The sequence below is a fragment of the Coturnix japonica genome, chromosome 2 (assembly GCF_054131305.1).
Source record: "Coturnix japonica strain WE chromosome 2, WE-NBRP24, whole genome shotgun sequence".
NCBI lineage: Eukaryota > Metazoa > Chordata > Aves > Galliformes > Phasianidae > Coturnix > Coturnix japonica.
Window position 1 is genome coordinate 70,847,020 of NC_140664.1, and position 72,089 is coordinate 70,919,108.

The following is a 72,089-nucleotide window of genomic DNA, read 5'->3' on the forward strand; positions in this document are numbered from 1 at the left end:
CAGGCCTGGACTCAGTACTCAGATGGGGCCTCACAAGTGCTGAGTGGAGGGGGATAATCACCTCCCTCTCCCTGCTGGCCACCTCTTTTTTAATGCAGCCCAACACACAGTTGGCCTTCTGGGCTGCAAGCACACACTGCTGACTCATGTCCAGCTTCTCATCCATCAGGACCCCTAGGTCTCTCTCTGCAGGGTTGCACTCAAGGAGATCTTCCCCCAGTTTGTATAAATACCTGGGGTTGCCCTAACCCAACTGTAGCACCCTGCATTTGGCCTTGTTGAACCTCATTAGGTTCACATGGGCCCACTTCTCCAGCCTCTCCAGGTCCCTCTGGATGGCTTCCCTTCCTTCCAATGTATCAACAGCACCACACAGCTTGGTATCATCTGCAAATTTGCTGAGGGTGCACTCGATACCACTGTCTATGTCACTGAGATGAGACAGAGAGATGATGTGCAGCCTGTTGGGTTCTTGCTGGGTACGTGGCTCCTTTGATGCAGTAGGTCTGGGTTGTGTCTTGGACCTTTCCCCACAATGGGGAAGCTAGAATTTGTTTTGCTTCTCAAAGTGAAATGTGATTTTGTCTCATAACCTACTGCCTCTTGGAGCTGAGTTTCCAGTATCAAACTCAGTGACAGCTGGCAACAGTAGCACATCCATTGCATGGACATCTTCCACAACAGGGCCATGGCTTGAGCTGAACCACATAGGAAAAACACTGCTCAGTAGTTTTGAAAACCTAAAGAAAAGCCTCACACATCACTGCACAAGGTAACATGTAAGAACATATGTAAGCACAGGGTCCCTGCTGGAGCACAAAGACAAAACAAAAACAAGTGCCGAGAGCAGCAAAAGGAAGCCAAAGGAGGTGAGCTCTGGGGTGGCTGCTAGACAGGAGTGGAATTTGGGTGGAATTATACCCATGTGTTTATAGCAAAGTTGTATGTTATTATTCCCTCTCCTCACAAGCTCTGTTTATTGTTCTTGGAATGGGATAAAGAGAAGAAAAATTGGATTTAAAAATAACTTGCATGGTCTGATGTACAAAGATAATATACAGGACAGCCTCAGACATAGATTACGGGAAAGCACAAATATATATTTAATTATGCATTATTTTTAGACATGGAAAGTATGGAGAGTCAGCTCCTCCAAGCACAGAAGTAATTATGCTCAGCAGTGTTTTACTCCAATAGCATTGAAGGGACACAAGAACTCTTTGCATAAGCAGTGCCTGAGACCCTCCTAACCCAAAGTGGAACCAAGCATGTGCTTACAGTACTTGGCTGAATTGTAGCTGAACTCATCTTTAGGTCTAACCCTTTGCAAAGTGCATATTTCTTCTTACAGGACTATCAGATACACACTCAAAACCTCTCCCACCTGTAGCTGAGCCTGGTTTCTATGGTAGTTGTTGAGCTGTTAGCATCTTTACAGGGTGCCAGTTCAGATGATTCACTTTCAATCACAGCAGGCCTTAATGTGAAGTTAAAGGGCATGTGTGCATGTCTGTGTGTGCGGGATCCATGGCACCCTTGATTAATACATTGTTTTACAGAACAGAAAGTTTGGATGCTCCCTCTCTAAGTAGCTATGTGAAATGAGAAAGCACAAGTGGTGTTCCTAAAATTAAATATGTTCCTGGAAATGAAAAGGCTGAGATTCTCCTGGCAGTTTCAGCTTCCTCACACTATTCATAGCGTAGCTGTGAAGGCATGTACATTAGTGCACAAAAATAAGTTCCTGACCAAAAAAAAAAAAAAAAAACCACAAAAAGGAAGAGAGAAAGAGAGAAAGGATGAATGAAGGAAACAAATAGGCTAAAGATGAAAAATTCCACTTGGATTTGCAAACTTTTTCTCATCCTTTCCTACAGTAAATGGAACTCCGTGTTGCAACACGGAACAGTTTCAGTCACATGGAAAATGGTTACAGACAGCTTCAGGTGATGGAAAGCAATGTCCTGTAATGCAAACTGCAAGGCTGCTGTCACACTGGCATGCACAGGTCTGTGTCAGCAAGACTCCCTCACAAAAACCCCCATGCTGCAATCACCCCACAAGCAAACGTGTGTCACAGGATATAATGTCGCTCTGCTGGAGCTTAGGATTCTAAACTGATATTCAGAAAAGCGGACAAGAACAATTTATCTACTCTGGGTATATGTCAATACAGTAGTGATGCCATTATAATTAAAAAGAAAATACACTGCTGAAAATGAATCTAAAGAGGCTTTGAGTTTCATTTGGTTAAATTTTGACTTCAGCGCTGTGACTTCACAGTACTTTGCAATGAGTAGGACTGGGGTTAGGGTGTGGAAGTGTGGGATAAAGGGTACCTGAGGGCAGCCTCCAAATATTACCTTCTAATATTTACCTCATCTGTCTCCTGTATTTAAAATATGGTTTTGACTATACATCAAAACGTGTTCAAGACAAAACGCTATTGCTGCTTGTTTGAAGTATCGAGCACAAAAGGGCAAAATCCAAATGATTGTGATAATAAGCAGACTCAGCCACTAAAAGTGCAACAACATTCTACAGGGATGCTGCTGTCTCGTTTTCCGGACACAAACGCTGTCAGCATACTTTAAATGTTAAGTTTCCCCACATAGTGCGTGGTTGCTATGAGCAGGGTATAGGAAACAGCTCACTGTGCCATCTGCTTTGGCAACACATTCTGGAGTGTATGCCTTGCATTCAACTCTGGTCTGCATGGGCACGGACAGTGCATAGATATAATATTGCATGCATGCCTCTGCTAATATAGGTATGGATCACATTAATTGCATGTCTATTTTTCTATCTGCTAAAAGGATATAGATAAAACATCAATCTGTTTTTCTTGTAGAAACACCCTTGCTCTTCACCTTAATTCAGCCTCAAAACTCTTGTTTCTGGAGCAGAAAAAGCATTTTGTTATCTAACTGCCTGCAGCCCAAGCATGCCAGTGTTATGATCTCCCCAGAGTCAGCTGCATGGCAGGTCTCTGGTTACTTAGGGCCCTGATGGGGGCTGAAAGCCAGGCATGCACTCTGAATGTGCCTCCAGGCTCCTGGTGGTGGCACATCTATCCAGAGCAAGCCCACAGGCCTTCCTTTTTGACTTTCCTTCCTGGTCTAGACAGGGTCAGGTGAGATATACCATCCAGCACTCTTTCCTGACTGCATTTATCATCACCTGGACTGTAATGTGATAAAGGTGATGATGCAGGACCTCCAAATAATGGCTGGTGGCAGTTATTGCTCTGCTGAAAGCTCGCTACTCTCCAGACAGCATCTGTCAGCTTCTGTAATGACTTCCCTTTCCAGACAAAGTCTGCATTTGCCAACAGAAAATGAAGCCTAAGCCATGGATAGAGCTGGGCAGGTTTGAGGAGGAAGACGCTTGATGTAGCATCAGAGCCTTGCCAGTCTGCTGGCATACCTCCTGTCAAGCTTTTTGGTGGTGCTGCTTGAATGTGGGAGGGAGGAACAACTGCTTCTGACAGGACAGCAGAACAGACTGCTGAGCAGGAAAGTGAAGTAGGAAGTTTTGTTGGTGAAGTACTGCCCTTTTGTATCCAATAGTCTCAGAGGTGTGAGCACAGCAACCAGCCCAGGCCTTCCTGCTAGCTGCACAGCCCCAGACAGAAGAGGAGAGCTGGACCCGTCTGATTTAACAAGTGGGAACTCAAATTCCCCCTCGTGCCTTCCCTCACTTATTCCTCTTTTTCTGGAGGCGTCCAGCAGGCAGGGATTATTGGTGTAGGATTTGAGGGGGCACCTGATTTACAACAGCTTTTATAGTGCAGGCCTGGGCACCTCACGCCACCCAAGCTCTGCAAATGCTGCCAAATAAAAGTGAAACAGTTGCACCAATGAACAGCTTGGTCCTTACGAGCTTCCAGAGCTGATACCCATAAACCTAACGGTACTTGGAAGGAGAGGCTTGATTGATTGCATGAGGCTCAGATTGCTTGCTAGAGACAGGGCACAGCCAGCACAGGACAGGATCGGGCCCTTCCCATCCTGGACCTATTGTGTCCCTCCCAGCCAGTGGCAGTGGCCCAGCTACCTGCAGCAGTGCCAGGTTTTTTGTTTAGAAAGAAGCCAGATCACAGGGTTCATTCATTCTCCTTTGCGAATCAAAGGGTGAGGGGCAAAGGGAAAAGGAAAGAACGGGAGCCTTGACCATTTCAGCAGCAGCCAGGTGGTATTTAATTTTAATTTTCAATCAAGAACCTAAAACAGACTTCAAAGGGCATTGAAGCTGACAGTTTTGTTTTCCCAAAGAGTAGGAGGAAAGATGAATAAGCGAGGAACCAGATCTTTCTCAAAATAATTGCAGCCTTGACATATCTAAATTAGTTTGTAAAAGAAAATTTGGGGGCAGTTGCTCTTATTCATTAGAGGTGTGGCAGGACTGCAATACCCAGTTAATCTAAGGGAGCCAAGAGCTACTAAAATAAAATAAAACAAATCTTCCTTTTTCTCCAGTGGAGTCAGAACATACTTCCCTCCCTCTTCCTTTCCTCATTTTAACTAAAAGTCATAACAAATACCCTCAGCTCGGAGGGAGAAGGGGAGCAATGTCTATTAAAAACATGTCATGAGTTCCTCCTCCCACCTTACATGTTCCATTGCACTTATGATAGATTGCACTGTCATATGTGTAATAGGTTTTGTTACAAATGAGTGAGAAAACAAGTATCTTTGCATTTAGAAAAGCATTACTTAAACACTATTAAAGCCCTTTGATGTTGTGGGTTGTTTTTTTGTGTGTGTGTGTGTGTGTTTTTCTTTTTTCCGTCACAGAGGAAAATAAGCAGTATTTGCTCTGATGAGGCTTACTAGTGCTCCTTCTCTGATCTGTTTCACTTGCAGGACTGAGAGGTCTGTACATGGTACACTGCCTGCTTGGCCAAGGAGGCTCCACCTTGGCAACTTGGAGCTTGAGGAAGTGGAGCAGAAACCCAAGGGGTGGGAGAAGAGCAGTGCCAAACCCCAAGGATCCCAAGTCACAATGACTGTCACTGCCCACCATGTACTTGAGCATGGCTTTGTGTCAGAGTCTTGCTTTGGTGTGGCATCAGGCACGAGCACGGCCCTGCCCAGAGGAGCTGTGCTGGCTTTGATACGAGCTGGGGTTGCAGAGACACACACACAGGACTAAAATGTATGGGTTGTGACTGCATAGCATCCCCGGTGCACATTTCCAGGGCTTTAAGGGTAGTGTATTTTTCTGATATAAACCTGTGTTCAGAGTCGCATTTCCCACCAGAGTGAAAAACTTTAAGGAAGTCAAAGGGCTAAAATAGAAAACAAAGCTGTTTGTCCTTTCCTGCCTTAACTCATGATGGCTGACAGATAATGGATAGACAAACAAAACTGTCTATATGCTTGTTTGGGCTTAGATAACCATGCAGCCCTTCTTGCTTTTGGAGCTTGAGGAGATGATGTTAGCAACTGAGGAGACAGTTTTCCCTCTTCATGAAATCCAGGCAGCTGGCAGTAAAGTTTCCTCTCCTCAGGCTAGTATTTGTCTAGTATTTTTTAAATAGCAGAACTCAAACACAAACTTCAAAAACAGCCTGTTATTAATTTTATAAACAAGTATTTGTGAATTTGAGCTTTTGACATGCCTTCTAAATATAGATATATAGATATATAGAGAATACATCAATAAATCTAGAGATTAAATAGACAGTGATTGGCAGAGTTGGTGGGAATGTGAAAATTACTGAATGCAGAAAGTTTTCCTGTACTTTGTCTGATAGTGGACACCAACAACAAAGAAGTGTCCATTCACTGTGGAAAGCACAGACAAGTATCACAGAAGCACCATGACAAAAGGCAAACCTTTCTGCACAGCCACACTGCTTTTCTTGGATTTCATTCAAATGTAAAATGAAAACAAATTCCCATACACGGGAAGCCACAGCAAACTGTAGATATCAGCTCTGACTTCATCCCCGTGTGTTTTCAATGGCCCAGGAAATTCAACACGTGCTGAAACCCCATCCCAAATGCTTTGCAAAGGCAGTAGCCCTGAGACAAAAGAAGGACAAAAGAATCATGTCCACATGAAAAGGGGACTGCAAACATCTTTCTTGCATTATGTTTCACTGCAAAAGGAAAATCCCAGCACACTCCAGACAGCATGATCCTGCAGTCCATCTCCCACTAACACGAAGGAGGCAAAGGTTTGGGTGGCCAGGAGCTGGCAGTGAGCACAGCCCCTGAAGTTTAGGGTCAGGGATGTACTCCACCAGCCAAGTTGCCTGGTGAGATTGTAGGGCCTTGTGATGGACTGGTTCCTTACAATGAAAACGGTCGCTATGGTAACTCCAAGATTGCACACATCAACAGATTTTAAAATATTGGCAGTTTGGGAAGTGACTGTTTAGGCATTCTAATCAGGCCTGATATTTACACATTTAAAGGTACCAAATGCTTAAAATAAAAATTATAAAACAAAAAAGAAATCAACAAAGCAAGCAGAAAAATCTGAGAGAGCCTAAGCAGTGCCAAGTTAGAAAACAAGCCCTAAATATATTCTTGACAGAGGCACACTTGAAAAACAGCATCTAAACATAAAGAGGGAAGAGGAGCAAAGACTGAAATTGCTGCTTATATAGAAAACAAACAGACCATCGTCACCGCCACTTGCATCTGGTAACACCACTCTGCCGGTCTATGTCACAAATCCCCTGGAGGAAACCACCAACAGGGTTCCACCATGAACCTCTCCAGGTGACCAGAGGACTCCTCGGCCTTGGACAGATTTGAAGGCCACTGGCTATGCCAAATGCAATGCAGCAAGCTCAGTACTCTGCACATGGCTCTGCTGGTGTCAATCTCAACTGTTAATCTGTTTCCCATATTTTCAGTGGGTCATGAGTGTTGTGAACACTTGCACATGCAGGACTGATTGGGAAGGAGGGGGAGGTTCTGAAAGCTGGGCTGAAGCCTTTGAATTTGGGGATCTATCTCCTGGGAGGGCAGCGTGAAGTTTTAGGACATGTACTCAAACCAAAGACTTCAGATGAGAAGTTGATGTCAACACTGATGATCAAACTGAACGTTTCAGTTTCAGACTTAATCACTCCTGGGAGAATATAAAGCAGTTCACATGTTTACAGCTAATCCAGGTTTCTAAGGTGTTTATTTACAATTGGGTAAAGCTAGGGATCTGAAGAAAGACTGCCAAACTATAAAGTGATACTAATTTAAAAAGGCCCTTGAAAGCTTTGATCTTGGAGCACCATCATGTTTCAAAAGGATGCAAGCTCCATGTCTGAGGAACTTGACAGCTCTTGTGTCATAATTAGAGAAAGGACTGTGCACACTATTGTCAAGGAAGAAGAGACTGCCTCCAAGTCAAGGAAATCTAGAACAATTTAATTGCTATTAGTGAGCATCAGTGTGCAGACAAGGGAAAGGAAACCTTCATGGTCAGAGACATCACCTTCTAATCCATGATGTTATCCACATGCCATTTTTTACAAAGTCCTTTCACACCCTGACACACCTTCAGCTCCCACAAACTCACTGTGCTCTTCTCCTTTAGACCCTCATTCCTCCACATCACAGCAAAGTCAGTACCTGTTTGCACCTTCCTCCATTTGTGTCAAATCAAGACCTACCTTGTGCCCCCTGCCTGCCTGCCACCCCTGGCTACTGCTTGTACCCTCAGGGTAGGGTTACACTCTCCTCTCCCCTCCCCTCCCTAAATACAGACATTTATACATCCAACCACAGTCTGGAAATGTTTCCTAATGATTGCATCTGGCACACATTCCCATCTTGCACTCAACAGAAACAGTGCTCAGTGTTTCTAACCACCTTGTTTTGGCAAACAGTTGGGACACCATTCTATTTTGAACTGCCTTGACCTGTCAGACATCCATAATCATGTGACTGAAGACAACCCACAGGCTGTCTCTTGTCCCACACTGCCAAACATGGTCACCCTCCACCTTAGAACACTTTAACCTCTTTCTTTTAGCTTTTCAAACTCAACTGAGTAAAAGAAGAGTTTCCAAGCTCCTTTATCACCCTCTTTGGTTGCTATGTTAGTATCTGCTTTGACTTTCACGCTGCTGTTTGGTCACTGTACTCACTATACATCTCTCTATATTGCTTCCTGCCCACAGCTGAGTTGTGTAGATTGTCTCTGCATGGTATCTCTGTGTGACGCTATGCTGCTTAAATTTCCATTCTCCTGCAGCTGCATCACTGCAACATCCTTTTATCTGGTGTTCTTACACTTGCTCAGACTGCCTGTTCCTAGAAAACCAGTGGTTCTTGCTCATTATTTTGATTGCACAGTTTTCCATTTCCCTCCCTCACACAATGCATGCTGGCTGTCTTAAGTATTCATGCTGACCACTTGCACATTAAGTCTCCTGCTCAGTACAAAAGATTGTAATTTTTCAAGTAAGCACTTCCACAGTTCCTTCCAGGAGCCACTTCTCCAGTAAGAAATCCACACTGACACCTTGTTATCCCCCTTTTCATCTTTAAAACTCTTTCTTATCACAGCATTTATGCCAAACCTGGCAACTATTAAACTGCAGCTCACGGTGCAATGGTTTGTGCACACACCACCACCTGCCTACAACCACCTCTTGACTTGTCCTCAAGTTGTGAAAATCTCAGGACAGTGGCAAGGTTTTAACTGCACTCAGACCAACCTTGGCTGCTCGTGCTTGGCACCTCTGAGAATTTACTGCATGACCTGAGCAGTTCTATAATTCTATGATTCAGTGACAGCTGTCTCGAATTAGCTACCTTGATTTTAAAACACAAGGTCTTCACTTAATATTTGCATAATGTGCTGAATTAATTGACATGAAAATAATTACATTAGATTTGCAAAGAAAAGAGGACTTAAAATAGTCGCTGTTTTTATCAGATACTTAGAATACATAAATTCATGAACTATTTTTTTACTCTAAAACAAGTTCTTTATTTCTGTACACCTTTCCTGCTTAATTAACTACCATATCAATAAGCCAATGAAATTATGGGAAGTTGCATTTACATAATCAAACCTGTTTAAAATCAATCTAATTAAGATGGGTGCATATCTCTAAGTAGACATTTAAACCAGTGTAATCCGTACATGCACTGTTTTCAGCTTGCATTGATAAATCACTGTAAATTGTTTTAAGCAAAGGATTAAATTGGTTTATGTACATCTCATTAAGATGTTTGTCCTGGTTTACTGAGATTCAAGTCAAACTGGTTTCTGAAAAAGTGGTGCAAGTTTTACGTATAAACAAAAATTTGATTTCCTTTCCTTGCAGTTCCTTTGAAAGTCCTAAGTCAAGATCCATAGGCCATACAGTGATGGGGTCTGAAAAGACGATGGGGCACATGATGCTAATAACCCCCAGGTCATTTCCAGGAACTTCAGGTCAGTAAAAACAGCAGGAAGGAAGGAGAAGCAGCCAAACTAAGCTGATCCATCTCACCAGCTCAGCGCTCTGGTGAGACTGCAGTGAATGCCTCTCCCAACATCTTTTAGTGCTTGTCATCCCAAAGTGCTCCATGAAAATTTGTTATGAATTGGCTAAGTTGTGGTCCAGCTCACACTGTGTTGTGCTTGTTCCCTGAAAGCTATGTGAGAATCTACTCTGTTCCTCCAGATTCAGTGTGCATGAGGATCACCACTGGTGAAAGAGGAAGGGTTTGCATTTTGTAGACTCTACTTTCAGTACACTTTCCTTACCAGTGCCAGACATATTTCTCTTTCACTCTAGGCTGCAGGTCTGCTGGACCTTCTGGCTAGAGTAAATATTTATCTTTTTAATTCCTAGATCAGATTCAATTACAGAGACAAAAAGAAGCAGCCAGTTTTGAGGAGACAGCTTCTTGTCACAAAATCTTAGCTATTGTATCTCATCTGTATTATCCTGCATCTAAGGGCTTTGTCTGACTCAGCTGTAACCTTTCAGAGCTTCTGAATGAAGACAAGGAAAGTCAGGAATTAATCTTTATGCTAAAGCTCTTTAAGCCATTTTCAATTGTGACATTTCTTAACCTATAATTTAGCATAATATTGTGGGGTGCATCATGCTGTGGAACTAACTGTTCTTAAACTGTTCTATTTTAACAAGTGTATTTCTCCATTTTAAGGTTATGTCATGGCAAAAAACAGTCTTAATTTTAATGAAACAAATATTTTTCTCTCTTTGTGTTTCTATGGTGAAGGTATCAGCCTAAAGCCTTGAGGGTGCCACTCTTTTTTGCAATAGAATGTCTCACTCATAATTTAATCATTCAGTTGCACAGAGTAAATCTGCAGCCCAAATTACTCTGAAGTGGTTGCCTGGCAGGAGGGACATTTATGTCCATTACACTTTCTTATCCAAGTAATAGCTAAGCACAACTAGGGGATGTGGCACAATTTTATAGCTTTAGCCTTTAGGAAGGTCATTAGACCGATCAAGAAACACAAAGATGATGAAGAGGGGAGTGCTGGATCCCTTTCAAGCTCATCAAAATATGGCTAGCACTGTTATTTCCAATGGAAAATCCACATCACAGATTACAAGCCAGGTGCTAGGAAGGGTTGAGACATCCATGATCTGATTTAGGAACAATATCTCCCTCTCAGTGCTATTGTCTTGTTTGCCGCACACATGATACTTCTAAAATCTGCTTGCCAGCATATGTGTAATGCAAAACTATCTGAAGGGCTATTTAACCTTGACATTCTGCATGCAAGCGGAGGTTTATGTCTGCAGAACAGGAAATTCAGTAAAATGGCAAATGTCTTATGCCACTAAATGGGCTGCTGAACATGGTTAAACTTACTTGGAAGGAGGTACAATCCCTCTGTTGCTTACAACGATTCATTACAATGATTACTTCTCAATTCTTTGAACTCTTTTTGCCAGAAGAGCGTATTCAGATCTTAAAAAACAACAGCTGATTGAAGCTGGAAATCAGATAATTGAAACATAATCTTTATCCTGATATGCAGAAAATGACTGTGAGTCTGACATCACCAGCAGTAATCTTTAGCTCTAAACTCAAGCAGAGAATACTGGCTGAATACAAATACAATTAAATTGAGAGAGAATCTAGACACGTGTGTATGTACTTGAGTATCCCAGTCAGCAAGACTGGAACAAACACATCTAGTGGAATTCATCTTGCATTTGCAACACACGCACGAGTATCTGAGAGCAGCGCACACACTTGTAATCTGCACTTTCTAAATTCCCCCAGCTGCAAGCGAACAAATGTCATCAGTTTCAACAGACGGCAAATCAGGTAGGCACAACACAGAAACCTTTTTGAAAATCTGCCAAAACAGAATCATCTTGAGATCTAGCTGCCATTTAGTGCACAGACTACTTTGCGTGACAAGGATGCAGACAAAACAGCTTCATCTGGATACATTTCTAATCAATTCATCTGAATCCTCAATTGTAGATGAAACAACAGTTAGCACAGTTGTCTACAGAACTAAATGTAGATCAATGAACACCTCATAAACTGGTGGAAAAAAATCTTGCCAGGGAAGCAAGATTTATGCTAATCCCTGAGGGTTCCTTAGCAAGGATTCTTTCTTAGTCAGTGCTTTTTTTAGGAGAACATTTTCATAATACCCCTGAGAGGGAAAGCTGCATGCTGTGCAGGCAGGGGCAGAGCTCTTCCCCTGTGCTCACCCCTGCAGGAAGACTCGATTTACCTCTATTCCAGCACTTCAGAGTTAAACAGTATTAGAAATGTCACAAGCAGCTTCCAAAACCTGTTGACCTTAGGCCTACTGTCTTTTTTGGAGATTTGTCCTTTGAAAAATGTTTTGTATATTGACAACTATGGATATGTCTAGACAAGAGCTCAGTGTGCTTTCAGAAATTTCTTTAGCTTCCATTTTAAACTAAGCAGAGTAAGTTACCTTTTGATATGTGACCATGCATTCATTTTACATCATATAAATTATGTTAAATAAACAATGTATATACATACAAGTGGTATATCTATTTATATATAAACATACACATATGTATTTTATAAATACAAAATAGAGTTTGGTACATGACCATACAGTCACTCCCCAGTTGGAATTTTTGCTCCTGTGATTTATCTGGGAAATAAAAACCCTACAAGTTGTTGGGGTCAAAGCTGCTGTTTGTCTCATTCAGCGGGATCTGCTCTGCTCTGCCCTCTCCTCAGTTCTGCTTCTAACTCAAGATAGCCCAGATACTATTCTACAGCTCCCCTAACCTTCAAGCCCAAGTTTATTGTAATAATTTGCCTTCTGGCTCGCTGCCCTACTCTATGCACAACTCAACAGACATATTTCATTGATACCTCCCAGAACAGTTCTGTGGACAAGGGCGCTGGAATTGCCCCATACCATAGGTTTTTCTTAGCTTTCATCCAGCAGTGAAGCACCCGAAATTCCAGTACTATATCTCAAACCTAGAAATTTCTAGGACTGGAAGCCAATTGATGTTTTGTTCTTTGTCCTTAAGGCTGTTGCTTGATGCTTTAATGGAAAGGGAGAAGGAAGCCCTTACTGTTGAACTCACAGTCTGCAAAGTTGTCAACTTAGCTCCTGCTTGCTAGACAGTAATTTAAGTTTTATATCCCTTCCTGGGATATAAGTGTAAATACAACCTCTCTGGATAGGCTTTTGCATATAAATGTTCAGTTCCTAAATGAAATTTGCTGCATTCTTGACCACAGTGATCTTCTCTGGTAACTAAGATTTAAAGTTTTGCTTAAGGGGAAAGATCCTTTAACAATGTTCAAATTAATCACCTTTTGATTTTAAGGTCTATTTGATCATTTTTATTTCACTGGGTGGAGAAGAGATCCTCCAATTCAATTTTTTTTTTTTTTTTTTTTAAATGCTATTCATTCTTGCGTAGACTTTTGAGATTTCTTATCTCCTTTCCAAGCAAAAATACCCCAACCTTTTCAATCAGGGAGCTGGGATTGTTCAGTCCGCTCCAGTCTTCTGAAGTCCTTTTTGATAATCCTCAGGTTCTCTCAGCGACTTCATCGCTGCTGGCCTGAACTATCAATAAGGGATAATGATCAGTCTAGGAAGTTTCCTAAAAATATCCCTGACTCAGGCCCCAGGGAAGCTGCACACTTCCCAGTGGGTAGGATCAGGCTCTCTGTTCCTCTTGGAAGGGAGCTGCCTACAGCAATCACCTTTCTGTCAGTCTTGGTGGAAGAAGTCTTGAGGTGTGGAGTCAACCGCCTCACCCCAGACAACCTTGAGGGTGGACCTTCCATTGCATCCAGTTTCACCTCTCCCTCAAGTTCCAGACCACAAACCTATTATGGAGGGACAACTGGGGAACCAAGGTAGCTCGGGATGGGGGTTGGGTTGCAAGTGTTGCTGATCTGGGACCAGAGACCAGAACCACCACATTTTTAGGCAGGCACTCCATCTGAGTCACCACATTCCTTCTTGACTAATATCTATCCAAACATCTGCAGGTAGGAAACATGAAAAGGAATTTCAGTGCACAGTCTATACTACCTGTCTTAATTTGTAAGAAGCCAATTAGGCTTCATCTGGAGCACTGTGTACAGGTCCTCAACACAAGAAAGCCATAGAGCTTTTGGAGCAGATCCAGAGGAGGGCCATGAAGATGATCAGAGGGCTGGAGCACCTATCCTATGAGGAAAGGCTGAGGGAGCTGGGCTTATTCAGCCTGGAGAAGGGAGGTGAGACCTGGTGAGACCTCACTGTGGCCTTCTGGTACTTGAGGGGAGTAGTTAGGCACTGGTACAGGCTGCCCCAAGAAGCTGTGGTTGCCCCATCCCAGGAGGCATTCAAGGTCAGGCTGTATGGGGCTCAGGGCAGACTGAGCTGGTGCCTGATATTTAGCAGGTGGCAATCCTGCCTGTGTCAAGGGATTGGATCTAGAAGCTCTTTAGGGTCTCTTATAACCCAAACCATTTTATGTTTCTGTGATTCTATGAATTAAAAAGTTCTTTAGACAGTATCAATAATGTGCAATGGGAGAACTGACTTGATTGCTACTGGCTGGGTTTACACGATGACTCAAATCATCCCTTGTAAGTGTTGGCAGCAGCACAGAGTTAGGTCTGTGATTATTACTATAAATTACGTTTATGTTGATAGAATTAGCAGTTGCACGCTAAAATAATATTTACATTGATACTAGTAAAATCAATGCTGCACTAGTGAAAACATGTTCCAAAAGTTCTTATGATGTGTGTCATAGGATTCCAGATGTTATTCCAAAAGATAGAAAAAATCACATGTTGAAATGGTGTCGGGGCTTCTGCAGGGGCAAAGCCTGCTCCTCTGACCTTCTCTGGGTGACAGAATGAGGAGACTCCCAGGGGAATCCAAACTGAGGCACCGTACAAAAATCAGACACGATGCTAACATGCACTTCCTCTAGCTCTTCTCTGACATGGTTTTACAGTGTTGAATGTGTTGATTTTGGTGTACTAAGGCATAGTCCTTGTTCACTCTAAGTCCGTTACATGAGGATTAAGAAGGTTGGAGCCTGCAGCATTGCCACTGGCTAAAAGCACACAGGAGAAGACAAGATGGCCATACTCCTGCATCTGGCTCACTCCTGTGTTTAATTAGCTTCCTCAGAAGAAAGCTACACCTAGAAACAAGCGAGTCTGCAATTTGGATTTCTTTGCCTCTCCTAGAAAGCCTTCTCTTTGTTCAACAGGCATTCAAAAATTTATGCCTTTGGTTCTCTGAAACATCTCAGAATACATCCTTTCACTTTGGTTCACAGCCTAATACAGGCAGCAGTTTCCATTAAACCTTAGTTTAATTGCACTGAATAAATTACATTCATACTGCAGGAATACCTGCAGGCCCTGGCTAAGCCATAAAAAGAACAAGTTAATAATGGCCCTCGGAGTAAACAGCTTCACGTCTCCATGCCAGGTACTTCAGCTGGACAAGTCTCAAGGTGCATTTCTGCCCCTCTTTGAAGGGCTGGGATGTGTGGTGCAGGAGAGATGCTTTGTTGCTAGGAAGCCTGAATGAGTGCACCAAGGTGGGCAGCCTGGTCTCTCCTTTGGACAAGACACTGAGCTTCCTAACTCTGGAACCAAGGAGAGGACACGCAGCAGCAACATCAGCTTTTGTTTTGGACTACTGTAAACAAGGTGACGTATCAAGAAGAAATTAAACAAACAGAAAAGAAAGACTTGCAACACATAATTATTATAAATTAATACAGCTAAAAAATAAAACAACAAAAACAACCAGACTAAGCAAAGCCTTCAAATTGGAACAAAAACAGGAAGCTCAGCTCCCTTCTGGCAGGGCTCCACTGAAGGCAGTGTTTTGCCAGCACAGAATTTGGCTCTGAGCTTCCCAGCAGAAATAATAAAGCAATAGATTTATTGCTTAAATAGAAGAGCAGACGCTGCTCTATGTATTTCAGTGTCATTCTCCCAAGGCCTTCCTCCAGGTCAGCCAGAGGAGTCGTGAGTTTGCTGCTATTTCCCAAGTAACACACTGATGGTTGAGTGAACCAAATGGGCAAAGAAAACTTTATGCAAAGCACAAAAGTAAACAGTAAATAAAGTTCCAGGTAAACACATGGCTATGAGATGGAGAGATCTCACAATGTTCTCACCCTTTTTCATATATGTGGCGCAGGGAAGAGTGTGACTTAAGCATTAAGACTTGGATTAAGCAGTAGCTTTCCACTGCTAAGTGACCAGGTCAGAAATCATCACTTTTTCAGTGATGCAATTGAACAAAGGGGCTTCAGGTCACTCTTGCAGAAGACATACTAAACAGAGCACAACTCCCACGTTGCAGATTCCTCTGCACAACCTACAGAATGAGATTTTTCTGCCTGTGTCTGCTCTTCCCTTTGGCTAGCAAGCCTGTTCCTCCCCATGCTGCTGCTTGGGGAGGTGGGGTTCTGCTCCACTGCCTTGCAGATCTTATGTAGAGCACTTCTGCATGGGGTGAGAAGCCAGAGCACACAGCACATCCAATCTCTTTGCAAGATGTTAAGAGCCGAAAGAAACTACAGAGTGCAGGTGCAGAAGGTACAAACACTGATTCCTGCTGCTAGAGGAAGACCCAGTAGAAGCAGATACAGCCAAAGCTTGATTCGGCACAGTGTCCCCCTCTGGAGCGATCAGCCTCTACTGTATCACCAGGGGAGGTGGGTTTGGGGCTGCATTCCCCCATCTCATCACAGACTCCAGTTCATCAGAAGAGTGAGGCTGCTGATAATGTCAGGAAATAATTTGGGCTGTTTTAAGATCCATAGTGTTTTATTCTCTCTCTCTGAAAATCCAACCAAGGGAGCAATTCTGAGCCTTGTTAATCAGTGAGAGCCTTTTAAAGAGTCACACTGTCAATATAAAACTTTATGAAATTGCATTGTAAATGCCACTTTTAGAACAACTAGCACTTTTTAATGATGTTTTTAAATGCAGTCTTATTTTTACCCTTGCTAATGGGAGGCGGCTAACTGAGGACAGATCAAGCCATAAAAAGATGCAGTGAAGTGACCTTCTTATCTACAGTGGGATGGAGATTCCCATCATAAGCCAGTGCAGGAGATATGGCTCTTTGCTGGCTGCCAGCTTCTGTGTTTCTGTCAAGAGCAGAGACAGGGGAAAAGGCTACTTAACAGAAGTATAGTCTTCCCTTGAGCAAAAAGATTTGCCAGAATTTAAAAGGGGCTTTAAGGCGTTATGGTCAATGAAGCTATCTTTATCTGACTTGGGATCCCTTGCTGCAAAAACTAAGATACTTTGGATCCTGAGCCAGCAGTTACACTGCTCAGCAGAGTGCCTTATAGATGCTGCCTGGCTGTAGCCTAGGTTTGAGGGCTGTCTCACAGCACAGCAAATTAAACCTCTTCCCTTGCTTACCAATAAGCAGCAGTGGAGGGTAGAAAGCATGTTGTGCTATGCAGGACAGCTGGCAGTCATTGGGGTTTTCCCACCAACACCTGCAGCTTGACCTCAAATCCTGATGTCTACCCAACCTGCAATTCAGAATTCACTACACTTCCCACAGGGAAATAACACTGAATGGAAGCAATCTCTGATGTTGAGCTAATTATTCATGTACACTAAATATATGATAAAAGTGTTATGCTGATATGAAAAAATGAGGCTAATCACAAAACATTTCCTGCTAAAGAAGGAGTTGAAAGGAAATCTGTAAACAGAGACTAACGTGACTCTGGCGTCCTCTGCTTTCTCTGCATGACTTGGAAGTGAGATGTGGTTTGTTCCAGAGACTGAAAATGAAGAGAAGGCACAGACATAGACACATATACACATGTATTAATTGTGGAGGAAACTTTGCTGGCATACAGAGTTTTCTACAAATAAATCATGGAGGACAATGTGGGTAAATTTAGGGTTTCTAATTATGATGCAGCTGAGAAAACTCCTAGCTATGTGATGAGAATGGGTTCCTGCCTAAATAGGGCTGATCAGAAATTGCAGACTGTGCCAGGATACTCATCTGCAGAGCCACACTTCACTTTCTGGTCTCATCTTTCTTCTGACACATCATCATGTGGATGACTGGGGGTCAAAGGAGGAGGAAGGCTCCACATGAGAGCAAGAGCAGTGAAGAGTCACATCATTTCTGTGGCCCACAGCTCAACAGGGTGAAGTGTGACCACTTTGCGTGGTGGCCAGTTTCTGCAGTCAGGAATGGGCAGCATGAGTATTTACCAAGAGGATGTCCATGAGCATCTCTAAAAGTTTGTTTGCATCTGTTCAGCTCTAGATTAATTCGACCTTGTGTGGGGATAAAAAGCCTTTTCCTTCCAAATCACAATTAGGCAACTTTCTCCCATCACTATTTTTCTGTTACTATTTCCCAGATAATCTGGCAGCCTCAGCCTGCTGTAGTTTACTCTTGGAAACAGATGCATTTCAACCTGGAATGGGTTTCTCTGTGAAAGGCTTGAGATGGACACTCTTTATTTTCTGTGAACAGCTTTGCTCCAGGCAGGAATCCCTACTCTATCACAGACTGTAAGGCTAGCCCTCAGCCCTTCACCTTTGTGTCTCCAATGCTTAAAAGTCAGGGGATAAAGAGAGGGTTCCATATAGCTGCCATGGGCTTTTCTTTTGGGATATTTCCATCCCACCTCTGCCTTTGCACAAATCTCCCTTCACCATAGAGTGTGAGGGCATTTTATAAAACCTGCTGAGATCAATACCAGGATACAGATGGATAGCTCAGTGAAACAGGTAGATTAGATAGTGAGATAAGATAGATTAGTCAAATTGGCCCAAAGCTGGGGAGATCAGGACCTGATGGCAATGATGCATGGGAAGCACACTTCCCCTGTCCCTATCATTCTCCCTATTCCTATCCCCATTCCTATCACCATCCCACCACCACTGCCTTCCCCTCTCTTTGTGCTGTGCTGAGCCAGAATAAAACACAGAAGAGCTAAGCAGCCTAACAGCCTTCTACCTTCCAGCACCCTGAATGTGGAAATAGTAGGTTTTGGCTGTGGATTTTTCTTGTTGTTCCTAACCCATGGTCCCAAATGAAAATACTTGTTTGAATCATATGGTGCATCTGGGAGAATTATGCGTAGCCCTATTTGTCTCCGAGGCTCATTAAGGAAATGTTTGTAGTGCACACATAATACAGGCATGCTGGCCTTTCATTGTCATTGCAGCACATCTGCCCACACGTTCTTCTGCTGAGATTGCCAGTAATGAGCAGCCTATCCAAAACTGCAGCTGACCATCAAAGCCCAAGGAACTACTAGAAAATACTCCCTGCTTATTGCATTGTCACTTTTCTAATGCAGGAGAAACCTTCACTTTTGGAACACTTCTGAGCGCTAAATTTCTCCATCTCTACAGATTTTTTATTTAAATTCCTCCCACTCCTTTCTTTTCCCCCAAGGAAAAAAGAAGAGAAAATGAAAACTCTGCAGACACTCTGTTTTGTTTTTGTTTTTGTTTTCATAAATGCAGTTCCAACAGCAGCACTGGTACATTCTTTTACCTTTGGCTATTTGGCTCACATGACCAACGTGCTGCATTATAAAAAAAGCCACTGATGAGAGGAGAACAAGCATGCTACTTTTTTTCCATCCCAAACTGTCTTTGCTTGATAGCTTGTTCCAGTTCCAGTAGTAAATGGGTGAGCACCTAATGAGGCTTGGGGAAACCAGCCTTGCTTTTTGTTCTCAAGAACTGAAACCTTTGTGTGCAGATCTGCACAAGTGGTCTAGGCCCAGTTTATCTTTCTGTGTTAATGTAGTTCCCTGTGCCCAATAAGCAGTCAGTGGATAGGATACAATGGAGATGGGTGGCTGAATCTCTCTCTCATTCCTGCTGCTGCTCATGTCTGCAGGCTGCTGACTGTTTCTTCTTTTGACCTACTGGTTTCAGGGGCTCAGTTGGAAGACAGCTAGCTCTGCCAAAGAGGTGAGGCTCTCTGTGCTGTGTTAGCCCTCTAGATTGGCTGGCCATGGATTCAGAGAACCAGATGGAGGAAAGGGGCAGCCAGGGACAGGAGAGATGGGGGGGAGAAGCACTGCCCCTCTGAGCAGCTCATAGATGATTAGTTCAGCTTAGCTATGGCCTTAAATGACACCATAAGCCTTAAAGAGTACAAACCAGGTGTCTGGCTAAAGGAGATGATAAACTAAGTGCATGGTCTTGCACTGTGGTCTGCTCAGAGTCTATTATTCTCTTCTAAAACTGCACCACTTAGAAAAATTTGAAGTTTTCTTTTCACTAATTTCTTTACAAAGAAAGGCTGAATTTATCAGAGTTTTCCCTTGAAAGCAGAAGTGGACATTAATAAATAAATAAAAGTCCAGACATTTTCATACAGACATCTCAGAGCTGTGGATTTTCATGGAGGCCAAACACCTCATTCAGAGCCCTTCTCTGAGGCAAATATTTCTTTGGCTTCCAGTGCTCAAGCTGTTGACTTAGGAAAAGGTAAGCCCAGAGTCTTGCACTTAATCTTTCCCTTTTAACTTTGTGCCCAGGTCACATCTCCCTAAATGTATGTAGTTGCTGTGAGTAGAGGAAGGACTGAGTTTCATCAAAAAAACTATCATCAGTGGTGATCATCATAGAAGACCTAGTACCTAGAAATACTTGATGTTCTTCAGAAGCACAGATGCATGGTGAATTTCACACCACAGCAAAGCAACCCCTCTGAAGTGTGTTCAAACTAATTCTAGCCAACACACTTTTGGATGTTGGCACCCAACTCTACTTTTCCACTGAGTGCTGTCTCTGTCATAGCTAATGGGTATGGCTGTTATACCTGCTAACAGGTATAGCACATGCAGGAAGCCCATAGCTATCGCTTTTCATCACACATATGGATCACTGTAGTCTTCTTCTGGTGGAAAAATTAATATCTTGGTTATTGGCTGGTAGTCCAGAAAGTATGGAAAGTGAGTCTTGACTCTGGACAGAGCAGAAGCATGCAATATGTCTTCACTGGTACAGCAACACTTGGCGCTCCAGAATTTAAGCTGCTGAGAACCTGACCCAGATATTAAAAATATCATTCATATCTGATTATACAATAAATTGAAACACTTTCCCCTATAAAATATGGTTTCTGTCTGGTTCGGAGAAGTTTATATACAGGAAAAGTTATGTTAGGGGAAAAAAAAGAAAGTCTAGTCAGCTGTTTAAAGGTGTGATATCTATGAAAAAAGCCAAGTCAGAAGTGTATGTGATTAAAGCAGCCAAGTTAAACAAGATACAATTAAAGCCACCGCTTCCCCACATCTCTCCACAGTTTTCAAGTAAGGCTTTATGAATCCTAAGGGACCAAGTTAGCCCTAATTGCATCTTGTTTAACTTGGTCAATCAAAAAATAAACTCTTCTCTGAATTGGTCTTGTCTGCAGATATCACACCTTCTCTGCTCCCAACTGTTTTCTTCGGTTTTTTAAGCATATATACCATATATTTTTATTACTTTTCAGAACGTTTGGTTAAAGCTGCTCACAACTACAGTTGTGTTCATACGTGAACAGTATTTTCAAGTGAGCTCCATTTCACTGTAATGGTGGGAACTGTCACTGTGACCTGTGATACAGTCACCTGCAGACTGTTTGAATGGTGAACATGGATAGAACTTTCAGAAGGATTTGGGAAATGACCTGGAACACACTATGCCTGAAGTCCATTTTCCACCAGAATGGAACTGAGCTGAATACAAGGGAAGTAGGCTGGTGCTATCAACAGAACAGCTATTTTTGAAAGGAAACAAAAAAACCAAAAAACTAACCTCTGAATAGAAGAAGAGGGAAATTATAGGATAAACAAACAAGAGAGACAAAAATAGCCTCCTTTCCACCTAAGTTGTAATGGAAGGGAAACAAGGGATTTGTGACTATTTTTAAGTAATTGACTAATCTCATCATTTGGAATTTTATGTACCTCTACCAATTAATAAAACACACACAGTGGCTTTTTAGAGGGCAAACCAGTTCTCTCCTTGCAGTGGGAACTTTTAGTTCTCTTTTGATCTATTTTAAAGTAGAAGAAGCAGCTATTGTGGTTATGTGAATATCTCAGTCAGTGGTATAGTCTCAGAAGTGCATCTAGTGCTGTGTTTTATTACCATCCACTCCATAATTGCATGAGGATTGCACATAAGATCAGCCACAAAAAAACCAAAACAAAAAAAAAAACAAAAAAAAACTCCAGGTCAGGTGAAAGTCTCAACTGTCTATTAAACAAGATGATGCACAAAGGAATGAAATATCTTTCTACTTTGGAGAGGGGAAAGTAGGCAAAATGACTAGAAAAAACAGTAACAGAGTCATGCCAAATCCCTCAGTAGTGTCACACCACCGTATTATGCCGCAAACCTTCCCAACTTGAACAACATGGGTCAACATGCCGCTTGGGCAGGAGGAGAACCCATGGCTCTAACCTCAACTCTTCTCAAGATTCTTCTCAAACAGCTTCTCCAACTCATTTTCCCATAGGTAATAAGGCCTCTGGGTCTTGCTACAAAGTCGCAACTGATGTCAGCTGATAACATCTTGCCACCTGGAGAGAGGCATGTGCCATGCAAATATGTGCAGTATGCCAAAAACTTACAAGTTCCACTTTCTGGGTGACAAGAAGAGCACATTCTTTTGTCCAGGGGTGCATCTCCAGCACAATCAGGCTTCTAATGAATTATGAATGATTAGGAAAGAATCTCCTTAGTTCTGCTTTGCATTCCGTTTCTTAAAAATCAAACTGCTATGATCAACTTGATTAAGAGCACATTTGGAAAATATTTTGATTGCTGTTTGTTGAAGTTTCCTACACATTAAAATGCAAAAGAGCTTTTTTTAAAAAAAAAAAAAAAAAATACGGATGACAAGATGCCTAAGAACGTATGCTAAGCAACACAGAACAAAAATAATACTTCCAGAGAGCCTGATGAGAGTGGCACCCATTCGTTAGAGGGGAATCACCAGGTGGCACTGTAACACACAGTTTTCCACATTGTTTTTCAAACTGGGCAAGAACTACTTGGTTAATGAAGTAACAATACTTTCTTGTTATTGCAGATCAGTAGTTTGTGAGTGGTGGTTACAGGGAGACCTGTGATATCTTGTTGCTGCCTCTGCTCTACTTCTTGAGATAAAAACTCAGGTTGACCCATGGATGGGAACTCATTACCTGCCTAGAGGGTGCTTGGGTGTTTCTCTGGATACTGTATACGGCTGAAAAAGAAGATGTGCTAGAGAGCTGAGTCTCTGTGTTGTCTTCTGTTTTTCTTTTGTGTGTGTGTGATTTTGAAACATTCTGCTAGCACGGAATGCATGTATGTTCATACGCACATATGTACGCACATACACACACACATCAATCGAATTAATCAAAACACGGAGACTTCCCTCAGGTTACAAAGTGAGGCAGTGGCAGAGCAAGAAGTGGAAGCCAAGAAAACTGTCTAATAAACAGCTGTAACAGAAACACCTTATTCATGAGTGAGTCACTAACACATGCGCTGATAACAAATAACTCATTCTTGGAGAGAGCTTTACTTTTGATTTATATCACAGTTTCAGTAAATACGAAAGAGCTGCCAAATTTGCCTATATAAACCCCAGTGATCTCATATATTTCAGTGAGGAGTTTTGGAAAAACAGAGAAAAAGTGCTTTTTTAAAATAATTTTTTTAGCTTATTAATTTGTTGCTCTGGTAAAAGGTTTTGTTTTGAACTCTGAAGCTGGAAAAAGCATTTCAGAGGCCTGCATGTAACAAGATATAATTATTATCAGGGAGGAATTAAAGGAGATTTAGAGAAAAAAAAACATTGTACATATTTTGAGTTAAATAACAATTTGGCCTCATTAAAACAGGTTTCCACTTGCAACTAATTTTATTTCTGGTTACAAAGGCCATCATTTGTCTAAGCAAAGATGAAAAAGTAGCTGTTAACATAGTGCAAATGAGAGTAAAATTGGAAGAGACATGCATGTTAATGAGCATCTGAGTGTTCTACAGTGTGCAAAAGCAGGCAGGAAAAGAAAGATTTCCCTGATACTGTTGAAAAGCTAATGATTATTCAGCATTTCAAGAAATGACTTCAACCTGCAACCTACTCTACATAAAAATACAGCTGTTTGCAGCATCAGGGTTTACCTGAGCACATCAAGGATAATATTAATTTCTTGGTAAGGTATTAATAATTCATTGCCAATTTTGGAAATAATTTCATTTCCTTGCAGGAGAAGTTCCAGCAAGGAGTGTCTATTAATGACACACTTAGAAGTTACCCTGGGCAAGCAAGTTCTGGTGTCTTTATGTGGCAATGCACTTGCCACATAATCCCTGAATGTATATGCATGTTTGCTGTCCCTCACTGCAGCATGTACCACTGGGCTTGTAAACACTGCAGAGAGACAGCTGCACTGCTTGCAGATTTATACAGTGCTTATGCTCATGAAAGCCAGAGGGTCCACATCATCCTAAAGCCTGAGCAGAATTTGGCCTAGCAGATTCACAGTAAGACTGTAACGGTGGTGTTCTGTGTACAGGACTCTAAAATGAATACTGAAATTCTTTTCAAGTGAAGAAAGCTATCTATAAACTCAAGGCCCCTGTTACTAACAGCACATGAAGGAGCTGTGTTTGACAGTGGCTTAAACCACAACAGTTCTTTCTTTTTGAACAGAAAGCCCATGAACAGAAGGGAAGAAGGATTTGCAGGCAGGACACCGTTGGCTGGTCTCAGCAACAGATGAATTTGTTCAGCAAGTACCCAGATCTCCACTGCATGTCCCCAGGTACCACCTGCTGGCATCTGATCTGCTCTGTGTGGCAGGTCTGTGGATGCCTTACAAGTCTATGATCAAGCTGTCTTGTAAGAAGCTGAGCCATTTTGATACTTCTGTGCCCATAATGAAGAATGAGCTATCACTATCCATTTGGAAAATGCCATGGAAACTGTACCTCAAGTTGCCCATTATGGGTTTTTGTGACAGCCTGAATTTGCAATGGAACTCTGGTCTGTCTGCTGCCTGTTCCATAAGCAGAAAGAGAGCTCTCGCACACAGAAAGCCTATAAGGAACTACTATCTCCAAAGCAATAGTTTTGCTGGGTTGTGGAAAAATCTAAATGGGGGTCAGTAATGGCTCAGTCCAAACTGCTCTATTGTTTTAAGCATTGCTGTGTTTATTTTACTCTTTCACATTCTGTATGCAAAGAAACACTGAAATAAACAAGAAGCATGAACAGTTGTGTAGAGCCTGCCAGAATTCCCAAATAATTCATATTTTGGCCCCCAGGATGAATTCAGCTTCCAGACCACCTAACTAGAGAACAAACTGGATGTTTCAAATATGTTTGGCCAAGATTGCAAACATTTTTTGAGCTAAATCATTTTTGCATGCTCAGCTAACAAAATTATCTTCAGTATCCTCCTATTTTTAATACCACACCTTGACAGAGTGGTCTTGTGCTTTCACATCAGCCAGCAGCAGAAATCTCATGGAAATATTGATGTGGGGACTCCATTTGCAGCAACGTTGGCCAGACCCAGGGCCTGTGGAGTCCTCCTGGCTGCAGCAGGAGATAACTGGCAGGCTGTCACCCTGGCAAAAGGCTTGGAGATAGGGAGCCAGGTTCAATAAGGGGTTTAACTTGCACTGCTTGCAAGCCGTTGTGCAATCAAATGACCTTTCTTTGAGCTTTATCAGCTATCGCATGCAATTGTTGAACAGATAAGTGTGGCACAGAAGGCTGATCCATGCAGCAGAGCCTAGGCGACCCAGCCATTTGTTGAGACATGCAGCTCAGACATGTTAAGTATGAGATAATTGCCCCGAGGTTTGAATCCACGGGGCATCGATCTTACCACTGTGGTATTAGATATACTGCCCTGCTGAAACAAATCTTTTTTCTCCTCTTTTTGTGTCTGTTTCTGCTTTGCCTCTAACACTGCCACCTCTGTGTTCTGTTCAGGTATAGTTTGCCAGGCTGCTTCATTCCTTCCCTGGTGGGAAATAAATTATTTCCTTCAGCAAAGTCAACAGGCTGGTCTCATGCCCCTGAGTTTATTTCAGTCTCTGTTTTCTAATTCATTTTTCTTTCCTCCCCTTCTATTATCTCACAGGCCTCTTTTGGAAGAGGTTTCTTCTTTTTGTCTTTGTGTTTGTGAGATTTCTTACACTAGCTAGGAAGAAATAATCCACATGTTCTGAATTTACAGTGTTGTCTTATATTTTTCTCTGATTATGTAGCTACGTCTGCTGTAGAAATAGACTATCAAAGTTGATATGCTTAAACATATGGATTCATCTTTCTTCTGCTCAATTGTGTGCCCGGACGCACAGCTCCCCACCTCAATAAAGTGATGCTATCAACAGCACATCCTCAAAGTAATTCTTTTACTGCCTATATTTTAGTGCTCTGTTTCTATCCCTATGTCAGTGTGCAGTTGTTCTCTCTTCCTGGCCAGAAAGGGAGAAGAAAAGCTCTGGTCATGCTCCTGCATCAAACATTTGGAGAGAACAGAGAAGGGGCCTGTGGCTCCAGCCTAGGGAAGATCATGAAAATGAACCTCTCACAAACTTGCTGCTCATAGCTCTGATTCACCAGGAGCTGGCAAAGCAAGACAAGTTGCGGTAGAGCAGTTCAGTAGAAAATAGACTCTTTTATGTTATAATATTCAGTTCTTCGGTGTGAAAATGCTGGTAGTCACCATTTCCTCCTTCTATTTTCTCTCTCTTATGGCAGACGGTGACAGTTGTACCTTATAGTGAAGTAGCACCACACTAGTAGACTGACAAAAGGCTTTAGAGGACCTGGCTTGCACATTAGTGAGCCTGCAGCCTACAAACAAAACAAAGAACCAAGTGGAAAAGTAATACAAAGCCTTAAGGAAAAGAGCCAGTGTAATCTAAGGCCATATTTCCCACCAATCCCATACAAGAAACCAGAGCCCTCCTCACTTTGTTCTCAACCAAGATACTGAAAATCACATTAAGCATTAATTTTTGCCTTTCACTATAGTTTTCAAGGACAAATATCTGCAACTGAACTTTGCCTTTACCATCACCATCTCTACGTGTACTGCAGCTGAAGAGTCCAGCAGGCCTTATCCCCAGGAAACAGAGGGCCTGCACCAACGTGTTTCCATGTCTATCTCCACCTTGAGGCTCCCTCCTCTTGTGGGTCACATGTGAAACACAGCCAGGGCTCGGGGAACTGCTCTGAACAATAAAAAACAGGTTTCACTTCAGCTGTGCTTTGCAATTGACTTTTTGACAGATATTGGATAGAAGCATGCAGAACACAGGGCAGAAGCACTTCCCAAGTTGGCCATACAGCCCCCCATCAGTGTCATGGAGAGAAGGAGGGCCTTTAGCTGCACCATTTTGTGAAAAAGTAATGTTGTTAGCACTACCAAGTTGTCGTAAAGAAAGCTTGAGGAGGTTTATCTTACACAGCACTCCTTTCAGATGAATTGGCAATACATCTGACTCAGGTCCTTGTACATGGCCTCCCCTGAGCCCTCTCACTCCCTACTTGTTACTAGCTTCCTGCTGATTTACAGCAAAACTTTGACATTCGGTCTGTTCTTTAATAAGGGCCTGTGACATTGCCCAGGTATGAAAGAGGGGAATAAAATTACGTGGGTCAAAAATGGTATAGCTCTTTGAAGGTGAGGACAGCAGAACGGTGCTTCAAAGTCCGGGGAGAAAACCGATACCCACAGAAGGCTCTTTGTTCAGCAGCTCTGCTGGCATAAATCTCCCTGCTGCAGCTCTTTGTACCACCTCTAATTATTTGAAACTCATTTATCATTAGAATGTCAAGTAATTAGAACTGGTGTGAAGCAACAGAGAAGAAGGAAAGAAAGGAAAAGAGAATGGAAGGAACAGATACTACAGGCCATTCAGTTGAATGATTTTGAGCAGGAAGACCTTATTTAGTCATCTTGATAAGGAGACTTGAATAATTCTTGATGTTCAAGGGAAAACAAACTAGGTAGCTTCATTGTTCATATTACAGCAGTATCTGAAACTCCTGGACAGCAAAGGAGAACTGAGCTGTTGGAGAATAAAAACTTAGCAAAAAAAGATCCAAACTGAGTGTCAGAACACCGATGCTTCCATTTGAAAAAGAGCTGCTTGGGAGGACTGCCTGCAATTCAACACAGCGTTACAGCTCTCTGGTGTTAGAGACCTAAAAAGGAGCGTATGCACTCTCGCACACAGTAAATGCCAACCTAGCTGAGCTCCTGCACTGCAGCATGAACAATGCAATGATCAGGCACTTTGTTCAGAACTTCCTGAAAGGCTCAAATCCTTCTCTAACTTACTCTTGCGCAAAACCACCAACTTCAAAAGGACTACAGGAGTTAGCAGGAAAAACAGAGTATTTCTTGATGGGTGGTACTTTATTGGTCTGGCCAGGAGCCAGTGCAAAGCTTAACCCATGTTGTTATTGTTACTTAGACATCCGAAAGTTCTTCTTCTTTAGAATTATACAGGGTAATTCACTCCCCTCAACCTTCATTTCTTCTATTATTTCCCTACAAAATTTAAGACAAAGTAAATCTAGGCTGTTGTTTGGTGTGTGGAATTATGCGGTGCCCCAGGGTAGGGCAGGATATGGGAAGACAACACAAACTTAGAAAAGCTGTGCCTCACTGATATGACATCTGCACCCAGACAGGTGGTGATGAAGAGTGGATAAAAGGGAAGGACATCGCTCTCATTTTACTTAAGAAAGCTCCCTTAAAAGCAAAGAAAGGTTGAGAAGGAAAATAGATTAAGATGGATGAGACGAGACATAAGGGGCTTAGAAATGGGCTAGGAAACAGAAAGCATGCATGCAGTGTGAATTTCCAGAATTACGCAATGGGATCCATGTTATCAAGTGCAGGGGTCAATATGCATTAGCAACTGATGCCAAAGACTCCATGCAAAGATTTAGAATGGCCCCAGGAGAAAGGGGAAAGTGGAGCAGCCCCTATACCTTCTCCTAGTTCAGGACCTGCCCCACAGGTCACTGCAAGGCACATCTCACCCAGCAGCAGGCCCTTATCTTGTGCCCGTCAGCTGATGGAAGGCACTTTGCCATATTGAGCAACACCTGGCACCCACAGAGATGTTACACTAGTCTCTGAACTGTAATTTAGGCAAGCAAGCACTGCCTCAAATGCCTCCACCTCTGGCCTGGAAAGCTGAGTGAGCTGAGGAAAAGAGGAAAGAAAGTGCTCCAGGGCTGCCTGCAAGGAATTTGGGGGAGAAAAAGGGAGGGATGGGGAGGTGGGTGGAATCAGGGCAGGAGGCATGCTGATTGAGAAGCACGTTTGCTATGGTTGCCTTCTGGGACTGTGAGCATCAGCTCAGGCCAGGGAAAAGAAGATGCATGAAGCAAATAAGGGAACAAATGCCCTGCAGCAGAGAAGTGGACTCATCACCATCTCCTGCCCTCCCGTTGCTGATCCGGGAGATCGAGCCCTGTGGATGACAGACAGTGGTTTCCAGTTTGCCTCCATTCCCTTACCCCCATCCTCAGGCAATGACATCGGTGCTAAAAATACCCCCGTGCAGCACTTGGTACAATAGATAAGCCTGGCAGAGCACTTGTGGGAGATGCTGTGGCTACGCATCTGCTTTTTAAAAATATCCCGTATTATTTAAAATAAAAATAAATGAAAATAAATAAATGAAATAAAAGGAAAAAGTTTCTTGTGACTAATCTCAACAGTAAACCATATGGTCTTTTTACTTCTCCTGCACTCATAATAATTAAATGGCTAATTTCCCCTCTTAAACTACCTTCGGCCCACAGAAAGAAACAAAGGAAATCACAGCTATTCAGCTACAAAACATCTTGTTAAAGCACGGCAAAGAGTTATGCAATTAACCCCACAAAAGCTGGAATTTCACAGTTGTATCTAACACTCCGAGTTAACAAGAACAGGCTTTAAATTGAGCCTTTTTCTTCTTGTTTCTGTTTGCTGGCGCAGCAGTCACAGCTAAGGTCAGGTGTCGGACCAGATTTAAGCCATAAACGTCTGTTTCCCTGTTTTTGTGAGCCGGAGTGCAGCACTGCATTGTGATTTAAATCAGCCGCTGGGCGCTTTGGAGGAGGCTTCCATGAAACCAGCAGACAAAGAATATGATTGCTTTCGCTGCACAAACGCCTGCATCTCTCCCTATATTGCAAACGTCGCCTCAAGAGCACTTGATGCTGTCATGCTGCCTGCGCAATCGGTGCATCCTATGGCTTGATTTTGAGGCTCCTGCCCGCTAGCTGAGTCACATCCCCTGCTGTGCACCTGCACAGCAAACATCCCGTTTCTCAGCCCCTTCTGAGTTCTTCAGGCCATTGTCTGAGACTGCTGGGGTGTGAGGGATTTTTAATTTTGTTTGATGAAGCAGCAGGGAGTCCTTCTCTGCGACCTGGATTCAGGAAGGAGGTTTAAAACAAGCACATGGCTGGTTCCATTTAGGTGAAAGGATGGTCCTACTGAGATTAATAAAAGAGGTCAGGAGGCACTTGAAGCAGGGAAGTTGTGAACAAGTCAAAACCCAGCAAAGGAGACCGTGCCACAGAGAGATGCTCACATCTGAGCCAAGGACCTCAGTACACAGTGGGCAGAGGACTCAGAGGCTGCTCACAAAGTTTGCACCAAAGTTGCATCCTTCCATTCAGTCATCAGGGGAGATTCAAGCTGGACATTAGGAAGTATTACTTCTCAGAAAGGGTGGTCAGGCACTGTAATGGACTGCACAGGGAGGTGCTAGAGTCACCCACCCTGTGGGTGTTCAAGGAAAGACTGGATGTTGTGTTGAGGGACTTGATGTAGTGGGAGCTATTGGTAATAGGTGAATGGTTAGACTGGATGATATTTTAGGTCTTTTCCAACCTTGGTGATTCTATGATTCTATGATCTTCCAGTTCCTTCCTGTCCTTGTTAAACATCCACAAGGCATGCAGTGTGGGACTTGCTGTTGGAGCCTAGGGATCCCCGCAGGGCAGTGTGTACCCAGTGCCCACCCAAGTGCTGAGCTCTCCTGGAGGAGTGTTTGGTGGAGAACACCAGCGGAACAGCATGATGAACTGCAACATGATTGCATTAAATGAGATATAGCCATGTCTCTAAACTTGATGGCTGGGGTGAGGGTGCTCATTTACCTATTGTAGTCAAGTGCCTAGATTGGCACTTAGGAGTTTAAAATGGGTATTTGTGGGCCTAAATGCCTGTCTGAAAATTAAAATTTAAAACAGGCTGCCTTCATTTAGGCAATCAAGATTGAAAATTAGAGTGAGAAATTGCATGCCTGAGTATAATTTAAAGTGCAGGCTCATTACAGATATTTTTATTGTTTAAGAAAATCTTTCTTCACTGAAAATGGGGCAATGACCAGGACTGTGAAGGCTGAAGAAATCTATGATAGCACTGGACAATTTTCTTGATAAGATGAGCCACTAGATGACACTTTGCATAATCATATGATGGACTGAACATTTCTATGCTGCACTTTAATTTTCTGGCTTGATAAAGCCTATTATGGGCTGATGCCAGGTGGACCACCCACCAAAAAGCCAACTAAGGCCTTCCCAAACTACCTGCCTTCTTGGTAAGGCCTTTGGGTGTGTCCCACACGTTCAGTCAACAGAAGGAAAATAAAGAGCAGACAGAGGAAACAAGCAGAGGGAGGATGACTAGTGAGGAAGGATGAAGCTGCAGTCTGGGAACTGGGTGAGGGGATGCACTGATGAGGAGGCATTACCCGTGAATGAAGGACCATGAGATGAGACACAAATAAATGAGGATAGGTGAACAAAGCAGCAGCAGGACACAAGGAGATAAAAACTGGTGACAAAAGTAAGAGTGGGAACAAGGAAGAAAAAATGTAGTAGGGATGGGGAAGATGGAGCAGGGGACAACTGCACCACTTGGGAGGAATGAGAAGCTAATTATCCTCTTGTAAATCCATAGCAATAAAAAACACCAATATTTCAGCCAGGAGGAAAACTCCAAATGTTTTCCCAAGCAGCAGCCCTCAAAGATGAGAGAAGAAAGAACAGAAGAGAGCAGACAACAGGACAGTGTGTTTCAAGTTGGTTTCTTATATCTCAGACAGTTTATTTATGTATCTAGCATTAAGTAAAAAAGCAATAGAAGCACATCTTTTGATTCTGCTATGAGGTACACTTGCCGGTGATTAAAGAGCTGACTTTAGAAGGAGATGTATCTATCTGTACAAACAGAAAATAGCTGATTTGGATTTTTTACATTACACAATTTATTTATCTCTGTTTAAGAAAACAAATACACACATCCACTGGAATTTTCTTGACCATTTATCAGCATTTCTCCCTGTGATGTGGATCTAAATACTTCAGTTTTTGCTGCGTTTTCTATATTTATGCTCCAGCTGGGAAGTGACTGAGAGCATAAGCATTATCAGAAGATACTGCAGTGTGCAAGTTACTTGCACAAGCGCCATTGGGTTTCATTAATTTTTTTATTAATTTTTTTATTAATTTTTTATTAATTTTTAAATTATTTTTTTTCTTTTAAACTCATTTTCTGAATAACGTATTGGTTTTCCGGTGGAAGCAACTAGTTCCAGTAGAGTCTAAAGATGTGAAGAGTTGGCATGAAGCTGCACGATGGCTGTGTCCAGTGGAACTGCAAACGTGGAGGGAAGTTTCTCTGTATCTTGCAAGCTCGCTGGCTGTACACACAGTTATTGATGCAAAGCAGGCTGGTGGATGTTGCATCTTCACTGCAGCACATATGCACTGGAAATGACTAACACACCTTAGTCCTGCAGATCTTTTGTGATTTCACTCCCATTATGATTGGTCCTGAGCATAACCTGGATGACTGTGTATCTGTATAGGTAGTGATAGCCCATCTTGTAGGAAAGCAGTCACTGTTGGCTCATGTTCAGTTGCCTGTCAGCTAACATCCCCAGATCCTTTTCCTTCACACAGCTTGCCAGCTGCTGCATGCCAAACCAGTAGCGATGCGTGGCATTGAAACCAAAGTGCAGGACCTGGCGTTTGGTCTCAGTAAAGATCTACACGATGGTGAAAATGCAGCACCTTTCTGCTGCTTACAGATGTTAACCAAGAATTGCTGGGTTCAGACAGATCTCTAATTGTAGCCTACTCTTTCGCAAGGTAATGTAAAGCCAGCATTTTTTTAATTTTTTTTTTCCATAAAATATTTCCACTTTCCCTTAAGGATACTTGTTTCTCTTTTGGAAAAAAAAAAGAAATATCAGTTGCTGGGAGTCTAGAACATATCAAAGTCATAGCAACAAAACAAATTAATCTAATTTGCCAATGAGATTGGTCATATTTTAGAGGTGAAAATCAGTTTACAATTTCCATCTGTCCCCATGGAAGTGAAAATACGCTTTGACTTTCACATCTATGTCTGACAATCATAATCCATATTATGATGATAATACAATTTCCCTGTGCTATAACAAAAAGGTACCCAGAAACACAGGCATGTGTTTATCACTTCCCTCTCTCACCTTGCCAAATGCAGACATTTTAAGTTAAAATACTTGTGCCTAGGCCTGCCATAGACAAGCCATACAGCACCTAAATATATTTGCTTTTTAAAATGTGATTTTAGGCTCCCAGTTGCAGCTTCTCAACTTGGAAAACTCGCTATTGTCATAACATATTCAGCCTCTTCACCAGGGGCTGGCATCCAATTTCTATGCAGAAAGTGAAGCAAGGGGCTTCACATCGTTTGCTCTGAACTGATACTTGTTTTAGTGTGACTGGAAGCCTTAGCTGAAAAGATACCTGCAGAACAGTGCACCAAAAGGGAGTTACTTTGCTGGAAAAACAGGTGCCAAGCATTATGTTAGCAAGAAGTACTAATCCTTCCCTCCTTCAGCACTTAGATTTGCATGAAATAACGAGACCAAGTGAGATCTTGGTGAAAGACATTATTCAGGCACTGAACTCCTGTGTAAAAAAGTGCCAACAGAAAATCACAGAATTCCCAAGTTGAATTTTTCTTATCAAACGAAGGCTAACAATTTTATTTTCATATTGATTGTTTTTTGCATTCTGAGGTCCTTGAATGAAGGGCATTTTATAAATGTAAATTTGATGGATGGACTGATACATTTATATTCATGAGAATGTAGCCGGAGCTAAGCAGGTTAGTGTTGGTTTACACTCCAATTTTGTCAATAATAATCAGGAAAAGGAGGGATTAATGGCTCACTCTCATAATCTAATCATATCAGTGCTATCCACTAACCTGTGCAATGCAAAAACATATCAGTTATGTCAGGCTTGTATAAGCAATGATTTTCCAAATCCACACTTAACATTTAGAAGATATTGCCTACATGTTGGCATCCATGTTTCATCTACCATTTGTTGCAGGAGCACTTTTATGTATAGCAACGTGAATTAATATCATAGAGGGGATAAGCTATGACCATGAACAAAAGGATACGTTTATACAACTGAACCCTGGGTGGACAGTAGATGTTGATGCCATAAAGTGATATAAAATGAGAAAAAGAATGATACTGAAGCTGAATTCAATCTCATTTGCCTAGGAATGTCTCACAGAAAACAGTGCTAACACCACTTTCAAAGCTCTGTGGTAAGCATGGTAATACCCTGCAGCAGTAGAATCTATGGTAAGAGACTACCCATGTTGCACAGCAGCACCAGTGGTCCAGCAACACTTGCCAACATTCAGCTTAGAGGCACCTGACAAGCACCGTAAGTTGTTATCACCCAGGCTGCCTAATGTTTTCAGGAGCAGAAGCAAGGCAGTGCTAACACTGGCAGCTTCTGGTACTCCCTCTGCACTACCAGACAATGCTTTCATGATGGCCCTACTTCTGATTGTCCCAGTTTTGCTATCAGTGCCAGCGATACAATAGCAGGAGGTTTCTCAAGCAATAGTATTCCACTTCAACCTCCAGAATCTCTGTTTTCCTCAGTGCAAGGCTTCATACCACGAGATCTTTTTCCTCCTCATTCTTATTTATTTTTTAACGGAACCAGCATTTAACAAAACATCCCCTAAAGTTGTTGGGTGAAGAACAGGTATGTTGACTCTGGTTGGAGATAATGCTTTGACCGTTGCGGAGAGGAAGTGCGCATTGAGCCTGACATCTGTCAGAGCCTGTAGCCCTCTGCTTGCTTTAGCCAGGAAATACAGCCCGATTTCTATGCTCCTGTGGTCTAACTGACAAGCTGATTTCTCAGACCCCTTCATAAGTCCTGACTGCTAACATCCTCCTTTCTCCGGGACCTTTCTTACAAATAAATGTGATATTGCAACTCTGAGGCTGTTGTTGTAAAGATGATTATGGTTCCTTTTAAAAACAGCTGCAGCAATGGGGATATGGGCCACAGCACACCTTGCTGCTGCTACTCCTCTCACTTGCACAGAAACCAGAAAATAGCTGGAACTGGGTGGCACCACAGTGAAAATCAGACTGCCCTCACGACCTCAGGCCTCTGAGCACCACTGCCATCCACACATCTAGACGGGAATTAATGGAGTATTTAGAAATGAATGTATGTGTTCATTGTATTGTATTGTATTGTATAACATTAGTGCACAAATTGCCCAAGCGACCTCGCTGAGCACTCGTGTGATGAGAACACCCTTGTGAAGTTACAGCTGTTTTGAACTATTAAGCGTTCATAAGCCAGACATGATTTTCCTGCAATGCTGCTGCTAAATGAGCGGCTGCGTATTGCATTAGCATTCCCAGATGCCCTACCTCAGCTCAAAAAGCCTGGGGGTAAAAAGACAGGAAGGCTCTGGGATGCACTTCTGTGCCTGAGAACGATGGCGCAAATCACCCTAATTGTTTGTTAGATGAACAATGATCACTAATTAACATTGTTAAAATGTCATCAATGATCACTAATTAACATTGTTAAAATTTGTTAACAAAGGAAATTTAACAATATCTTAATTAGGAAGGATTTCCAATTTGTGATATAGAACATGTTAGACAAACAAGGCACAGCTCTCCCTTTGTTTTTCAGCTCTGCAGCAGGAGATATTACATGATATGACACAACGCCTTCTGCATTCGCCATTTATCATTCTACGTCCTCAGTGCAACTCTGCTGTATAATTACAGCTGGGGCTAATTTTACCTGTGTTATTGTTTGCCCTGTAATTTAGACAGAATGGGCCGTGTTGACGCTACGTGATGTAGTCTAGGGTGATCAGCTGGCTCTCTGCCACAGGACTACCGCTCGCATGCTCCTGTAATGAAGCGCGTGCATTGCGAAATAAAAAGAACCTTTCAGTATTTTAATTTACTTAATGATATGGTGCAAGGGTAGCAGCTTTCTTTGGGTTTTCTTTTTCTAAACGTAATTTATCAGCTGCTAACCTTTCAGGGCTGTGCTCTGCTTCAAAGCTGCCGTACATTGTTGGGAAAAGTCCCCTCCTATTATCTATTACTTAATTATTAAAAAGCTTCTACTCTGTTTTCATAAATTATCTATGTATCAGGGAGGTTGGCATATGAGGGAGAAAGGCGTGCATGCACACATGCATGCAGGCCTGCAGAGGCTGTAAAGTTAATTATTTCTGATGGGAAAATAATAAATAAATAAAAAAATGAAGAGATTTCATACAGTCCTGGAGTCAGACACCAAAAAGATTTTGAGAACTTCCATAGCAAATTACCTTTAAAAATAGCGGAGAGAAACTGGGACAGCCTCCTCGGTTACACTCGGCTTGGCAAAGTGCTCCAGCAGGCTGACTTGTCTCTAAGGGAGCCCAAGTGTGTCTCTAGTCAACTCCTGTCACCCTATCAGAGAGAACATCATTTGCCTATTTGTTTTGGTGGAACTGATGCACAAAACCTGCCTGTAAGGAAAGACAGCCTGATGGTTAAGGCTCTGCTCGTTTTCATACCTAGAGATATAAACACATCCTGCTTCAGCATGAGTCTGCCAGTCTGGGCTTTGAGTCCTTTTTGGCAAGGGGTGATGGATCATCTTTTCTATTTTCCTTTTTTCATGTGCACCTATGTGCTTTCATCCTCTCAACTCCTCCTTCTGAAGGACCAGGGATACTGGGATTCAGGTTTGCACAGAAATAGCCTTCAGGCTCCCTCCTTCACCCCTGACTTGCTCAACAACCCTTATTCCCAAAAACAACCCAACAGGGTTTCAACTAAGCCCGAGTTATGTAGGAACACTTACTTCATCCCTTCTCACTGTTCTCAATACACTCTTACAAAATACATCACCTTAATTCAGAGTTCCATGAAGCCATTCTGATATTTGTTCTCAGTGTTTCTAAAAATGATTCTGCCTTTTGTTTTGATCAGTATTACAGTTTTTAAAAGACTGATGTATTTTCTTTGGGTGTTTAATTTATTCAGACTCATTTCACTGTGTATGTACTAAAAACAACTTGTTTTGGTGCTGTAATTTGGACTGTAATAATTATTTTCCTTCCTAAATATTGAAATATTAAACTCTGTTCTTGAATTATCCTGTTTGCCAGATCATCTTTTTCTGGATCAAGTACCACAATTACATTCAGAGGTTCTTCTAAAATGATACTCATGCATGAGACAAAATGTGTATTGTTTTCAGTCCTATCAGAGACACCATCTGCTTCTGTGTATCTCAGAACATTCTATCTGATTTTGAAAGCTCTCCTCTGACTCCCTGCATTTTGGTTTGTGACCCCCAGTTTACTTCTTCTGACTTTACCACATGTTCTTCATTGTGTTCTGTAGCTGGGACTGTCACCTCTCTCACCATACACATGATGGAGATATTCATCTCTCCAACTTAATGTGCTACCTTTACTTAAACCCAAGGATCCTCCTCAAATTGAGTTTGTTTTTTTTTTTCTACAACACTTTGTATTAAGTCATTCTAACTCCTCTGCACCGCAGATGAAGTTTAGTGCTGGCCCTTGATCTGCTGCTACACTTGTTACAACACACAAATGTGCCCAGAGGTATCTATGAATGTCACACTGATTTTCCAGAACTCTGCTATAGAAAGCAAAGAGATTACAGAAGGTGCCTGACTGGCTTACTGCAATATAACTTTGCTTTTTGTTTACAAATGAACCATTCTATTTCCAGAGTTTTAGTTGGTCTCTTTAGTGACCAAAAATGCACCTGAATTATGTTAGTGCATAAAGGAGCAGTGTCTAAGTGTAGGCACCTCTGATATATACAGAAGTAATGAAGTGATGCACTACATACTCATATCAAGCATTATTTTATACGGCATAGCTGAAACTATATCATGCAGTTCAGGTTCTTAAGGATTTAGTTAAAATAATAATAATAATAATAATAATAATAATAATAATAATAATAATAATAATAATAATAATAATAATAAAAGCAACTGTTGTAGCTCTCAGTTGTCTCTATCCCTATCCAAACATGCAGGGAAATGGGACAGCCACAAGGGATTTTTTTCATTCCATATTGCTATCTTTTCCAAGAATTTCAAATAACTGCAGTTTACCAGGAAGAGCTGGATGAGAGCACTGGGTAAAGGTGGATTGTACTCAGTAAGGCTGTGATGAGCACACAGTGGCCCCGCTCCAATACCAATACATGCCTTTGAAAGAGAAGTCCATAGTAGCAAAGTCAGCATTGGCAAATTTTCTTCAACTGAAATAAATGGGAATATGCTTCAACCCCTTTCACCAAACCCTCTAGTACCCTAAACACATTTACATTCATAGGGATGTATTGAAATATATCAAGGCTAATTATAAGATGATGAAAATACATAAAAATAAATGTAATTTATTATTATTTAGAGAATGCACATGCTGCAGACAGATGGGAAAAATACCATTGCAAATAATGGAAGTGATGTAGGTTGGCAATAAAAGATCACTAAGGTCATCGTAAGGCACAGACAGTAAAGAAATAGGGAGGCAAAAGGGATTCAGATGCAATGGACTGAATTCCATTGAAACAGGAAAGACCACAACAGAGACCAACGGGCTCTTAAAAAATCACAAGAATTAATGACTTCCTTTCCTTTTTTTGTTTACACATTTCTTGATGAACTGAAACAATCTTGGTAGTATTTGTTTTCAAGCTTCAGTTCATGTTCAAGTCTATTTCTAACACAAAAGGATTTAGCTATATGCCTACTCTAACAATAAAGACAGATTTTTAACTGTTAACTGTCCTTCCACGTTTTTATTGCCTTTCTCTCTTCTCTTCCTCAGCCCTTGTTCAGTGCATTTAGCTCCATGTAAATCTCTTGAGTACCTGTCTCTCTTTTTTTGCCAAACCCAGGGCTTACTGTTTGAGCTACAACATCATATTTTTCCCAAACCCTTTAGAGCTGTGAGTGCACCCCTTCCATACTGCTTTCCAAACATCATTAATTGCCTTGATGGCTATCAAGTTCTATGCAGCAAGAATGTTTCCCAAGGCTTGTCAGATGTTGAAACTCTTCCAAAAGTCACTCAACCTGCAACTTATTTGCTTTGCCCATCACGCCAACTAATTGCATCAATGTTTGTCATAAATACAACATTTGAGAATTAGCAATCACTCCTTGGGCTCTTGGTTGCATAACTGAGGTGGTGATGGAGAAAAAGCAGCTTGAACATTTGCGTGCAGATCAGCCAGAGGAGATAGGCAGATAAATAAGGGTGTTAGTAAGGATCAGCAACACTTAAATGCCAGCTTACTTGCACAACAGTACTGTTCATGACTAAAGCTCACTGCTAGTCAATTTCTGCAATACTGGGAATCACCTGTGCCCTTTTATTTGAAAGCTGGTGAATGTCTAGCCTTCAATACTTTTTGGACCAGTTATCTTCATAGATTAAACACTTGTGTTTTGCGTTGTTGTGTGTTGTGTTGCAGAAATATGAGTCCATATTTCTGTTTATTGACCTTACACTAAGTTTCTCCACTTTAATCAAACCATTTGACAATGTTGATTGTATTTCCATCTTTTTTTTTTTTTTAAGGATAGTCATTTTCTAGTACTTTTAAGTGATATTTTCTGTTAGGGCTGAAGCACTCTTATTCTGTGCTACTGGTCTTTTAGAGAAGTTGCGTGATGGAAGACTGTAAAGCAAAAGCAATCTCTTAGACTGCCCAAGCACATAATTTGAGCACCAGTAGCCCTGACAAATCTGTATGTCACCCACAACCAGACTTAGGCTGCAGCCAAAGTTACTTGGTGTGCAGTCCCACGCTACTGCAGTTCTCAGCATTCTGTTGATTGTCTTTTCTCCTCAATGGCTCCAAAATCCTACCTAGTGCTTGCAAATTTGGTAGTAGTGTAGGAAGGGAAAGGGGATTAGAAGTAAATTGTACAGGTAAGAAATCAGCAATTTGGAGACATTTTTTGTAGACATTTGTCTTCTTCAAGAGCTGCAGGGATGTGTGTGATACGCTGGGCTTGCTGAGCACATACCTGCTGTGTGCTGTTAGGACAGATTGCTGAATGTGCATGGTAAGTTAATGGACAAAGAGCAGAAATGTTACTGCCTCATTTCCCAGAATGCCCCCAGACTAACCCTGAATGGAACCTTCTTCCAAGCCAAAACTTCTCCCCAAGCTAAACAAGAAATAAACCTAATGGTGAGCCTGTGTGAGAGGTCATCTTCTCTACTTGATTCTGATCCTTATAAATCAACTAAAGTTTGACTTCTAAGTGGAAGGTGGAAGTGGACTTTGAAAGATGACCGCTATTAGAAGAAACAACTGAATTCTTAAAGGACTTCCCAAACCCTTTCAAAATAATTATTTTCTGATGATTCAGCAGCCTGTCCATAGGGGACAATTTATAGGCATTCTTCTGAAAAGAAGTAAGGTAGAGGCTCAGAGGAAATACTACTTAGAAAAAATAATGTATGCCTCCTGCACTCTACATGTTGAAAACATTTGACTGTAAATTCCATTTTTGACATTCATCCCAGAGCCACTTTAAAAGCAACCCAGACTCAACAGGGAGACAGTAAACACTAAATCATAATTACCTCATAAAAGGGGAGATTGTTTCCCTGAATGCCTGAAATCTGGTTTTTCTTCACAAAAATACCATAAATCTATTGTTCTACTCTGTTTTATTTAAGGCCAATTACTGCATGTGTTAAGAGAAAAAGAAAGAAAAACAGAAACAACACCTTCCCAACTTTATTGTCATTCATCTAGATGTGAAACTCTGATTCTCTGCTCTCATTAAGAAACTGTTCATTAGAAGACAGCCATTCGAGCTGAGGTCTTACACTAACAGTGAACTATGGAAAATCTATCCTATTTGGCAGCCCACATTAACATTTCTTCAGCTAAGAGATTTCTTTTTACTGAAATTTAGTGTTGTATGTGTTACTGTACAGACAAAAACAGTGTTTTTTAACACAATCTTGACTTGGTTTTAATATCCTACAGGGTGACATCTGACACTGTACTGAGAAAATAACACCTCTCTGGGTAATCTTTCCAACAGAGCCTGAAAATGAGCAGTCTGTGCCATTAATATGGCCAATGTAATTAGCAAAGCAGTATGACTGATCTTCTCTTGTTTTTGAATCAACATTTCATAAAGCTATTTCTCCAGCTGAAGTGACTTGAGCCTGTGGAGCCTGGGGGACGTAAAGCTGAGCATCCTCAAGTAGGTATCAGAGTCAAAGCATAGGTAGGGAGATCAAAGATAACAAGGCTGCCAGCCTTGGACATGATTTCTGAAGAAAGATCATCATCCAGTTACTAAGAATTTTAAAGAATTGTTTCTAAGTGAAATCGGATGAAATTTGTCATGCCACAATAATGTGTCACATCAAGGAAGCTTTTTATTATATTGGAAAAAGAAAAAACTGAAAGGAGCTGAGTTCTTCATACCAGGAGAGCCAAAATGTTGGGTGGACAAGCATTCGAACTGTATGTTCATGTCCACTGGGACTCCGATTTTGATACAGTCACAGGATAATTTTACCTCTACCCATTCTGCTTGTGTAGGAAAGGCTCCCATTCTTGCAGATGATTGGAAAGACCAGCATCACAGACATGTCTTGCCCCACCACAGAAATCACCAGAGATGCTTTTGAGAAGTCTGATATCCACCATCTCATGGCCCTGCTGCAATGCCAGCAGACAGCATGAGCTCCTGAGTAGGGAACTAGTGAGGATGATGATGGCTGTTGGCCCACTGAAAGCTGTACCTACCTGGTGCCTGATCTCACCTCCTGGGAGAATAAAGAACTGTCAACAATAACTCCTGGCATGCTGAAACCACACTGGCTCTTTGCTAACAACAGAGCCCCATTTCCCCACAAACCACAGAAGCAGTGTTGGGAGGGGTCCTCTCTCCTCAGAAAATGCTCAAGCCTCTGGGGTTTGCACTGACCTTCCATGTGCAGTGTAGTTGATTTGAGGCTGACAGGTCTGTATTTGGAAGTACTGAGGTGCACATTTCTTTTTGAAACATAGTTAATGAAAGACAATGAACTGACCCAAATGAATGCAAAAGTCTTGACTCAAAAGCACCTCATCACAGCAAAAGACACAGCTGTTAAGGAAAACCTAGTAAACATCCTATACATTACTAATAGTCACTGTATCTTTCAGCTGGCAGAAATGATCATAAACAGGTTCTATGTCACACACAAACAGGGCAGAGAGGCAAAAAGAGCAACATCATTAGGACTGTGCTGATCATTAAGCCTTGGTACTGTTCCACAGGAGCATTATATCAAGGCACCTGAACTAGCCACAGTATGAAGCATTTAATAAAAGCCCAGAAAAGGAAAACATCAGTTGCTGAAAACAGTTGCATACAAGATGGATTTAAAAAGCAGGTTGGATTTGACACTGGCACAATAACAAGGAAGTTTCAGTATGCCATGGAGAGCAATAATAGCAACAAACAAGGCTGTAGTCTCCCCAGCAGAGTGGCAGTAAGGTCTGGTGGGCCCAGGCTGGAATCATCGGGATTGAAGTTCTGAGGTCCAATGGACCAATCCCAGAGGCAAAGTCAAGGGAGGTATTTCTTCTGAATTCCCAACAGTAGGTGGATTTGGATCTACTTCTCATTCTGCCTTTGAAAAATGTAGAAAGGTAGGAAAATTCTTTTACCCACTGTGTAAAATCAGTGTTGTTTTTGCCACATACCTGATCTTCTATTATGCAAGTAGTGGTTTCTATTGAGTTCTGGATGAAAAATACAGAAGGAATACCATCCACTTTAATTCTTTATTAGTGCAGTTCTTGGCCCAAGATACCAGAAAACAGAGTATTACAGTTAGACTGAAATCAACTTCTCTCTATCTGCCTTTCTCAAATAAGTAAATGTATGTCAAGTTCATTTACCTTAATTCAGCAATGGTGCAACAAGGCAAACTATATTCAAGCCATACTGAAAGCCATATTCCTATGTTTCCTCCTTTATCACTCCTTGAAAGAGTGCACTGGAGAGGGAAAACTTATAATTTTCCTCCTCAGTCTTATAAATCTTTATCAGTTAATGTTTTAATGTTTATCAGTTAATTATAGATCTTTATCCATATAATCTTTTAAAATTAAGCATTATAAACGCAAAAAGTATTACCACACATGCAAACCACTGAGTATTAAAATGTAAAACTCCCTTAAAAGATTTATTTTTAACATTTTCATTAAAAAAAAATAGCATATTAGCAAACACCATCAATATCATTTTTGCTCACACGATGGCATCATGCTGTGATTAAAGTCCTTGGTTTGAAACACCCAAGGGACTGACAGCAGCCTTAGAGCTGTCATCCTGGCATTGAAAGTATTTGGAAGAGGGAAGGTGAGGAGGAGGAAGGGTGAGGAGAAAGTGCACATCTCTGAGGAAAGAAAGCAACCTCATTAAGTAAAACAAAAAAGGCTATGCAAATAAGCACTTATCACCAGAGGAAAAGAAAAACAACAAAACATGCTTTGCTGTATTCAACCACCATCAGAAGTATGACTGATCAGTGAGTAATGACTTAACCGAGCTTAAGGAAAAAGTGCTAGGCTGCTAATAATACTCCTAACAAATATGAACCATTGCAATTGACTTGCCCTGGTCACTAAGATGCAAGTGAGAAGAAAGCCAGACTGTCTACATCCCCACAATAACAGCATCCTTCAGAAGTTCCAGAACAAGATGCCATCAACAACTTAGCTGGTATCTGCCTACAGATTAGGGAGAACAGTCTATTTTTAACATAAAAAAAAAAAAATCAAAAAAACTGATCAAGTTCATAGGACAATTTAGGTTGTAAAGAACCCAGGAGGTTTCTAGTCTTACTACTTGCTCAAGAAGGGCTGCCATGGTATCAGGTCAGGTTGCTCACAGCATTTTCAGTCTAGTCTGAAAGCCTACAAAGAAGAAATACACGCCCAACATGTATGATGGTACAATAGTTACCTTAAGGGCCCACAGGTAACAGCTCAGTAACACCCATTTGGAGAGGGCATGGTGTGGGTACAGAAGCTTAATTATAATGGTGGCTAATTATGTAGCTGCTGAAATAATAAGTCTCTTATAAGCTTTATTCATTGAAAATGAGTATCTCAGAGACTAAAGGAAGATGTTACCCCAGTGGGTACATGCCTCCTATCTCTGATAGATTTTTCCAGAATTGTGCTTACTTCAGGTTTAAACTATTTCAAGCAATTAAGTTCCATGAGTTGTCTTTCAGTGGTAAAAGTTCTTCTAGCATTAAATTGATTTTTCTATCACTTCTCTTGCTAAAGGTCATAATCGGGATTGATAACCATTCTACTAGACACCTTCCAGGAGTTATCTTGTCTGGAGATTTCTGCAATCCACACTAGCATTTAACAAATGTAAACAGCCATGCTAGAGACTGTGCAAAAAGAGCCATGTACTGAGCAGGGCTGCCTGTCTTGCTGGCAAAACCAGTGCCCCACCTGTCCTTATTCAGAAATGTGATAAGCATAGGGAACGCATTCATTTGCTGATGGAGGAGCTTTGCATTAACTCAGGACAAAAGAGTCACAGGCTGCAGGAGTACTACACACCAACATAATTAGCTCACTGGTAGGTGCCCCTTGATTTCATTGCTGCCAATGGCAATAACCACTAGCCTCATGCAGCTCTCCAAGAACAGAGCAGCCACCAAGGCTGATTCTCAAGCCCTGTCCCCACTCAACTCGGCAAGTAGCAGCGTTCTGCCCTCCTGTTCCTCTACAGGGCCAGCCCTGGCCCCACGTCCCCTGTGGCTCCTGCAGGCCTTGCATGCCCTCCCAGCCCTGCTGTCCGGCAAGCATCCTTCACCACTCCTTCTCTGTCCCTGGGTGAGGCTGACAGGCCAGGCGCATTGCCAGCAGTGGAGGCACAGTTATGGTCACACATGCTGGAAGTCGAGAGAAAGCATGTGGGATTTATTTTATTTTAGGGGGTGGGAGAAGGGGGAGAGGCACTGGAAGGCTTTTAAGCAGTCAAGGCCTCTGACAGAATAGGATTGAAAGCTATGCACCATATTTCACATAATTCAAGGCTGGACTGCATGCATGTGTTATTAGTTCTCAAAACCATTGTGTACGGCAATTTCTCCATCCCCAGTGAGCTTTTCTGGCTGCAGAGCCAAAGGAATAGTTGGTACCAAGCCAGAGGAGTTCAAGAATTTTTCCTGAAGGAGGGAGGGAGGGAGGAAAGGGGGAGAATGTGGGGTAGAAAGCAAGAAAGACTCTTCTATGATGGCACTGTGATGATATTTTCTGATGTTTCCAGTGCCTTGCACTCCAAACTGCAACTCCCTCCCTCTCTATACAGGTCAGGGACAAATTCACACTAGGACAGCATGGTCTGACCCATGATGGTACCCATCCTCAGCTTCCCAGGGACAGCAATTGCACAGCTATGGGGCAGCAGCAGCCAGGGATGCTCTGCCAGACTCCTGGGGTCTTTACAAATCAGGATAAATTCATTACCACAGCTTTGACAGATGTCTTACACTCATCTTCAGAGCTTAGAAGGGAGGTGAGGGAGAAGGAGAAAAGAGGAGAGCTGAAGGATTTTTCAAAGACTATTCAAACAGAGGCTTTTAATGTATTTATTTATTTATTTATTTTAAAACAGGGCAAGAAATCAAGGTGGGGAAAATACTTCATACCAAAACATTTATAAATTTATAACTCCGCTTTAAGCACAGCTTTATTTCTCTGTTCGTCTCACACATGTTTCCATTATTGTCAGGAGAATGAACTACATGCATGCCAAATCAGGTCATTCACAAATATAGAACGAACGTCTGTCATTACAGATTTACCACTCCGACTACGGCATATCCCTTCTGTCTATAAAAATCCCGATCCATTAGCAGGGCAAGCTCTTTACATGTCAACCCTTTAGCACTGCCTGCACCTCAGCAAACAGGAGGTGCTGCCTTCCTTCGATAGGCAACCTTATGTATTTGCTTAAAATGGCAGGGTGTGCTGTTCACGTCCATCTGCTCTACAACAAAACCAGATTTCTTCATGTGGATATCTACAGCAGGCTGAATCTTGGGTCAGCTCTTCAAAAATTCTGGGTAAGACCTGAAGCCAGATAACCACTGCTCTTACCTTCCTTGGAGATGCCATAATGTCTCCAGACCACCAACCCTCTGCTTTAGTTTCCCAGTGAGGTTGCGGATGCCCCATCCCTGAAGGCATTCAGGGCCAGGCTGGATGTGGTTCTGGGCAGACTGGTCTGGTGGTTGGCGACCCTGCACATAGCAAGGGTGTTGAAACTGGATGATCATTGTGGTCCTTTTCAACCTAGGCCATTCTATGATTCTATACGTGTACTGTCTATGATTCTGTACGTGCGCTGTCTAAATGTAATCTTGCCAGCTGCTCTGCCACCATACATAACTTCAAAATGACAATAAAACAGCAGCATCTAGGGATTCTTTGAAACAAAGAACAACGTTGGTGCAGGATTTGGTTTCCACTGTGAAACACTGACAATAAGGAATCAAATTCATCCTAGACAAAACAAATTTTCATGTGTACAACTTAGGCAAGGAGAGACCAAGGTCCAAATTCCAGATTTCTTGGGAACTTGACCTGTATCCTACTAAACAGTCTGAAGACACTTGATAAACAAGGTATTTTTTCCAATTCACATAGGAAATCTGAATTAGAGCACATCTTCCAACATGTCCTGGTGATTAAACAGGTTTCTCCTCTCTGGTCACACCAGCTTCTCAGAGTGATACCGTAGTGTACAGTGCCTGCTCTCTATACTGCAACACACAGAATTCTACCAACAAGTGGCCTAGTTACAGAAGACAAATAAATACACATCAATTAAAAAGGGTAATGAATTTTTTTGTCCATTAAATAAAATTGTTTCACAAATAAATGGATGCACATACAAGCTTGTGTGGTGGAGACAATGCTTAGCAGTGTACAACATGGCTAGCTCAAAATCCAGATTTTGACTTGAAAACCTATCTGGATTTATTAGCCGTCATGGAGAGCAATTAGACTTTTACCACCAGACAAAGCATCACTGTTAGATTGTCACAAATGCTAGTATTCACTGTTCAAACAGTGCTGTGGATAGAGTACCTGTTTAAAGCAGCACAGTTAAACCTTTGTGCATTTGTAGTTTTATTTTAGAGCTTCAAGGGATTTTTCATTTTTAAAAGGAAAAAGAAGAAAGCAAGAAGCCTGGGTAAAATGTGCATTTACTGATGACAATGCAGCTGACAATGTACAAGATCCCTACTAAAGCTAAGCCCCTTTACAAATCACTTATAATCTAATAGGCAGACGTGCAGAATACTGAAGGGAAGGGAGCAGGCAAAAGACTCAAGAATTTACTAAGTTTTTCCCATTTCCTGAGGAAATCACAGGAGAGCTGACTCTTTAATGGGGATTAAAAGGGAAAGGACAGTAGCATGGCAACTAAGGAGGGAGGCAAATATTGCCCATGGAGAGAGTATTACAGGAAAAGGCAAGGGGAAGGCAAACAGTCATGGTGCTGCCTGGATAGCAACATCTTTTATGGCCATGTGTACACAGTGTGAAGAAGGCCTTTAGGTTTCCTCCTTCCCTTTTGTTCTTCAGTGCCAGGGATTAACAGTGTGGCTGATCACAGGCACACTGCCCTCCCGCCAGCTGATTCTTAGAGTGACGGGTTTCATGGCAGGCTGCATTTGCTAGGTGAAATGCTCAGTGTCGGTGAGGGGAGAGGAGGGCAGAAGGGTTGTAGCAACGGGCCCTGGAAGGATACTTTCCCATCCTGATTCTTGTCAGAAGAGAACGGAATCCAAATACACACACTTTGTAGAAATTAAATTAATATGTGTCCTTAAATGTAATAAGGTCATGTAATACAACCACCTAAGCTGAAGAATTCAAAGGCTGTTCTGTATTCCAGGGGAGAAAACACAATGATAAGGGTAAGAGCGAAGGACAGAGCTGTCGGCTGAATCATTGCAAGCCTTGATTTAGTACTTCCATGCCAATGCCACTCTTTCATGAAAGGCTTTGGAAAGCCACTAAATTTTAGATTGCTTATCATCATACCGGTTAAACAGCAAAGTACAGTAAACAATATTAACAAGCTAGTTAAGCCAGCTGCAGCACTGGTAGGCTTGTGAATGTAAACAGGCCACTAAACCAACTGTCAGGACTGCTCCACCAAGATGAATGGGTGCTGCCTAGAGCTGATGACAGATGGTTTTAGAGCAGGTCAGGCATGTGGTATCTATGTGGTGCCTTGTATCATATGGATAGCAAATTCTTGTACACGCAGTTTGCTCCAGCTGAAGAAAAGAAAACACACTTTGGATTTTATCACCACATCATCTTCTGAATATGAAAGGTGACAATTAACTGGTGTCCCATTTCCTCTCAATTTACATACTCTGATTCCTCAGAAAGGCAGGAATGGATGGTGAAAGTCTAAAGTCTCTTGCCATGTTGGTCATAAATATTCGGGCCAGACTCTTTTCAGTGCCATGCAGCAGTAGAACAAGGGGTAGTGGGCACAAACTGGCACAGTGGAAACTTCAAATGAACATGAGGAAGAACATCATTACTGTCAGGGTGACAACGCACTGGAACAGGCTACCCAGAGAGGCTGTGGAGTCTCCTTCCCTGGAGATATTCAAGACCCATCTGGACATCTTCCTGTACAACATGCTACAGGGAACTTGCAAGGAGGGTGGTCTCAGTGGTCTCCAGAGGTCCCTCCCTAGGCCATAATTCTGTGATTTTGTGATTTTACTTAACTTGCAAATACCTTTACTTATGAACAACCCTCTCAGTCTGGTGTGCTCTCCCACTCTGTTATGTCCCTCTAGGTAACGCCATTAAGAGGCTTTCTCCATGCCTCTGGGCCATACAGGTAAACTTTGGTGCAGGTGACAGTGAGAAAAAAGCAGAGGACAAATCTGTGCACTAAGCTCACAATACTTTGCCAGTCTGCCTTGACACTGTCTCTAAAAGGTCATTTTCTAGCTTTAAGTATCTTTGCATCTGTCTCAGAAATTGCCTAGAAAAGCAACATTTTGTGCTGGGGAGCAATGGGGCATGTTTGCCAGGAACAGGAAAGAAGATGCCCAGCACATTTCAGATACTAATGTTCAGCCAGTATTTGCTCAGGTCAGCAATGAACTGTTGATCTAGAGGGCAAAGACTCTGCAGCCCTTTTTCAATCCCCTGAGCTGCTCAATCCCATGATAATGTCATTGCTGAAACAGCGCCAATGGAGCATAAAGCAGCAGGCAAGACAGAAGGCATCAAATGTTAATAGCCGCTCCTTCACAGAAGAAAGCGCCTAATCCCCGGTTTTGAAAAGCACTCAGCCCCTGCATGCTAAAATGAGGTATGCCAGAGAGCTCTACCCTTGTGTGCCAGAGGACATCGGACAGCAAATGCACGTGTACCTGCAAATATCCATTTTCTGAGTGCATGAGGAAACCGTATGTTCCCTGGATTTCAGAGGCACAATTGAACCAGACCTTTGTTTCAAGGGCACTGCCAAATAAGTGGCTTGTTTGAACTCAACTCAATCAGGGATTGAAAACAAGGGAAAGAAAATAGGAGTAAGCAACCGGATGAGGCTCTGCAAGAGAACTGAAGTCTGACAGATTTATGGAAACCTTGTTTCCATATGGATCAGTACTGCTGCCTCCAGAGCTCCAGCAGCAGCAATCAATGAAAACAATGCTAGCTCCGGCGGATGTCTGCATGTTTAAAAAAATATGTATATGTGTTTTTACATAGAGGCTAAGTAAACAGAAGTTCAGATCTCTGGTAGCTTCTTTGCTCGTTTGCCATGGCAGGCATCCCACGCTGGGAGACATGGGACCCTGCTCTGATGTACATCTGTGCTGGTGGGAGGAATCAAAAGAGCGAGCTGATTTACACAGTTATGAGACGGGGACATACTCTGCATGAAAATGAAAGGAAATGTATCCAGGCAGGCAGAGAGCACTGGGAGCGAGTGGGAAAAGGTGGCATCACTGAACGTGCAGTTATGCAGTTAGAAATCCAAAAGGATTTACATCATAGTCTAGAACTCTTGTCCTGCTGCTGCGTAAGTACAAAACGCACTGTAACCCTATTGCACTTCAACACCCAGCAGTAAGCGGAGCCATTAAACACTACTGTCTCTATAAATCACTCTGAATGTGTGCTTATGCACAGATATGTACATCTGAGAAATGCTGATCTTCGTCAAGGAACTGCAATGAGGCTAAATTGGTGCATGGAACAAATTCTGATGATGCTGGTGGAGTTAATACTGAGAACAAAGCTGAAAAGGGTCATGGTATTCTTCTCTGTCATTCATACTAGGAGGGACAAACCATGCCACAAATGGCGCGGCCTGCACTCTTCCTTCAGTTGCCCTTTTCTGAATCTAGCATCTGCAAGCATCAAAGAGGAAGGAAATTGCATTTCTCCTGACTGGACTGCTGAGTAAGATGGAAAATCTGCAACTGAAGCAGAAGATAAAAAAAAAGAAAGGGTGGAACTGATGATTTCCAAGCAGTGTAAGAAATCAAGTCTTAGAAAAATGCTTCATCTTTACAGGGAAGAGAACTTCCTCCTTTATTTGGGTCTTTAATTATGCCCCCATTCCCAACTCTTGGCATCCGGCCATGTGTTATCCTTCAGAGGAGGAAGTGCCGTGTCTTCCAAGAACAGTTCTACCTCCTGATTAATTCAACAATGCATCCATGGCTTTCCCTAGAGTTTTTCCACAGGAGCAGATTGAGCTGAGCTCAGAGATAACCTGGTACATCTCTGCTCCATACTAATCAGAATCTGGCATCCACAGCTGCATTAGACAATAAGCAAATCTGACAGTAAACGAAAAACAGGAAATGATGCACATAACACAAAACATACATTAAGTACAAATTCACTGGACATACATTTGTGCAAGTTGTCACAAAATGCAAACCAAACCAAATGAATCTGACCAGTCAATGTCCCTGGACAGGGATGGAAATATTAAAACCTGTGACACAGCCCTTGCCTGGTACCAGTAGGCAAATTTCATTTGCAGCAGAAGGGGAGGCAAAAGCTGAGTGGGACATGGTGAACATAGCACCATCCCTCAAGAACAGGTCTCATACAAGGCCAATGCTTACAGCTGGAGTTACAGAAGCCAAAATGGGATATGCCGGCTTCCGTTATTTGAGTGTTTGACAGGAGATACTTTACATAATTTAGAGTAACAGGAGTCCAACAGATGACAAAGTTTGGGACTTCTGAGAGCCAGGATGAACTTCTCTAGGTATGAGGAAACTATATTGCATCCTCTAGATCTTTTTTTGTCATGAGAAAAATGGGAATAATTGCAATTCTTTTCTTCAAAAGCGTGTTGTCATGATGACATGCTATAAATTGGGATACGATTATGTTTATGAGGGCCATATGATAGGCAGGCATAAGAGATAGGCAGGCACCCAATATATCACTCTAGCTTATATAAATGGATCCCTGAGGCCAGCAAGCATGAATAACTTATGAACTGTCGATACATCTGCTCCATGAAGAGAAAATAGCATGAGTTTGCCTCACTGTAACCTTCTGCAGTCAATATTCCATTTGCAGCATGGATGATCCAGTTCATAATGGGGAAATTAGCTTGTAGGTGTACATATGACTGTGGGAGATGTTTAAGTGTGAAGAGAGGAAAATAGGAATTCCCACCTGTATTTCAGGTGAAAGCAGAAGCCTAGATTCCCTATTCTCTACCTTACATGGTGCTACAAGATGCAGCTTTATGACTGCTTGTCCCAAAACTGAGTTCTGATAAGTGTGTGACAGCAACACATGCATATAAATACACAAGCTGACAAGAAAGGAGGAAGATCAACCATATTTTTGAAGGATCCTCCTTCTCGCCCCCACAATTACATTTACATATGGTGGTTTTGCATTCATCTAAGTCAAACATTTGCAAATGGGTAGACCCTAAGGCTCTAAGATAACCCAAGTGGAACAAAAACATACGAATGCACATGCAAATGCTATGGTAAGTAGCATATGTTTTAGATACCGGCGAGATCATATGTTGATATGAACTAACAAACCTCTGCTATCTATCATAGACTGTACTCACTACACGTAGGTAATCTATATAAAAAATATGGCATGGCTTAGATCTATATGAAACGCATATCATTTGCACATGGCAAGTATTCAGAGAGGCCAAAGGTTAAAGACAGAACATATGTGGAACCACTGCTACAAAATGGTTTTCCCTCTGCAGTAGCCTCATTCACCTTCCTTTCGTCTCACAGAGCACACTGGGTTCTGCTACCTCATGTAACGCTCCAGTTGCTTTTTTAGAAAAGCTTATTTACTAATTAATGAGTGGCTGTAGGATAACGCATTTCTCCAGAAGCCTCGGAGCAGAAAAGAAGGGGGAAAATCACCAAAAAGAGTTGTAAACCAGTTCTAAGAAAGGGAGAGAGGAGATGCAGCTCAGGAGCCTAATCTTGCTGTACATGTCCCTGTCCATTGCACGATTCTGTGATTCTGTGACTCTGTGATGTGAAAACAGCCCCAGCTCCTCACACAAGACTGCAGGCTGCCTGTCTCACTGTGTGCATGTAGTTCAGTGCAGTCAGTGTAAGTCGCTCTAGTCCAGAGAGCAGAATTTAGCAGACAGACTTTTCCTGCAAGAAAGATTTTTTTCTTCTCTGCATGCTGTAGAAAACTGCCAAAATAAACTGAGTTGATCTCAAGTGAATACCTGAAGGGGGCCTACAGGAAAGCTGGGGAGAGACTTCTTACAAGGGCATGTAGCAATAGGATGAGGGGAAATGGCTATAAACTGGAAAAAGGTAGATTTAGTCTAGATGCAAGGAAGAAATTCTATGAGGGTGGTGAGACACTGGAACAGGCTGCCCAGAGAAGCTGTGGGTACCCTGCTCCTTCGAGGTATTCAAGGCCAGGCTGGATGGGGCTTTGAGCAACCTGGTCTAATGGGAGATGTCCTTGCCCATGGCAGGGGGGGTTGGAACTAGATGATGTTTAAGGTCCTTTCCAAATAAAATGATTCTATGATTCAATGATTCCACAGTTCTGTGATCTCAAGCAGAATTTAGCTGCCAAATCCAAGCTTCTCCAGCCTCTGTAGATATTTTAATCTATCTATCTCCAAATCTTTCATATTAGTCTGTTTTATAGTCAGTCAGAGAATTAAAATCTCTTGTAAATCACCTGATTTATAAGAAGCCCTATTTAAACAGAACATGAAGAACTGCAAAATCAACTGCAAAATCAAAATCTTATAGGTCCTTTCCAAACTTGTGATTCTATGATTCTATGATCAAAATATTTACAGAAATCAAATATTTTTTTGAAGTTAACATCAGGAAGAAACATAAGGAAATATGTGGCAGAATTCAAGGAAGTCATTTAGACGTCTTTGAGGAAACTGTTGTCTTCAGACACTCTGAACTTGCTTTGTAAAGGGTTTTCAGGTTTTCTTGCTCTGAAGAACAACATTAAACCTCAAAATCTTTAGTGAAACAGCATGTGTTTTCTAGCCACTTCTAAGAGTAGAATAAATAAAATACTGCAAAGAACACATTTGTGTATACTTGTACAATACACAAAACTCTTAGAACTCAGAACATGATAAATTAATGTGACACTACTGGAATTGAATGAAAGGTCTCATAATGCTTTGAAGTTAGTAAGAGATTATATGCATTTTTTAGCAGAGGTTATGTTACATAAAACCATATTAAAGCATTACTTCAAATACTCATTTTTCATTTCGGAGAGATGGATATAGGCCTCCGAAAGCAACATTCAGAACACCACTTTTCCAAAATATCATGCTCAAATAATTCCAACTGCACTTTGCTAACCCCTACTGTTCAAGTAGGCCAGCTCATCTACAGATGTACTGTGTATGTGACAGCATTTTAAACTGCTTTCAAAATCCTTTTAGAACTACACGCAGTATTTCTCAGCCTCAACTATAATATTTGCTTACTGTTCTCCAATCAAGTCTTCAAAACTGTTTTTTAGTGAACAAGCAGGAGCAGATCTTCAATTACTGTAAAACAGCACTGCTTTTTTAGTCTTCAGTCATTTTCATATTTTGGCACCCCAAAAATGTTCCAGCAGAGGCACAGGTCCCTGTATTGGCAATTTAAGCCTATTGGTAGCGGTCTGCTTTTCTTAGTTACCGTTTGCAGTCTTTTAAGGCACTCCACAAAACCACTGGGGACCAACAGACCACAGTCTGAAAACCACATTTCAGTAGAGCAGCACCAATTTACAGCAGATTAAAATCACAGGTTTTAAAGCTGGCCAATGGCAACCAAATTGAATAGTTGAACAGGAAATGCTGCAAGAGAACTGCACAGCCAGCATAGAGAGGGCTTTGCTCAATTCAGGTTTATGTTGGAAGAGTGAAACGTCATTCCACCCCTCTTTTTGCCTGAGGCAATAAAGAGTTCCTGCAAAATTGAAGCTTTAATTTAAAACAAATTTGAGGTGCAGTCATTTCTGGCTCACGATAATGCCTACCAGATCCAACACAGTTGCAAAAAGTAGCCCAGTACAGGTAATGTCTTTAGGTTTATGGCTCTTCGTGCTGTGAAGGAAGTCCTTGAAAACATGAGCCAGAGCATGGCATAGTGCTGAAGCTTCACGACAACAAATAAAAGGATCATAATGTCTAGAGTGAAGGAGGAGATTCTCTCACTGCCCTAAAGCTTCAGAAAAAAAATTATATGCAGTGTTTGGCGGTGAGTTTGCACGTCATCAAGGACATAGATCTGTGTTGACACTTCTTTTCACGCTGACTGATTCTGTGGGGCTAGCTTCCTAATTCCTTGTCCCAACTCTCATCCTTCCTGCCTTTTGCCTGTCTCTGGCTCCAGCCTGGCTTTTGGGGTTCCAAACTCATGTTTGCTTAAACTCTCCTCATGGAGGTACATGATCCATCTTCAAGGAGGACCTGAAGTGCCCCAATGAAAACCCAAATGAAGATGAAGCAAGAGGAGAAAAAAATAATGGGAATGCAAGTGGGAAGGGTGAAGCATCTTTGGTGGAAGGAGATTTAGCTGCAAGAAAGGTACAAAAAAGCCATTGCTAGTGGAAGTAGAAGAGCAGCTGTCACAGAAGCATTGAAGCCCTCCCTGTTCAGAAGGGAGAGATCTGATGGGACAAGGAAGGAGACACTTGGTTAGGGAGGAAGTGGAGGGGTTTGAGAGGTAATCTGATGGGGAGAGTGGGGATCTGTGGGGGATCAGTGCTAATGAATGAGGAAATGTGGATGCTAAGGCAGAGGGGCACACTGTGATCATGCCCCCAGTGTGTGAGTGCGGAGAAAAGCACAGGGCATCCCTTGCCAAAATACATAACCAAGGCTGAGCTGTCTTGGTGCATCTGCGTCCTTGGAGAAGTCCTGTCTCAAGCAGATGACCACCAGCTTTCCTGAAAAAGCTGCCAGCCTTTTTAGCCCTGTGCAGTGTAAAAGGATTTCCCAGTAATAGCACAAATTCAAGAGACAAATATCTCACCATTATTCTAGCATTTTTCACACCCAAGAGGATCTTTAGCTGTGGACCGACAGTGGCATGGACTCTCACTTTTTGATTAATCTTTTATACCATCTGCTCTCCCTCCACCTATCCATCATCTGTAGCCCCAGTGATGATTACTTCAGAGTGCAAATCACCTAACATCATTCTGGCTGATAAATTATATATGAAGGACAGGACTTGGTGACTAAGACTGAACCCAGTGATGCTGGTGTAAGTCTAGGGATAAGTGTGAGTGCTTAGATACCCTAATGCCTCACACACTTGAGAACAGACAGATTAGATTAAATGGATGAGCTCCAATGGAGTTAGTCCAGGTTTACACAGGTGTAAGTGAGATCAGAATTGGCCTTCAGTTTGTGGAAAAACTTCACCAGTTTATTAAAGGAAATTTAATGTGCATGGAAAACAGCCTATTCTTAATTAATCACATGGAAAAGACTAAAAATACAGACAAACCAGCAACATTGGGAGCTTCTCTTTACACTAGTGTCATCACTGAGGCATACACCTGTTTGGTTAATCAACACTCTATCTTGGGAGAAAGAATCCAGCTCTTTTGTTTTGGTTCTTTATTCCTCTTACCTGTATCAATGACAAAACCAAGTGAAATAGCTTCAGCTTCTCTGCACACTGAGGCAGAGAACTGCTTCAACAAGAAGTGAAGGCACTCCTTGCATGGCAGTGATAAATGTCAGTCTTTCCTGGCTGTCTGCAGGAGATGAAAAGTGATGCTGTGGATAGAAGGTTCTTGCTGGAGGTGAATACCCCAGCATGGACTCCAGAGTTCTTGTGGCTTTCATCTTAAAGGTGAAGACAATAACAGGGGATGCTATGCTGTGTTTTTCATCTGCTTGGCATCACCCAGTTGCCAACTGGGCAGAGGTAAAAGATGGAAATGGGAAGAACCAGTTGCTTTACCTCTGGGAGGGCAGTTGGAAGTCGGGACTGAAAAAACTTGTTACCACTGCTAACGCCTCTGCTTCTGTACCGTGCCACAGGCAATCTTGACAAAGCCTGCCAAGTTGTCTCTCCTCTTGATTTGTGTGTTCTCTCTATGTCAAGGCTAACCTTTATTTTGCTTTAAATACTTTCTAACCTTTTTTTCTCCTTTGGAAATAGCCTACAGAGTGTAAAACCAATTACAGTGGCAGAAAATTATCATTACAGGATTCCCCAGAGACATAAAGCAAAGCACACTCCCCACTGTCTCCACCTGCAGCTGACCCATGAGGACGGCAGAAGGGCTGACCAAGGGCAAGCAACCCATTACGCATTGCAGGGAGCCAGGCAACAGCGTGACAGCGCAGGCCACTGCTAGCTCCCCACCTGCTGCGTGCAGGTGACTGGGTTGGCCTCTCTAGCTCTCTGCATGGCTGTCTGAGCCAGTAGCAAATTCAGGAGGTTTTGGGGTTCTGCACTGACTGTTGTGTTCACACTGCAAAGACTGAAGGACATACCTTTTCCACTGAACACACAAACTACAGTCATGTATCGTGGTTGATCACAGACCTACTGACCTGTTGGAAAACACAGCTTGTGTAATATGTTATAGCACTTTTTCTTACCAGTACTGGCCAGAGGATGTGACCAAACCTGCCAGCCGTTCTGTAAAGTCACATGCTGTAAAATACCTAATCAAACCTGACATAAGCATTAACAAGAGGGGGAAAAAAATAGGCATAAGGATAAAACAAGCCAAGTCTCTTTTCCACTTTAACCCCAAAGCAAAACCCGCCTCTGCCCATGCAGCTCTCCCACGGGGGAAAGGATGAAAGGAAAAGCACATCACAGCTGTGACCACATCATTTAATGCATTAGGGGAAGAAATTCATACAAACAAGAGCACTGAGAAGTATCTGAAACATATTCTGGAAGGAAACATCAGTCATAGTCACTGTGCATATGTACAAGCCACTTCTGAGGGGCAGCAGTGGGGACAGAAGCTCAAAATTAGGCCAATTATTTAAAACACTGTAGCCTTCTGAACTCCAGGGAGATACAGAGAGAGAGGAAGAAGGACGTACTCGGGCAACAGAGCTTATTTCTGCCTCTCCCAAAATCAAAGAAGCATCCCTGGATGCCTGCACTCTGGAGTTACTGTTTTCTGGGAAGGAAAAGTACACGTATGGGGATGCTCTGACAACATCAGGAGTCCATTTTACAGTGCTCAGAGAGAACAAGGGAGGCTTTCTGTGTCAAATCACATGGGAGATATCTGTTCCTACATCTCGAAATGCTTCAAATTGTAGTTGCTTCTAATGGGATACACACAGAGATTAATGTCTCTGATTGCAACGCTTCAGCGGCACCCCCCTCAAAGCCGAACTTGTGCCATTTAGAATCGAGCTGTGAATAAGAAATAAGAATGAGCAGTTTCATTCTCTGAATTGTCATATTACTGTCTTCAGTAAAATGTTGAAATTAAAAATCTGTGAAAAGCATTGCCACTTTAATATCACAATCGCTTTTATTTCAAAAAATTAAAAGCAGCATATTAAAAAAAATACTTAAACTGAGTGAAACATATTTCAAGTTTTGCAGTAGATGAGGTTCTCAATCTATTTTTATTTTAAATACCACTCAGATGGTTTTATTTTTCCAACTGAAGAAAAAATGTGGACTTCATTATTTAGGTTTTTGGTATCCAAAACTACCATAACAAGTCAGCTGCTAAGGACTTGCACTGCCAGTGGTTTGGGATCTTAGCCAAAATCACAGATTACCAAAGCATATCTAGCCCTGCGTAGGGCAGAACAGAATGGATCAGTTTGAGAAAGCGTGTCAGCCTTTCATTACCTAAAAGGTAAATAAATACATTTTTAAAATCCCTGAATCCCAAGCCCCCTCCAATTACAAAGTGTCCCCAACAGTCATATATTTGATTGGAAGAGCTCTGAGATGGGGGCTTGAATGCTGTGTTTGGAGGGAGCGGGTCTTAGAAGACTGTGTTACATCAAATGTTTGTATCAGACGTAGGTTGTTAGCCCCATTACATTCAGAATTCTTTCCTCTACTTGTTTGTAGCTGTACATAGGATAGAGTTTCTCAAAGCCTGTGCTTTAATAGGAAAAAGACTCGTATCAAGTTACAGGGCATGAAAGAAAGAGGCTAACTCTGGGGTTTTCCGACTTACTCTTATCTACCAAGAGCAACCTACAGCATCCTAGTGCTTTCCTCAAGAAATGAATGTAAACACATCTGGCATTTTCCAGACCTTGGGAAGAAAGAAGCTTGCCTGTGGGATGCTTTCTTTTTGAGAACAGTGCTGCTGCTAGGGTGACTGCTGAAGGAGCGAGCCAAAGGTGTGTTTTCCATTAAGCACTTGGTCTGGCCAGGGTAGGGATCACTTCATTTTGCCTGACTTTGCATCCCATGGCCATGGCCCAGCTCATGTAGACAGCTGTCTTCTCCTCCTTGCTGACAGCTTTATTCCTCCAGTGAAGCAAAGCTGTCATGGGCAGACATTGCCAGGAAGGAGTGCTGACCTCTCAGGTGGCTGGGATCAACACCAGGCAGCATGAGACAAGCGCTGTCTGCTTCCCCCTCACATGGGAGCCAGTCCCAGGGGTACCACACACTGAATTAGCAGAGACCTCATCTTTCAGTTCATGTTGTCTAATGCAAGATCAGTGGGGCATAAAGTTTCTATTATCTGTGTTTTAATAATGGATGAAGCTCCCCTCCTGCTACTCGAAAAGCCCAACATTTAACCCTGCTCTAGGCAGATGACGCAGCTGGCCTTTTGTCTGCTCAGCTCCTTCCAGATGGGCACCCAGTGCCACCTGAGCTGAGTCGGCACACAGAACATTTTGTTACTTGCCATTTATTTCACACGCCAAAGGCTTCCCCTTTATTTAAGGGAGTTAGTTTTGCATTTGTGTCAGCCCTAAGGATGTCCAGGGGATAAAAAATGTGCTCCTAAGGCTCTGAATTTTCAGCTTTGCTACCTCAGTTATTGCTTACTTATCGACCAACTATCAAAGATGCCACAGAGTATCATTTTTTCTGGGTTACAAAAGTGTATTCAGACAATAGGTCCTCAGATTTGGATCTCCTGATCTGGCTTGATGCAAATGCTTTCCTGCATGGTTGCAGAATGACAAACACCAAAATTGTTATATAGCTGAACATGAGAGACTGGTCACTCTTTATGACTGTTTTTATCAGCCCTGAGAAATGCTTTCCTCTGACAGAGTTAGTTTGGAAGTCCAAATTATTAGCAGTGTTAGGAAAATGCTAGAAACTGTTGAGTGATTCATCATTTGTCATGAAAAGTCTCACACTACCAAAAAAAATCATGTGAATTTTTTTTTTAACTGAAGCAATATCAAACTCAGAATAGGCATGGATATATAGAGAATTGTATTAGAAGTGTTAAGGTTGGCCTGTGGAGAACAAGGGGGAGCAGTGTGGCAGGAAGGCATCAGAAGGAACAACAGAAGATTTAGGTGATACCTAGCTCTGCAAATCATCCTTATCATAGCACATCTACATTCAGCTTCTGTGGAGACCTCAGTGGGAAAACAAAGGACTGCCTAGAATGAGCGACAGCAACTAAGGTACGATGATGAAGAAGATGAATAACAAGGTCGGAGCTTTGAGACACCCAAAGACTGAGATGAAAGACACTGAGTAAACCCTAGTGACTCACAGAGACGGGGAAGGATGGAGAGAGGAAAGTTCCTATTCACTGCAAGCTTCTGAAGAGTTCAAAAGGCTTGTGAATATGTGAGAAGGGGAGCTTGTTTTATAACACAGCAACCTTCCTCTTCTGGAAAGTCAGATTCTGATCTTTGCCACAATTGCAGTGATATTTGCTAGAAAATAACATTTAATACACTTGCTGCTAAGGCAAACCTCAAGACAAGATACACTGGGTACATATAAAAAGCCATCTTTGGAGGTTTAAAGTTTGTTCAGGTATCTGTGCAGTATTGCTCCCATCTCCATCACTCCAATTTTTCAGGAAAACAAAATCAAGTAAAACCAAAGCCACAATAAGTGTGTAAGGCATGCACAGATGTTGCAATCCTCAATTCACAGAGTGACTCAACATTGAAACCAAGAGGTGGTCTCTGTTCCCTATGCCAACCACTGCTTGTGTTGTACCACCCAGCTGGTTAACATCAGATGGATAGATTCATGCAGTACTAACAATACCTTCTGTGCTCAGGGCTAGGACTTCATAATTTGTTTTCAGTTATGCTTGATGGGACTGAGCCATAGATGTCATCATTTTGAGGCTCCAAATTCACTTCTTTAGCTTGGGCCACATTTCACTTAAGCAAAAATACTTTGACTGCTGTCCTAACAGCTGTGGATTTCTAGTTCTTTGCCTAGGGAAAACACCAGAACATTTTCTACTTACAGATCATCTCCAAAACACAAATATAACTCATTTACTTAGTTCAGAACTGTCAGTCAAGAGAAGAATTATAGACCTGTCTTGTTTTCAAATACCATTTGTATGACAGAAGATTAATCAATAACCTACCGTTCACAAAGCACACTGCAGAAATCACATCCAATTTTCTTACTCTCAGACCAAAAAAAGCATATGGTCAAATTTAATAGTGAAATGGCTACACTTATGACTTCCAAACAAGATTATATTATCAGAAGAACTCAGAGAAGACAGAAATCGAACTCCTCTCAAGCAAAGCAGGATAGAAGGGAAATGACACATGACTAGCAGAAGATATTACAGCCTTATCCCATCCGCTGTCATGAAAGTGACCTCTTTCCTTAGGACACTGGACATGTCCCACAGAGACTATCGATAATAAGGTTTAGACAGAAATCCTCCTTGTAAAATACCTCTCTAGTTCATAGAGCTTCAAGTTGCAAGGAAGAAAATGTGAAAGTTGTTGGATAAAGGGTAAGATGGCTGTAGTATAAAGAGCAAACACAGGTTATCCCTTGCACCTTCAGCTAGAAAACCCCACACATCTCATCAGAGGGAATTAAAAACTTCACCTGTCTGACAGAAGGCACAGCACCTTAGATTTCTGGTGTATCTTGGAACTTACAATCTACAGCACTGGAAGAGGTCAGATGCAGTTTGTATCTCTAGCAGCAGTGTTAGCACTAAAATGGTAGAAGAAGGGAGCCATTTTAATGGAGCAGTAGAAATCAACAACACACAAAACCTATCATCACTTGCTTTAGGACGAACACCCATAGAATCATACAGTCATAGAATCATAGAATTGCTCAGGTTGGAAAAGACCTTAGAGATCATCCAGTCCAACCACAACCTAACCATAGTACCCTAATTCTAACAACCCTCTGCTAAATCATGTCCCTGATCACCACATCCAGACAGTTTTTAAACACATCTAGGGATGGTGACTCAACCACCTCCCTGGGGAGCCTATTCCAGTGCTCAACAACCCTTTCTGTAAAGAAGTTTTTCCTGATATCCAACCTAAACCTTCCTTGGTGCAACTTGAGGCCATTTCCCCTCGTCCTGTTTTCTAAGCAAATCAGCTGCAAATGCATTTAGGAAAAGTAAAATCAAGCAGTCCTTCTGCCTCACACAAGACCCACATTATGTTCTCATTTGGTAGTCCAGCTTACTGGGAATTGTATATCCATTTTAATTGATTTTCATTTGCATGCTTTCAGAAGGTGCTCCCAAGCTCTGGAGTTGGATGCCAGTGTCTGAACAAGCTTTTCGCCCATTTTTCTAACCGTTTATTTTTAACAGCTGAGCAGGTTCAGGTTTTCATTTTTACCAATTAAATGAGGCCAGATGAAAAGGTTTAGAATGACAAACCAGAGCAAGGATCTCTTTAGGTTTCCTTTTTTATTTTTCTTGCAACACTGAATGACATTGTAAAAAGACTCATATTTTGTTGTATTTACACTGCAGCATAACGTGAAGAACACAGTTATCATTTAAGAAGTTCTCTGAGGAAAACCTCCCTGTTAAGAGGTGATGAGTCTAATGGGCGCATTCTCACACGTTAGGCAGAAGTTAGTGTTACAGCCCCAAATGTACTTCGTTTCATCTAAGTGAATGAAAATGTAAGTTTGATCATCTTTTTATTTGCATGATCAAACTGGTTGAATTTGGCTGTGTCTTATATCTTAATCTAATGTTGCAGAACTAAGTACCAGCAAAACTTAAGATCAGATGCTTGGAAATGATACATTCTCAGCACTTATACAAGTTAGAAACTACCACAGCAAAATTATTAGGTTTTTTTTCCAGATAAATACTCAAGCCCCCAACTCTCCAGGTTTTATGTGCACTGTTTGGCACATCAGTGGCTTCAGATAATAGTAAAAGTGTAATGGATCAGACTTTCATGGTGTAACTTAACTCCAAATGCCATCTTACATCTGCCATAGGCTTGGCCCTGTTACTGCAAATGTCCTTCTAACACAGGGATGGCAGTTAACAACCTAGAATTTTTAAGAGATGTCTGCCTCTAAAGTTAATGGAAATCCTCATAGGAAGGAACCGTGGTAGGTTCTTTCACTTCTTAGCAGTGCAGGAAAAGGAGGACAATTTCCCTGTTTCCTCACTCAACGCAGTACAACTCTCCAGAAAGTCTATGGGAGTTATGAGTGCACAATAATTACATGGCTGGGACTTTATAAAGAGAGCAATAACATTAGTAAAACAGCATGGCTAATTTGCTATTCAGACATTTTTTTCCTAAGTCATATTTAATTACTATCCTTGTTTCCTTGCCCGCTGCCCTTCCTACCCCCCTCCCTTCCTCTCTGAAGAGCTGTGGAATGTTGACGCTAAAGGAGAAGCTGATTATGCTGCACACTGGCACCGAGTTGTCCAGGCTGAATACAAAAGATTGTGAATAGGCAGGCGTGTACTTGCTGCAAATATAGTTCAGACACTACTTAGGCATTTAGAATCAAAGATCTGCTACTAGCAACAAGTCCTCCAAAAGTGTGCGATTTGGCATGCCTGGAGCTGTTAAGTGGATGCAAGCAAAAAAATGCTGAAGTTATGGGGAAAGAATATGAAGGGTGCTAATTGCCATCTGCCAATGCCTCAGAAAAAAAAAAAAGAAGTATTTGTGATAGACATTCAGTATGGGAAAATGTAATAGCAGCAACAAAGTGTTTACAGGAGAATACAGCTAACAAAGCAGGAGGTGCTCAGGCTTAGGAGACACCTGGCAGCAGAGGAAAATGCCTCTATGCTATAAATCAAACATCAATGCTTCTGCTCCAGTGTGCATCTGTTACTTTTTATTCTTGAGAATCCATAGTGATATGGTCTCCTATCTGAAATGATAACTGGCAAAACAACAACAACAACAACAACAAAAGGCTGGTTTCTATAGCATCTTGTGCTGGCATTTCTTCTATAATTGCATTATTTATTTTTTTTTTTTGTGGACAATCGGATCTGAATATAATGTTGAATGGAAGATGCTCTGTGCCCATCATACACCTCAGCTCTAGCAACCTTGTAATAAACTGGACAGCCTGTACATCTCTCCCTGCTTTTGCTCAGTGAATTCAGGGTATTTTAAGCCATGTGAATATACTGTTGATAACAGTGACTGATCTTTAAATTAACCAATAGAGATACTACCCTTTCCATGCAGGAGTGCTTGTGTGACATAAAGCAAAGATAAAGAGATCAACTGGAGAAGTTTGCTGGACCTTTTCCCTCTTCGAAGGCTAGTGAGTGTCTTGGCTTTACTGCATGACAAAATGACCTCACGAATACAGGACTACCATCTCAGCTTTTGTCCTTGACTTCCAGAAAAGTTTGTGTGGCTTTTGTCATACATTACAAGTAGGGTATATCTTTATCTTCAAAAATACATGGAATTTCCCAGGTGGAAAATATGATCATGATGTCAGTAACATATACTGATTCCTACAGTTTTGGGGCTGTCAGGCTGACACACATGTAAGTGTGATCCTTTTTTTCTTTTGACTGACAAGCAAAGGAGGCATTTGTCAGGACAACTACCTAACAGATGGTCTGCTTCTAGGCAAGCACCATTTCCACCCAGTCAGAAACCTTACTCTTTCTGGGGCTGTCCCCTTGAGAAGCTGTACCTATGTTGTAAGGAATTGCATGGTCATAATCACATGCATTAAAGCACCTAAAGACTTTGTGAGCTCCATCTTTGACTGGAGTGCTATCCAGCAAGCCAGCAGCTGTCTGCTGTCCATGCAAGCAACCCCAGATCCAGCTGAATCTCTGGAGCAGCAGGCCCAGCCTTCACCCATGGAGCATATGGGGTGGCCCTAGAGCAAACCCAAGATCCAGCAAGCCACCAGAGGGAGATAAGCTCACACACTTGGTCAAGTACAGACCTTTCTGTGAGGGGGAAATTGTAGGAGTTCCAGTGGGGCATGTAGTTGATGGCAAATGAGCGATGGTGGAGAAGAGAAGGCCATTGCAGCAGGTCTCACAGCCTGTTTGCTGCCTCAGTTCCCAGCAGCAGCTGGGCCCCATGAGAACTTGGCCAAAAGAGATGGAGGACACAAAGACTGCCTTTTTTTTTAGACCCAACTTGAAAGGTGTTATTCTCCATCAAGCTGCAGGACAGGATGATTACACAGGAATTATCAGGCAAAGCCGGATTTGTTGGTCTTATCTGATGGTCATCCCAGGTTTTTCTTGACTGAAGGAGTGGGACTCGCAGGGAAAGAAAGGCAACAAAGGCAGACTGTTGGGACACCGAAGCACTATGGGGATAACTGCGGCATAAAGATAGATCAGATTAGGTAAAACAGGCCAGATCACAAACTGCTGGAGAAAAGAGGATCTGAGGCAGGTCTGTGAAAACAGATGAGAAAGCAGCCCAGCCATGCTCCATCTGCACAGAAAAGTATTCTGCTAGATGAAAACTGTCTTGCAATTGTCTTAAATTTATGAAAAATGCTCAGGTTACTGCTGAACCTTTAGAAAGTGCATTAGATAGACTAAAGACAAACAAGTGGGCAAATCTACAAATGTCGATATCCAAATACTTCTGCCTTTCTCATCACTGAGCTTTTTAATGAATCACAAAATACTTTCAAATGATATGGTTGCCACATTAAACCTATGCTTAAAACATTTAAAACCCATTTTTCTTAGGAGCATATAACCAATTCCCAATATCAACAACCACCCTTACTTACTATGAAGAAGTTCCTTTGCATATTGGTGCAGAATTTCCTGTGTTCAAGTTTATGGCTGTTTCCCCTCATCCTCTCCCCACAGACCACTGAAAGGAGGTTGGCCATGTCCCTTTGGCTCCCACACTTAAAATATTCATGAACTTTAATAAGATCCCCTCTCAGTCTTCTTTTCTAAGGCTGAACAGACCCAGTTCATTCAGCTGGTGATGCCATCATAGAAGGCTAGGAGGCTGGTCAAGCATTATTGTCCCTTGGTGAATCTGTGCTGACTATTCCTTATCTTCTCAAGGCAAAAAATTACTTGGATTTGGCTTCAACATATATATCAGGAGGATGTACAGATATGCAGATGAAGATGAAGCTGGTGAAAAACAACATCTGGATCATCAGAACTCATGATTCTTGAGTCCTCTCCAGCTCAGAGAGGATGAGAGGAAAGCCTGGTGAGAGGACAGGAACAGTTACATCTTGCATGTAAAATTGGCACCATCCTCTACCTAACTCATCTGGCAGGTGCAGCAGAAAAACATTGCCAGTACCCACACAAAACAATTTTTCATGAGGCCCAAGTCACACACAACAGAAATTAAATCTGTAGTTGGAGAAATAAACTGCAAAGAGACTTTGCAACTCTCCTGTGTATTTCCTCATATGAATGTCTGATGCACTTATTAAGGTCATGACACAGGGGTTTCCCTATTCCAACACTGAAGCTTCTGCTCTGGGTGAAGTTGTATTTCCACACCTGGCTTAAAAGCAGGTGTGATCTTTTTTTCTTTTTTTGTCGGTGTCATGACACTTAATCAATGTCATTGTCACCTGCAGATTAAGCCACTGTAATACATCATAAAAAGTTGCTAAATTCAGTCATTCAGAAACGTCTTTTAGTGTCTGATACTGTCATGTCACCTTGTTTCACATGAGCAATGTATTGTTCAGTCATAGTCTGAGAGCTCTCTTGGTGTCTGGCAGCTCCTAGAGTAAAAAGGCAGTCCTGTATGTCAAGGTACAGGCAGCAAAGTGATCTGGGATGTGTCTACCAAAGAGTCTGACACTTGCCTTCCCTAAACTTCATTTGCTACTGTAGCAGCTGTCACCTATACCAGTAAATACAAACAGGCCAAGGGACCTGTGTGACACACATTGGTCCCATGGGGCTTCTAGGCACCATGTGGAGCTCCTGTGACACTGGGAGGTAATTACTTTGGTGTAGGTGTGGGGGAGCAGGACCCCTCAAAAATGTCTGCAGCACTGGGAGCATCACTGTCTCCCAGAGCAGGTTTTTCACAACCTTTTGGTGCTGCATACAAAGAACTACAGCACCAAGTATGGCAGAGCAGAATGTTAAGATAGAAAGCCTCCCAAGACAGCATTGGAGGACATGTGAGCCAACGTGGCACAGCCTTACCCGTATTATCTGATTACTTATTGAGAACAATCCTGGAAACCCAAACTGCACCTGTGCACTGTCTTGCAGAGGGTTTTACTACAGAGCCAAAACCTGTGCTAACAATTAAGGAGGACAGAGAATACATGGCCAGTGCCTGAGCTTGGTTTCTGGTGGCTTTAGCGGTATGGATTCTGGAGGTGCTGACACTGGCAGATCTCTTATTCAAGGTGACTTACCACCTTCTTAAGAGATGCTGTCATCTTCAGGGAAAAGCAGAGCCCTCTAATCCAACAGAAAGATTTACAATGAGGAAACTAAGACAGAAAGTAAGGTAAGACTGTGCCAGTGCTAGAAAACGGTAAATCAATTGAGCGAGGTAACTATAATCCTGACAGACTAGATAAAATAATGGGAGAAACAAAAATAGGATTGAATTAATAAAGACAAATGGGATGATAATTAAAAATTCCAATCAAGTTTATGAAACAGACCTTGTCTGACTAACCTAGTATTTTGTTTTGATGAAACTGTAATTTCGGCTTATGAAAGTAGCAGTATTAGTTTAATAGAACATATTTCAGCTTCTGCAAGACTTAACAGCAAACCACTTTAAAGCAAAAAGCAAAAAGCAAAAAACAAAAAACAAACAAAAAAACAATTTTAACTGTTATGATTCATTCAAAATGTGAGATAAACATGGCTCGTGGACAGCAGTAAATGAAGATAACATCAGTGAGTGGGTTTGTTTCTACTGAGATCCATATGGAATCTCATCCCTGCCCTATTAGACTTTCGCCAGATAGGCTAGACGACAAAAGATGACAACAAAGCTTACCCAAAATGCTTGCAGATAAGAGGAGGTCTTAGGGAAAATTATGCACAAATGTAGATGACAGATCTCTCAGCGGCCCTGCAAAATTTTTGTATTTAAATATGACAAAAAAATCCAGTTACAGAGGAATCCAGGAACAGAGAATGACAAGTTAAACAAGAGGGTCAGAAACAAGAGGACAGATGGACTTCCCATCTTAGCACCACCTCTGGGTAAGGCCAAAGCATGTGGCAGATGCAGGAATCCAGTGCAGACGTCTCCATCACCTCAGTACCCACACAAGTGTCGTGCCTCTGCTGGTCTGCTGCTGCAGGCTGGTAAGACAGCTTGCATTCCTGCCTAGCAAGGCCTCGTGTGGAGAGAGATTTATCATTGCTCCTCTCATGTTAACACTTCCTTGTAAACCCTCAGGTCAGTAGCACTGGCCTCACACAAGAGACTGCAAAGCACAAATAGGTACTGCTCCTCCACTGAACCCCAGTGCCCTTAGAGTGCTTTCCCCCCTGCTCTCCAGGCTGATCTTATTTCTACTTTGTTATTTAGAATCACAGAAATGCACTTGATCTTCCCCTCCCACACCTTACATTTCAAACTCCTTAAACACTTTTGTTAATGCAAGCAGCATTTTTAGAATTACTTCTATTGTGCTCCCCCAGTGCATGAGCTGCTTATCAATCATTTAATTGGGATGTCTTGGTCTTCACCCAGATGGTCCCTTTCAGCAGATACCATTGTGTTTTAAAACTTTGATAATTACAGCCCTGTAAATGGAGAGTGCAAGATTTGTTGGTTGCAGTCAGCTCATCTTTCTTCTGCAACAGCCTCATTGTCTAGTCACTGCTTTATTGACAATGGGAAGAGATCTGTGCAAATGGAGACGCCCTCCTCAGCTGGGTAAACAGAAGCAGGAGCCTCGCTGATAGTGAGTCCAAGAAGGATTAAAATCTATCAGTAAGTGTGACTCTGCTGTTTTTCTTTCCCTCCTTCCCTGGGCACACAAGCATCTATGCTGCTCTGTTAGCTGATTTAAAACATATTTAAATCCTGTCTACACAGGCAAACAATACTCTGTCAGCACTCTATTCTTCTTTTTTTTTTTTTTTTTTCCCTTCTCTTTTTTAACAAAACCAATTAAGCAGATTCCTGAGGGAAATGGACCCCTCTCTTGTTACCCTGCACAATGCTGTGGTGAAAATGCAGCTCTAAGCAAAACCTGGGCATTTTTAGCCCTCCACCAAGGAGTGCCAGCCTTACCCAGGGGTGTGCAGGCAGCTCTGCTGTCCCTTGGCAATGCCACCCTTCTGTCCTGGCCTGTGGGCACTTCTTTTTGGAGCCACAGCTTCTCTGTGCCAGCCTATGTCCTCTACAGCACGTCACAGTGCTGAGGGACCGTTTTGCACTGAAGTTTAAAAATTACCTATGTCAAGAGGAAAGATTAACCTCTAAACAAAGTGATGGAAGACAATAGTAAAGAGCTGACACAGCCTGTGTCTTTCAGAGACAGAGTTAATGCATACAAGTCAAAACAACTGCTATTGAGATCCTGCGGTGCCCTTCAGGAAGGGAGGTCTAACACCCTGGATGTATCCTGGACACAGGCAGAGTGCCTGGATTTAAGGACACCTCCATTAAATTGAGACAGTAGCACAAAAATCTCAAAAACAAAATGCCTTTTGCAGTGCATTTGAAAAAATATGCATTTCTCTTTCCTTCATAGTTCTGATAGGTCAGAAAGTAAAAGAAAAGAAAAAGGATATGTCACTCCTTATTACTTTGCAAGTCAGATTTTGTGATTTCCTGTAAGAATCCATGGATGGCTGGAGAAGTGGTTGCACCATAGGAGTCAGAGTGAAAGCAATTTTTTGTCAAACTCCATGTCTGTTTACAAATCTAACTTGTTCAGTAAAACGCCCTTCCATAAAAGCATCTGCATAAAAGATTTAACACTCCACATGATTATGAGACAAGAAAGCCTGAAGCTCACCTCTGCAATATTAGTTCAAACCATCCACAGAACATCAGCATCAGTGCAGGTATTTTTAAAGGTGAGAGAAAATACAGGAAAACTTTGGATAAAACCTTTGCTACCTTCTCCATGTACTTTTTCTTTTTTGGAGGACTTACAACATTTGCTTACCACATAATGTTTAAAAAGCAAAGCATTTATCACCTCCCACTCAAAGCTCCATGAGAAAAGATTATTTAATTAAGGAGTTGAATTATTAAAGAACCTGCAGAGTAAGCTATGAGATCTCAACGGTCTTTACGTGGCAATAAGGTGGACTCAGAAATGGCACATTGAGGCTGGGCATCCTCACCAAACTTTAGCAGTACTTTCTGTTCAAATTTCTTACAGTAAAACCTTCTGAGAAGAGTGGTACACAGCAAGGTGGTTTTTAGGGCAACAAATCAGAAGTTTACCAGAGAGGTACCAACTTAGAAAAGGTGTAAGCATATGAGTAACTCTGCGTACACTGTGTTAAACATAGGCAGGAACTGGGCTACAGACTACAGATTTTCAAGGAGTTTCAGGTCAATCTGTTTCTATTGCTACCATCACAATAAGTGACCACACTTGTCTTGCACGGTTCTAATGAAATGCTGCAAGCAAAACTTAAGAGGACTGCTCAAATCCATTGGTTTCTGCACTGCATTTATCTGAGTGGCATCTTGTTGCCTCCCATCAGTGTATTAAGCAACATGCTAACATCTGTCGTGTATCTACTCCAGCATCTTTTCCCTGAGGTAGAAGTGCGCATAGGAGAATGCTTTGGTTTGGACTACGTGTGTGTGTGCACGCACTCATGCTCATGCATGACAACAGCTAACCAGGGCTGCTTAAATTAGAGAGGGAAAACCAAAGGAGCTGGAACAGAGTGCAGTGTCAGTTGTGATTTCTCAGTTCTGCCATGGATTTCAGAGGATCAAGCCCGCAGTGCCTGTCTATTGCTGTTCTGAGTTCATGAGGGCTGCTTACCTCACTTCGGTCTTTGAGAAATTGCAAACCGGCATTTGCACTTTGTGACTCATGCCAGATTTCTCAAACTGAAAATAATCACTGCATTATCTATGCATTGTATTGTTTCACAATCACGGTATCGTTATTACATGTGTTATTTCTTTCCACTGACAGAGGAAAAAGGAAAGTTAAGATCCTCTGCTATTATTCCTGATTAAGCTGATTAAGCTATTTGTTTACACAACATTGGAAAATTGCAACAAAATCACCTTGAAAAAACAAGCTGCTCCAAGTGGGAATATATCTGCTTCCTACTTAATCTCAGGAATTATGTTAAATTATTTATTTGATTTAAACAGATGTGCTTTACCAGGAGTAACACAGTGAATTCTGTTCATGGTGTATGATAAATAAAATGCTTTCCTTGCAGAAGAAAAAAACGTTTATCTGAAAACCAGGGGTTTTATTACTGTTGCTTGGTCACATCAAACAGTAGTGAGTTTGTTCAAACACAGCACAGACATCACTTACTACTTACAAAATGTTGAAGTCTGCACTAATAGCCAATTAATAAAATAAAATCCTATGTTCTCCTGATCACTCAGGGTCAGTTGGCACATTCTCAAGCTTCTTTTCTTGGTGATTAGGTTGCTTCTTCACTAATGGAACTGTTTTATTACATTTTGAACAGAATAATGTTAGACTAATAACGTCAGTAATTGAGAGCAGCAACTGAGGATATTGGAGGGTACCATGCAATGAAATAACTTCTTAATGTATCAGAATTTTATCAGCAGTAGCGTATGTTTTATTTAATCTTATTCTGATTGGTTTGATTTCTCCTTAAACATACAAAACAAGATTTTAGGGGAGATGATTACTACTGTTTCCAAGCATACGAGTGCTTTTGCAGACAGCAAATTCACAGGCATTCTCTAAAACATACAGCTCATTTCTCACCCAGATTTTGGCTTGGTTTATATTCATTCAAAATTGATACAGCTCTGACACTGTGTCTGAGAGCAAACAGAGTGATCCCAAGAACCATCACAGGAAACACCCTGAAATAAAAGAAAACTTAGAGAATTTAGTAAACACTTGATATTCTTCTGCACTAATGACACAGAATCTCCTCCAGATTAATAAGTAACAGTTGGCTGCCTGGAAAACACAGGGTAGAGAAAGGTGGAGACAGCAGCTGCTTTTTTTCACCAGGCTCAGTGGAACAGGCCAACCACTATTTTGCAGAGGTGTGTAAAAACAGTCGGCTCTGACCTTAACCCCTTCACGTTTGCAAGAGAGT